At 37.0% G+C, this 72,089-nt stretch overlaps 1 protein-coding gene across 1 annotated transcript; it reads right to left on the bottom strand.

Annotated features, from left to right (window-relative positions):
* Positions 1-23,646: 23,646 nt before the first annotated feature.
* On the bottom strand, positions 23,647-25,849 carry LOC139080958 (probable ATP-dependent RNA helicase DDX53). Its single transcript, XM_070603897.1, has one exon. It carries the CDS (start codon positions 25,695-25,697, stop codon positions 23,823-23,825), a length of 1,875 nt encoding a protein of 624 aa, XP_070459998.1. The 5' UTR covers positions 25,698-25,849; the 3' UTR covers positions 23,647-23,822.
* Positions 25,850-72,089: the final 46,240 nt, after the last annotated feature.

The raw sequence follows: 72,089 nt of genomic DNA, 5'->3' as shown, positions 1-72,089 counted from the left end.
ATGACTGGAGTGCAATGAGTGCAAAGAAGATTAGGACAGAGGTAAGATGGGCCCAGATCAAATAGGGTTTTGTAGGGAATTGCAAGCATTTTGTCTCTTACACTGCGTGAAATGGAAGCCATTACAAGTTTTGAGCAGGAGGGTGAATGATCTGACATTTTAAAAAGATGGTTTGCTGCTCTGTTGAGAATAGACTGTAGGGCACAAGGGTAGCAGCAGAAAGTCCTGTTAGGCTATTGCAGTAATCCAGGGGAGAGATGACGGTAGCTAGAACAATATCTCTTTGGGCCTCATGTCTCTTTTCAAAACTGCAGTGGCTTTCCATTTCACTCAGAGTAAAAGGCGAGGTATGGTAAATATGTGGGTATAGAACAATATGGTATAAAACCATAATACTGTTAATTTATGGGCTTAAAACCAAGTAGAATTATAATATTGGAAAATATTAGCAAGATTTTGGGGGAGTGTGATTGGAGTTGGAGCTTTTTAGAATCTTTGCATTGTTCAGGAGGAAGGTAAAGATATTGTAATAAGCATTTCACAATGTATATGTATATCAAATCACCACATTGTACACCTTAAATATATACAATTTTTGTCAATTATACCTTAAACCTGGAAAAAATTTTTAGCAGGATATTGATTAACTTCAGACTTTGGAAGATTTAATATCTTTGCTATATTATCTAGAGTGACCACTGAATGAATGACAGACTCTATTTTTCCAAAAAGTAGAAAGGAAAAAAATTAAGAAAAAAGTATCATAATCAATTTCTAAGAAAAAAAGGCAAAGGACACAGGGAAGAATTAGAAAAGCAGAAAAACTATTAATGACAACATAAAATTATGAAATCCAAATGTGTCTATATACATGTATCACAATTTCTGTAAATGAACTAATGTTCCAGTTAAAAGACACAGTGTAAGACTGAATTGTTAGAAAATCATCTAGCTAAATTATAAGAATCATATCTAACTCAAAAAAATACAGAATCTTGAAAGTAACAGGGGAAAAACATATATGAGGCAAATATCAACCACAAGAAAACTGATACAGCTCTATGAATATTGGCCAAAATAGGTTTTACGGTAAAATGTATTACTAAATATGAATCAGTTCACTACATACTAATTAGAACATTGAGCACGGCAGGAAAATATAGCTTATTCTTACTTCTATGCTGCTAATAGCATAGCTTCAAATATATAAAGCAATATGTCAAGAAATAACATTCTTTTAATAGTTTATCAATTAAGCAAAAAAAAATTATACTCTAAACTGAAGAATGTATTTTGCTTTCTTAAAAAATATATGTAAATTGGCCTCATATTAGACTATTAAAAATATATCACCAAATATAAATGAATTAATATCTTGTAGACCACATTATTTTATCTGTGCAATTGCGCTGCAAAAAATATTTTTATATTTAAAAATACCTCTAAATTGCTCATGGATCAAAGAATAAGGCATAATGGACATAAAATAAAACCACATGATAATTATAATGCTATATATCAAAATTTGTGTTATGCAGCAAAAACAATAGTTAAAGGGATATTTATAACTTGAGTGTGTATATAACTGAGAAAAAATGAAATAAATAATTTAAGCCTGTAGCTTAAGATGTTAGAAGAACAGGCTAAGGTCAAAGAATGAAGGAAGAAAATAAATATAACAGCAGAATTAAGTAGGAAAAAAGATAAAGTAGCCAAAAGCCATGTATTGTGTTTTTGAAAAGAATATCAAAACTTAAAAAGCTTTAGGGGCTGGCCCGGTGGTGTAGTGTTAAGTTTGCATGCTCCTTGGTGGCCCAGGGTTTGCGGGTTCAGATCCTGGGTGCTGACATACGCACTGCTTATCAAGCCATGCTGTGGAAGGCGTCCCACATATAAAGTAGAGGAAGATGGGCACGGATGTTGGCTCAGGGCCAATCTTCCTCAGCACAAAAGAGGAGGATTGGTGGTGGATGTTAGCTTAGGGCTAATCTTCCTCCAAAAAGAAAAATTTATAAACGTCTGGCAAGACTGATGAAGAAAGATAAAGAGGGGACAAATGAGCAATAAATCAGAGACATAACTATAAATGCCAGCAAGTTTGAAAACTTACGTGAAATGGACAAATTGCTAGAAAAATATTACCAGAACTAAGTCAGGAAACACAGCAATGGCCCTGTAACCAATAAAAAAAGTTGAATCATTAGATGTAAAAACTCTCTCTGCAAAGATAACACCAGGCCCAGATGATCTACCAAACACTGCAGGAAATGATAAATATAACCTGGCTTACTCGTACCAAATAAGGACTGTATAAGAAAGGAAAATTACATGGCAACCTCATTCATGAATATGGATATGAAAACCATATACAACTTATTAGTAAATGAAACCAGCAATGCACAATATTCATAATATGTCTTGACTAAGTTGGGTTATTTTAGGAATGCAAGGTTGTTTCAACAGTGGAAACATCTAATAATGTAATTCACCACATTAACACAAAAGATGAGAAAACAATCATCTTGGCAGATGCAGAAAATAGATTTAATAATATTCAACAATTATGATAAAACCTCTTAGCAAAATAGATATCAAAGGGAATTTCCTAACCTGATACAGGTTACTACTAAATAGCAAGGGCTTGCTTAGTTATGATATGTTGTCCAGACATGATGACCCACTCTCACTCAACATTGTAACAGGGGTCCTAGGCAGTCCATTTGACATAGCTAAGGCAAAAGAAAGTATAAGGGATTATAATTGAAGAAGCACAATTGCCATTCTCAGACAATGTGATTTTTCTACATAAAAAGAACATAAAAGAACCTACAGACACACTTTTGAAATAAACAAGGATATTTAGCAGGGTGATAACTGCATTTAAATATACTGCAACAAACAGAAAATAAAATAATATAAAAGAAGTTTTAAGTTTGCAAACTTAGTGAAGGAGCATAGGTGGCTAGCTCCCTCGCCCAAGCTCAGCCCTATAGAAACCACAGAAAAAGAAGCAAGCATGGATTAAAGTGACTAAGATAAAATCTGTGGGCAATTCTTGGGGAGACCGAAGGCTGTTGGTTTAGTGGTGGTAGGCTGGAGCCAGGGTAAGCAGATGCCGTGGTGGAACAATATTTTGGGGGGAAACCTTTTTATTTTATTATTTTTAAAAATTTTTTTTAATTTTTATTTTTTTCGGATGTACATCGTATTTCAAATTCTGTATACATTACATCATGTTCACCACCCGAACACTAATTATAGTCCATCCCCTCACATGTGACCCAAATCACCCCTTTTGCCCTCCCCCCTCCGGGGGGAAAGCTTTTAAGTTCACTTCTTGCCTCTCTTCAACATTGCCTGGAGAGGACTGTTACTTGTTCCATCTCCCCTGAGACAAAAATCAGCAATGATTGGTCAGGCTTGGCCTTTGTATGGAAGTATTATAGTAGCACCATAGCACTGCTGGGAGATGAGGAACTGATGAAGATATTTGCAACCCTCCCAGCATCTCTTGAGGAACTCCTCCCCTGTTCCCCTGCCAACCCACAGGACTACAGCACTACTTCTTCCAAGTGTTTATAGGGGAATCTTGGAGCCTAGCGGAGAGGCGGCAATGGTGGTAGGCAGAGGAAGGGTGGGGGTGAGTGAAATAACTTGCCTGTCCCTTGGAATCTTTCCTTATGGAATTACTGTTGGATACATGTTGGACCTTCTAATTATAGTCTCCCTGTCTTTTAACCTCTAATATTGCCTATTTTTTTAATCTCTATATTGCTTTGTGCCTTGTTTTTCTATTTTCTCTTTTTAATCCTCTTTTAAAATTCTGTTGACCCCTCCTTTGATTAATTTCAGTCACCATTTTTACTTCTGGAAGTTCTAATTAGTTCTTTTTAAAATGTGCCTTTTTATCATATTTTTCCTATGGCTTTTTATATTTTATGACTTATTTTAAATACACCTTTAAATTTTCTTTCTGTTTGCTAGTCTATTATCTCAAGTTATTGGGTTTTAATTTCTCTGTTGTATTTTATTGCTAACTCTCACTGATGGTGATTGTTTCCTATTGTGTTTTGACTTTGGATTATAAACTAATATTTAGTGGGACTTTGTCTTGCCCCCAACCCCACCCTGAGAATCCTGTAATGCCTGGGTAACAGAAGCATTCCTCTAATGTAGTTTTACCTTTGCTTTTGCCAGGAGCCCTGGGATATCGCTATTCTAGGACCAATGTCTATTGTTAATCTCTCAGTTTGAGGGTTTCTAGCCTGTGCGGGTTGTGAAAATTTGAACATAATCTTCATGAGATGCAGAGCTCAGGCAGAGGGAGCTTCCTCCTTAACCTTCTGTACTGGTGGGAAGATCTTTTCTTGCAGATCCTTTTACTGAAGGTGCAGTTCTTCCAAGTTTCTGGATTTCTATGAGTTTCAGTTCCATATTACTCTTCATAAAGGCTAAGATTTTACTTCCTTTTTTCTATACGGACATTAAAATCCAATCCTCTTAACTACTGGGGCTAACAATCACCGCTGCTTGTATTTTAGATACACAATAAATATTTATCAGATGATGAGTGTATTACGGTTGATACAGGAAATGTAGTTTGGGAAAAATATGTCTCTTGGGTCTCTCAACCATATGTTAAATGTTAGTTTCTCACTCATTAGACATAGGATTATGCCTGCAGTGCATTTCTTTCTGGGAGTGAGGTGTCTTGGGACAATATCTTTAATTGTATACCCAGAGTTTGAGCACCACACAGGCATGCTAAATGTAATACTCACTGTGAGCTCACTAAGCAGGAGAATAGTTTATTTTCTTGATAAATTCAGATATTCTAAAGCTCTTATCTAAGAGGAAAACTTGTTTGAGTGATTAGAAAATTATGTAGTTGAATTATTCCAAAATAATTTACATAGAATAAAAAATAAAGTGAATTGTATGTGTGTATCTAAGTAATGCAGCCCAAATTTGACATATTACTTTCTCTATATATATCTTAAGATAAATACATATTTTAAGATACTATATAAATATCTTAAGATTTTCAATGTCTAACTGATAAAGAAACATAGTTATAAAATTTCAATAACAGCTGGAATTTTTATTTAAGGTCATTTTTCAGATAAAATCTATGCATTTAATAGTACTACTCCTACTAAAAACTCACATTCTATAGAATTTTATTTTTTATTAAGGTGACATTGATTTATAACATTGTATACATTTCAGGTGTGCATCATTATATTTTGCCTTCTGTATAGACTACATCATGTTCCCCATCGAGAGCCTAATTGCCATCTGTCGCCGTACATACGTGCCCCTTTAGCCCTTTCACTCTACCCTTCCCCCGGCCCCCTCTGGTTACCACCAATCAGTTCTCTGTGTCTATGTAGTTGTTTGTTTATCTTCCATGTATGAGTGAAATCATATGGTATTTTTCTTTCTCCATCTGGCTTATTTCACTTTGCGTAATACTCTCAAGTTCCATCCATGTTGTCGCAAATGGCAAGATTTCATCTTTTTATGGCTGAGTTGTATTCCATTATGTATATATATACCACATCTTCTTTATCCATTCATTGATGGGCACTTAGGTTGTTTCCACGTCTTAGCTATTGTGAATAATGCTGCAATGAACATAGGGATTCACATGCCTTTTTGAATTAGTATTTTTGTGTTCTTTGGATAAATACCCAGAAGCGGAATAGCTGGGGCATATGGTAGTTCTATTTTTTTTTTTTTGGTAGTTCTATTTTTAATTTTTGAGGGAATCTCCATACTGTTTTCCATAGTGACTGCACCAGTTTACATTCCCACCAGCAGTGTATCAGAGTTCACTTTTCTCCACATCCTCTCTAACACTTGTTATTTCTTGTCTTTTTAATAATAGACACTCTGACAGACATAAGGTGATACCTCATTGTGGTTTTGATTTGCATTTCCCTAATAATTAGTGGTGTTGAACATCTTTTCATGTGCTTGTTGGCAATCTGGAGTTCTTGTTTGGAAAAATGTTTGTTTAGATCTTCTGCCCATTTTTTAATCAGATTGTTCCTTTTTTTGTTATTCAGTTGTGTGAGTTCTTTATGTATTTTGGATATTAATGCTTTATCAAATATATTTTTTGCAAATATCTTCTCCCAGTTGGTAGGTTTTCTTCTCATTTTGTTGATGGTTTTCTTTACCATGCAGAAGCTTTCTATTTTTTAATATTTTTTATTGCAGTAACATCGGATTATAACATTATATAGCTTTCAGATATACATCGTAATATATTTCTAATTCTGTGTAGATTACATCACCTTCACCACCCAAAAACTAATTACAGTCCATCACCATACATGTGAACCTAATACCCCCATTTGCCCTCACCCCTCCGCCCTTCCCCTATGGTAACCACCGATCCAATCTCTGTTACTATGTGTTTGTTTGTCATTGTTTTTATCTTCTACTTATGAGTGAGATCATACGGTATTTGACTTTCTCCCTCTGACTTATTTCACTCAGCATGATCCCCTCAAGGTCCATCCATGTTGTCACCAATGGCCGGATTTCATCATTTCTTATGGCTGAGTAGTATTCCATTATGTATATATACCACATCTTCTTTATCCATTCATCCCTTGATGGGCACCTAGGTTGCTTCCAAGTCTTGGCTATTGTCAATAATGCTGCAATGAACAAAGGGGTGCATGTATCTTTATGCATTTGTGTTTTTCAGTTCTTTGGATAAATATCCAGCAGTGGAATAGCTGGATCATATGGTAGATCTATTCTTAATTTTCTGAGGATACTCCATACTGCTTTCCATAGTGGCTGCACCAGTTTGCATTCCCGCCAGCAGTGTACAAGTGTTCCCTTCTCTCCACATCCTCTCCAACATTTGTTGTTTCCTTTCTTGTTAATTATAGCCATTCAGATTGGAGTGAGGTGATACCTCATTGTAGTTTTGATTTGCATTTCCCTGATAGCTAATGATGTTGAACATCTTTTCATATGCCTCTTGGTCATCTGTATATCTTGTTTGGAGAAATTTCTGTTCAGATCTTTTGCCCATTTTTTAATTGGGTTGTTGGGTTTTTTTGTTGTTGAGATGTATGAGTTGTTTGTATATTTTGGATATTAACCCCTTATCTGATATATGGTTTACAAATATTTTCTCCCAATTGTTAGGTTGTCTTTTTGTTTTGTTGATGGTTTCCTTTGCTGTGCAGAAGGTTTTTAGTTTGATGTATTCCCATTTGTTCATTTTTTCTCTTGTTTCCCTTGCCCGGTCAGACATGGTACTTGAAAATATGCTGCTAAGACCGATGTCAAAGAGCGTACTGCTTATGTTTTCTTCTAGAAGTTTCATGGTTTCGGGTCTTACATTCAAGTCTTTAATCCAGTTTGAGTTGATTTTTGTGCATGGTGTGAGATAATGATCTATTCTTTTGCACGTGGCTGTCCAGTTTTCCCAACACCATTTATTGAAGAGACTCTCCTTTCTCCATTGTATGCTCTTGGCTCTCCTGTCGAATATAAGCTGTCCATAAATGTGTGAGTTTATTTCTGGGCTCTTGATTCTGTTCCATTGATCTGTGTGTCTGTTTCTGTGCCAGTACCATGCTGTTATGGTTACTGTGGCTTTGTAGTATATTTTGAAATCAGGGAGTGTGATGCCTCCAGCTTTGTTCTTTTTTCTCAGGAATCCTTTGGCTATTTGGGGTCTTTTGTTGTTTCATATAAACTTTAGGATTCTTTGTTCTATTTCTGTGGAAAATGTTGTTGGAACTTTGATATGGATTCCATTGAATCTATAGATTGCTTTAGGAAGTATGGCCATTTTAACTGTGTTAATTCTTCCAATCCAAGAGCACGGAATATCTTTCCATTTCTTTGTGTCTTCTTCGATTTCTTTCAACAGTGTTTTATAGTTTTCAGTGTACAGATCTTTCACCTCTTTGGTCAAGTTTATTCCTAGGTATTTTATTCTTTTTGTTGCAATCATAAATGGGATTGTATTCTTAATTTCTCTTTCTGCTACTTTGGTGTTAGTGTATAGAAATGCAACCGATTTTTGTATGTTGATTTTGTATCCTGGGACTTGACTGTATTCATTTATTATTTCTAAAAGTTTCTTAGGGGATTCTTTAGGGTTTTCTAGATATAAAATCATGTTGTCTGTACAGAGTGACAGTTTCAGTTCTTTTCTAATGTGGATCCCTTTTATTTCTTTTTCCTGCCTGATTGCTCTGGCCAGGACTTCCAATACTATGATAACTAAGAGTGGTGAAAGTGAGCATCCTTCTCTGGTTCCTGTTCTTGGAGGGATAGCTTTCAGTTTTTCTCCATTGAGAAGGATATTTTCTGTGGGTTTGTCATATATGGTCTTTATTATGTTGAGGTATTTTCCTTCTATACCCATTTTATTTAGAGTTTTTATTATAAATGGATGCTGTATCTTGTCAAATGCTTTCTCTGCATCTATTGAGATGATCCTGTGATTTTTATTCTTCATTTTGTTAATGTGGTGTATCACGTTGATAGATTTGTGGATTTTGAATCATCCCTGCATCCCTGGAATGAAACCCACTTGGTCGTGATGTGTGATCTTTTTAATGTATTGTTGTGTTCAATTTGCTAGTATTTTGTTGAGGACTTTTGCATCGATGTTCATCAGTGATATTGGCCTGTAATTTTCTTTTTTTGTGTTGTCCTTGTCTGGTTTTGATATCAGGATAATGTTGGCTTTGTAGAATGAGTTAGGAAGCCTCCACTCTTCTTCAATTTTTTGGAAGAGTTTGAAGAGGGTAGGTAATAAGTCTTCTTTGATGTTTGGTAGAATTCACCAGGGAAGCCATCTGGTCCTAGACTTTTATTTTTTGGGAGGTTTTGATTACCGTTTCGATTTCCTTACTGGTGATTGATCTATTCAAATTCTTGGCGGCTTCTTGGTCCAGTTTTGGAAAGTTGTATGTTTCTAATTATTCATCCATTTCTATTTCTTCTTGATTATCCAATTTGTTGGCATATAGCTTTTCATAGTATTATCTTTTGTATTTCTGAGGTGTCCGTTGTAATTTCTCCTCTTTCATTTCTGATTTTATTTATTTAAGCCTTTTATCTTTTTTTCTTGATGAGTTTAGCTAAGGGTTTGTCAATTTTGTTTATCTTTTCAAAGAACCAGTTCTTGGTTTCATTAATTTTTTCTACTGTTTTTCAGTCTCTGTTTCATTTATTTCTGCTGTCATTTTTACTATTTCCTTCCTTCTGCTGATTTAGGGCTTTGTTCTTCTTTGACCAGTTCCTTTAGATGCACTTTTAGATTGTTTATTAGGGATTTTTCTTCTTTGTTGAGGTAGGCCTGAAGTACTATAAACTTCCCTCTTAGAACCGCTTTTGCTGTATCCCATAGATTTTGGCAGGTCGTACTTTTGTTTTCATCTGTCTCCAGGAATTTTTTGATTTCTCCACTGACCCAGTTGTTGTTCGGTAGCATTTTACTTCATCTCCACATTTCTGTGGCTTTTCTGATTTTCTTGCTATAGTCGATCTCTAGTTTCATATCTCTGTGGTCAGAAAAGATACATAGTATTATTTCGATCTTAAATTTATTGAGACTTTTTTGGTGTCCTAATATGTGATCAATACTGGAGAATGTTCCATGTGCATTTGAAAAGAATGTGTATTCTGCGGTTTTTGGATGGAATGTCCTATGTATATCCACCAAGTCCATCTAGTCAAATGTGTTGTTTAAGGCCAATGTTTCCTTTTAGATCTTCTGTTTGGATGATCTATCCATTGATGTAAGTAGAATGTAAAATCCCCTACTATTATCGTGTTACTATTTCTCCTTTCATGCCTGTTAATAATTGCTTTATATATTTAGGTGCTCCTATGTTGGGTTCATAGATATTTACAAATGTTATATCTTCTTGTTGGATTGTTCTCTTTATCATTATGTAGTGCCTTTCTTTGTCTCTTGTTACAGTTTTTGTTTTAAAGTCTATTTTGTGTGATACAAGTATTGCTACCCTCCCTTTCTTTCCTTTGGCATTTGCATGGAATATCTTTTTCCATCCTTTCACTTTCAGTTTGTGAGTGTCTTTAGGTCTGAAGTGTGTCTCTTGTATGCAGCATATATGTGGGTCTTCTTTTTTTATCCAATTGACCACCCTATGCCTTTTGATTGGAGCATTTAATCCATTGACATTTAAAGTAGCTATTGATAAATATGTATTTATTGTCATTTTGTTACCTTTTTTTTTCTGGGTGTTTTAGTAGTTCTTTCTCTGTTCCTTTCTTTTTCTCTTGCTCTCTTCCCTTGTGATTTGATGGCTTTCTTTAGTGATATGTTTGATTTCTTTTGTGTTATTTGCTTACTTATTATAGGTTTCTGATTTGTGATTACCATGAGGATCCTATATAATATTCTCTGTATATGACAGTCTATATTGAGTTGATAGACTCTTTAGCTTGACCTCTTTCTAAAATCTCTACTTTTTTACTCCCCTTCTCCCACATTTTATCTTTTTGAAATCACAGCTAATCTCTTGTTGTGTGTGTCTATCCATTGCCCTCTTATCATTGAAATGGGTAATTTTAGTACTTTTGTCTTTTAACCTTCATGTTGTCTCTACGGGTGGTTGATCTTCTACCTTTACTATATTTTTACCTTCACCGGTGATTTTATTGCCTGGCTTTTTGCGGGGGGCCATTGATAATTTTTTTATCCCTTTTTGTGGTCCTTGCTTTCCCATTTAAATAAGTCTCTTTAGCATTTCTTGTAGAACTTGTTTCTTGGTGATAAACTCCTTTAATTTTTGCTTGTCTGGGAAGCTCTTTATCTCTCCTTCCATTCTGAATGACAACCTTGATGGATAGAGTATTCTTGTCTGTAAGTTTTTCCCTTGTAGCATCTTAAATATGTCATGGCACTCTCTTCTTGCCTGTAGGGTTTCAGCTGAGAGGTCCCCTGATAGCCTTATGGGGTTTCCTTTGTATGTCACTTGTGGCCTTTCTCTTGTTGCTTTTAGGATTCTCTCTTTATCTTTAATTTTGGATATTTTAATTATAATGTGTCTTGGTGTGGGCCTCTTTGGGCTTATCTTGTTTGGAGCTCTCTGTGTGTCCTGTATTTGGATGCCTGTTTCCTTCTTTAGTTTAGGAAAATTTTCAGCTATTATTTGTTCAAATATATTTTCTGCCCCTTTGTCTCTCTCTTCTCCTTCTGGGACACCTATAATACGAATATTAGTGTTCTTGATATTGTCCTGGAGTTCTCTTAGACTGTTCTGATTCTGTCTAATTCTTTCTTATTTTTTATGTTCAGCTTGGGTGATTTCCTCTAGTGTTTCATCTAGCTTACTGATCCGTTCTTCATCATCCACTCTGCTATTGAGTCCCTCTAGTGAATTTTTCATTTCCAGTATTGTATTCTTCATTTCTGATTGGTTCTTTTTTATATTTTCCAGTTCTTTGTTGATGAACTCACTGTATTCATCCAGTCTTCTCCCAATATTTGTGAGCATCATTATGAGTTTTTGCTTGAACTCTTTGTTGGGTGGGTTGCTTATTTCTGTTTCATTTAGTCCTTTTTCTGGGGTTTTGTCCTGTTCCCTTGTTTGGAATGTATTCCTTCGTCTTCTCACTATGCCTCTTTCTCTGTGCTTATATCTATGTATTTGGTGAGTCAGCTATGTCTCCTGATCTTGGAGAAGTGGCCTTATCTAAGAGATGCCTTTTGAGGTCCAGCAGTGTGCTTTCCTTTCGTCACCAGTGCAAATGATCTAGGAGTCACCCTGTTGTGGGCTACTTGTGTGTTTCTGCTGTGGCAGGGTTGCTCTTAGTGCAGGTCCCCAGGGAGTCTAATCTTTCTTTCCCAGGCTAGCTGATTGTAAATCTGGTTTGGGGAGCCTCAGCACTGTTGGTGACAAGGTCTAACAGCACACTCCTATTGCACTTTTCCTGTTAATTGGGTAGGTATCCAGTGTAGCTTGCTGCTAGGCTCAGGGGCTTACAGTTGCTATAGGTCTTAGGCCTACAAGGCTGTTGTCAGTTCTCTTAGGCTGGCCCTAGGCGCAGGAGCACTCAATTTTTTCAGGCTTTGAAGGTGGGGTTGATCCTGTTTATAGCTATTTGTGAAGCACAGGCCTTCTGATGCTGATAAGCCTCACCCCCCATAGGACCACACACACTGTCAACAGAGTCCTGGTCTGTGCATGCTTCCAAACCCCCTGGAACATGCCCCTATGCCCCACTGCAGAGGCCATCACCTCTCCACCAATGCCCCCCACAGTTCACCTAGTCCTTACACAGGTCCTGCCCCACAGAGTTGGACACACTTACCTGCCTGTAGAGGATCAAGGCACTCAGTCAATGCTTGCCCACAAGTAGCCTGAGGGCTTGCTCTTGGGCGGGGCCGGTCCCTAGGGCGGGCTGCCTGCCCTGGCTGAACTAGATTAAATCTGTACTCTAGTGGGGTGTGACAGAACCCTGGGCTAACAGGCCAGGGGAAGAACTTCAATTGCGTTCTGCCTGTCTGTCAGCACACCTGGACTAGGTGACAACAATGGCCACCACCAATATCTCAGTCTCCGGAGAGGTCTCCCCTCTCATCGAGATGCACCCAGAGCATACCAGGTGAGTCTCTTTTCACCAAAGGACTGTCCGCCTTCTCTCTGGTGATTTTAGGTTGCTGAGAAGACTGAGTTTGTGCGTGGTCTGTTTAAGACCCAGGTCTTTTTGGCTTTTGTCCAATAGCTTTTCTGTGGATATTCCCCACTGCAGTTAATAGCCAGGAAAGCCAAATAGTAAGACTCTCCTCTCAGCTGTGCTAAGTCTAAAGGATGCTTATAGCAGTATTGGCGCCTTGCTCAGGACCTCACTTCTTCAGAGAGGGCTGCGTACATTAGGGTGCCTCCTGCTTGGCCGGCTGAGAAACTCTGCTGCTCTTGAAGGTGGCTTTTTATCTCTCCAGAAGGAATTTCAGCCTCTTCTGCCTTAGGCAGGACTGTCGGTTGTTGTGGGGGTTCTTTTTATCCAGTTTTAAGTTTTCTATCCAGGGAAATTGTTCCAAAAATAGTTGTAACCTGGTTGTCTTCGTGCGAGGAGATGAGTTCAGAGTCTGCCTATGCCACCATCTTGACGAGATCTCAAGGGAAACAATTTAATACATTAGCCTGTAAGGACCCTTTTCTTTGAAATCTACCTTCTCTCAAATAGAGGGATGGGGTCCTAGAAGCTGTGTTTTTCTTAGAGGGCCCTATTACCATCAGCCCTCCCACTCATAACACTTGATTGGACCATGAGTGGACACCTGATCGAAATTAGACTTATCAGATCTTCTCTTACAGAGGTATAAACTTAAAGATGAGAGAGGCTAGCTCAACCCAGCCTGATGTCATGAGCGTATGTAATGTAAACCAGAGAGCTGTGGAATCAGCCATCTTCCACCATGTGCATGGAGAAACAGCAAATGGCAGTCTGTGGAGGGAGAAGAATGGAGCGGACGTGCACAGAGAAACAGAGGTGAAGAACATGCGTGTTCCACAGGTAGAGAGACCCAACGAGGGTCTTCTTTACGGAAACACCTCCCAAAACGAAGCCACCATGTTTTTGGAATTCTTTTTGTAATACATTAACATTTATAATTTGTGGGAGTGACAATTAGGTTGAATTGGCCTGAGTGTTAACATCGTCTCCCCATACCATCCTCTCCTGTTTTAAAAAACTGTTGAGGATGATGTTAATGTTTCTTTTATCCTGGGTGCTTTATATGCATATCATTTAATCTTTCAGAAGCAGAAATTAAAATCTCCATCCATCTTTTACAGCTGATAAAACCAAGACTTAGGGCTTTTATATGACTTGCCCAAATTCACGGAACTGATTCATGCAGGTCTTTGTCACTCCTAAGACTTCACCGTTAACCATTACGTTATACTTGAAGCTGGGGCAGCAACCAGTATCTTCTAAAAACGGGGAGAGATCTTTGCTCCTTATCTACAGGAACAGTTAAGTTCAGCCTACTCTGCGTATTCTGTACCATATTCTGAGCTCTGAAAGACAGAGTGTGGTCTGGAGGAAGTACTGGTCAGGCAAGCTGTGTGTTCTCAGGAAAACTAAACACACACACACACATGTGTACTGTGGAAGGGGAGCATAAGGAGGAGACTGTTTCCCAGAAGTAGAAGATACTTATTCCCTTTAGTTAACATCATTTTACATTCTCTTATCCGTGAGGTAGTAAAGTTAAAATGGAATGTCATATGGTGCTTCCTGGGACAGCACTATGAAAGAGTGTGTGTGTGTTGTAGGAAAGACCTACAAACAGAACAAACCCAGAAATACCTGGTAAGACATGTGACAGGGCCACATTTATTGATTCCAGAGAAAATTAAAACATTTATGTAAAATAGCACATGGGTCCCCACAGGAAACAAGCCTAAAAGCAATTAGTTCAGGCTTCAAAGGGATTTTGCTGACTATGAGAGATGAGATGCAATTGAAATTTTAATTAGGACCCCCAAACACATCAGTGTACTTACTGCCAAAAGTTTACAACAAATCGCAAGCTTTGGATGATTAGACGGATGTTAGTAAAGCTTGGGTAAACATCACTGCAGACATTTGACCCTATAGGAAGGTCTAGAAGAAAACAAGTTTGCAGTGGGAGAAGGGACCTGAAGGGCAACATGGCGTGTGTTGGGAAAGCAATAAGAGGCTCTCAATATTGTTTATGTGCTAGGAGAGGTAGTGATATCAAAGATTATAGTAGTTTTGTGAGCTTGAATGGCATTGAACAGCTTTAGCAGGATTTCAGAAGTGAAATGGAGAAGTCATCATAAAGAGAAGGGACCAGCCCTTCCATCTTTCCTCTTATTTATAGGTTTTGATCCAATCAATACATCCAGCAATCCTCAATTACCATGATTTTTATTAAGAAGAGTGCCTGGGCTACAGGAAGGCAGCGGGGCAGAGAAAAATGTTTTGCTGACTTTTTGAGTATTCTTTTTAGAAACTACTTCGTCTTGCTTTTTTAAAAATTGAATTTCGAAGCTCAGGCTGAAAAACAAAGATGGCCCATCAATTCCTCTCTCTTTATTCCCCTTCTGTGTAAAAAGATTTCTTTTAATTCCTCATGTTCAAGAGAAGATCCCCATTGCTCTTGGCTATGTATGTCCCTTGGGTAGAATCATTCACTCTAGGCCCCTCTATGTTGTTAGTTGCAAGAAACTCTCTGGTCGGCTACATTGCAAATCTGTCAGAGGCAGTGATGTACTCCAGGTGCAGCCATGTGTGCAAGCTGTTAAAGCTACTCGTTCAGATGACCTTGATATTGGGTCTCTCCGTGACTACTGCTCAGGTATTCTACTCTGCCGGTTTCTCACTTCTTCCTCTAATTGCTGCCGATTGTTCAAAAGCTGGGCTTGTTTGATATGCTTCTAAGTTTTTATAAAATCACGGCAATCCCCTATAGAATCCTGTGTTTTTAGTGTCCCTATTAAATAAAACTTCGCGGGAGAGTTTAATGTGCTTATTCTAGTCAACTCTCATCCCAGTAAAGTACACCTCATTGGAGCCTCTTCTCAATAATGGAAAATTCAGTGCCTCCACACAAGATACTGGAGGGCTATTTTTACAATTTATCAGCTAGGATGATTAGTGCTGCTGGTAGTACAGTACTGAACTACTAATGACTTAAACAATAAGGACGTTTATTATTTCAGATAATGCAAGGTTCAGAGATGGAGGATTCCTGGGTGTATTTGTGAGGTCCAATATTTATTGGATGTAGCACCTATGAACCATAAAGAGGAAAAAGATCAGGAGTAGTCAGGGAAATCCTTCTGACCACAGCTCATGTCTGATTCCTGTGAAAGGAGAAGGGAAGGAAGGTTTGGGTCGGAAGAGCCTAAGACTCTGGTGAGCCTCTGAGAAACGCACAAGCAACCTAAGAGGGAGCTCCTCTGAAAACACGGCCCAGAGAGGAGTCCCCTGTTGGGCAGAGGTGACTGGGCCCCAGTGCCCCACTGCGCTCGGTTATTGGCTAGAACTTCCAGGAAGAGCTTGGCCTCATCTCACTGCTGCCATGGATTGTTTGAGCTGGGGGCTGTCAGCCTAGTGCACTCCTTGCAACTGATCAGCAAGCTCGTTCTTGAACAGAGGTCTGAGTGGCACACCTCCATAGCTGCCACATAGGGTTTAATTCAGCAGCACGGTTGTGCCGTGAAGGATCCAGGTGCCTTCCAAATATATTCAGTGATATGTAACATGTTGGTAGTATTCTTCATATTCATTTCTTCATTGCCTGAAAAGGACTGTCACAGCCTCATGTCTTCACACAACTGTGTACAAAAGCAGGACGGAGAGCTTGTCCTCACATGCCTCTGTCCTTAAAGGAGGAAGATCTTTCCTTAAAGTTGCCAGTCAGACTTTCCTGTGAGTCCCATAGGCCAGGTTTGAGTCACATGCCTGTGCTTTAGCTCCAGGGGAAGCTAGGAAAGTGAATTTCTGGGTTTTTCAACCTAATAATGGGAAGTGGGTTGTGCCAGCCCATAGGAAGGGGCATAGGAGGGAGGCGGTGCGAGTGGCTGTTCTGTAGGTAAACCAACAATGCCTGCCACCCTAAATATTGCTAAGGTCGCACTTCATAATCTTGTTCCCAGAAAATCCAACGTTAGAGGTGATAAGCTGGTTACCGGATGTATGACTTGTCACAGTGGCAGGTTCTTTTGCTTATCTCGCACTCCTCACATGTTCCCATCCCTTCCCCCAGCCAGGAACATAAGGCATCATTGCAGTCTTACTTCATGTCATTTCATACTTTTCTTTTATTGTTGTTTTGTTTCACAGTTTCCTAAATTCCTGGGTGAACAGATATGCCACCATTCTGTTTAGACTGATGTTTTAGAAGGACTCCTGGAAAGTCTGGTTGCGTTAATTGCTGGCTGTAGTTCTGACATTTTAAACTTTCAGTTTATCATGCAGGTTTCTCCGGTGCTAGAAGGCTACAGAGACACTTCAGGCCCGGGGAGAAGAGTAGGGACAACATTGCCTAGTGTGAAAATACCTGTACAGGGTTCTTTGTTGGTGCAAACTGAGCTGTCCATGTGCTTTCCCTAATAATGTCTTTCTCTCCTCTTCTTTGTTTCTATACACTCTACTCAGCCTCTTTGTTGAATCTTTACTTTTCAGCACAGAGCTTGTCAGCTGTACTACTTACTTGTAGAACCGCTTACTGTTTGAATTTGGAAAACTACATGACCTCCCTAGTATGTTTGCTCTGATCTGTAAAACGAGGGGAAAATGCCCCTTCCTGTGGGTGCCATGGCACAAACAGCAAATCATTATCATCATCTCCTCCTCCTCCTCTTGCTCATTTATTTTATGGCATTAGAAAACTATTTCTTCACGTGGAGAGAATTGATAATATAATCTGTGTTATTATTTATGTCTTTCTCTTTTTAGTTTTTCTCACAATTATTTGCTTCATCCTAAAAAGAAGATAATGCCAAAGTTTGCAAGTAAAACCAAAAAGAACCCACAAATTTTATTTTTGCATAAAAGTAGAATTATGTTATATTCTCCTGTTTGTTTTCTTGAAAAAGGAGATGAGATGTTCAAGTTTTACTCTTGATAATATATATGACATCTCTTGTTCTAGACAGAGTAAGTTGTTATTGGCATCGAGTTGGCTGCAACACATGTTCACGCTGTGTACAGTAGCACTGAGCTCTGCCTGGTCCTTTCCCACTGCTATTATTAGACAATGCTGCGATGCTATTCGCAGTGCTTTCATGGCCAGTCTTTTCAGAAGTGGGTGGCCAGGACCCTCTTCCTAGTCTGTCTTAGTCCAGAAGCTCCACTGAAACCTGTCCACCATGGTGACCCTGCTGGTATTTAAGATACTGGTGCTATAGCTTTCAGCATCACAGCAACACCCAGCTGCCGCAGTTTCACAACCAGGAGGCTAGAGGATGGGGTTGATGGCCATGGAATGGACAGATCAAGAAGTTCAGTTAGAGTCAAGTTTTTGCTTTTGTCCGAGTGACCTTGCACAAACAAACATGCATGAGTATATTTACACATAGTTATAGTTAGTGTTTTTAAGTAAAACTGGAATCTCTCTCTTCAACAGTATTTCTTTTAACAATGTCACCTTATCATTTTTGACTTCTTATTTTGATGTGTAAGAGTCACAATACACTGATATGAATCCATGTAATTATAAAAATGGAAAACAGGACTGGTGCTCCCAGTGGTCACATGTAAAAGGACAACAGGTCCCTAAGTTGGAAGCCAAGCCCCATTCTGTCCTTTCTTTTTATTTACAGTTTTATTTGATGGACAAAGAATTGCACATATTTAACATGGAAAATTTGATGAATTTGGTCATCAGCAAACATCCTTGATACCATCACCACAATCAGATAATAGACAGATCCAACACCTCCAAGAGTTTTCTGGTTTTCCTTAAGTTTTTTTGTGTGTGTATATGTGGTAAGAACACTTAACATCATTCTTATTATTAAACAGAAGGTGAGTTATGGACCAACAGATGTTACCAAACCAAGCAAGGAATCGAAATAGAAATGTTTACTTTTGCTGCATGATAGTAGAATAATGCGCTTATTTTTGTTCATTCGCTCATTCATTTGCTGAGATATTTACTGTGTTCCACTTGTGTTGTTTTTAGCACTTAAGATGCAGTCGTGGAAAAGAGACCAGTTTCTTATCAATGAGGTTTACATTTTAATGGGGAAATAGAAGAAATGCTTTTGTTTTGAAAACCTTCAGCTGCAATGACTTTTGAATTAATTTCTTCAGTCATTTAATTATTCATTAAGTTACTTTTGAAGCAATTATTCAAAAATCATGTTCAACATAGTATTTACCATAATAAAAGTGATGTTATTTGGAGAAATTTTTAGAAAACAAAATAAAGTTTAAAACCACCTATAATTACATAATATGGAAGACTATGGCAATCAGTAATTTGTGTCTATGTCCTCCATTTTTCTCTATATTTAGATTTATGGACCAATGTAATTTTCTGAAAACAAAGGAATTGATTTTATAAATTACTTTCCCTCATTCTGTTAAATATTCTCTAAGAATATGACTTCCCCTATTCATAATCTGGAATAAATATGCTGCAATTTATTTAAGTAGTATTCTATCATTAGACTTTGAGGGTATTTTTCTCAAATTTAATTATTTAAGTAACACTACAATAAATAGCCTGTATACACATCTTGGTATGTGTCTATGACTATCTTCTTAGGGTAAATGTCTAGAAGTGACTTGATTGTGTGAAAGTCTATTAAACATATACAGATTTTATACATCATCTCAACTATCCCTCCAAAGAATATAATTTTACCAAATTATAATTTATCAATGTTTATTTCCCTGCATCCTTACTAGTATTAGATATTTTCAGGTTTTCCCTCTAATCACAGCCCAATTGTCTACAGAAAAAAAAATATGTCATTGGTTTAACTTTCAATCCTTTGATGATAAGCAAGTTAAGCACTTGTTCACATTTATTGTTCACTGTTGTATTGGTTAATTGCCTTTTACATTTCTGCCCATATATCTATTTTGTGATTCAACTCGTATTTTTTCTTTGTGAAAATCTCTGTATATTAAGCATAATTAACTATAATTTTGTTATATATTTTAAATTACTTTTCTGGTGTTTCCTTTACCTTTTATGGTATTTTGGAGATTCCATTTTTACGTTGTTAAACCTATTAATGTTTACCTTTAATTTTCTCTGGCTGCTTGTGTGGTTAAAATCGTTTTCCACTTTGATATCAGAAATTATTTTCGTATCTGAGCTTCAAGTTCTTCTATTTTTTTATAAAAAGAAAGAATCGAGTGTGGATTTTTTTAAATAGTAGGAGTTTTGTGGTTGATCAGTTCTCCTGGTGTGTATGTATATGCATGCATGTATTATGTATTTTTTTATTTCTAAAATTTGTTTTGAAATAGACCTTCTTCAATGATTTAAAAATTCTACTTTTATTGCATACTAGATTTTTATGTAAATTTAGCTCTGGACAGTTCTCTCACGGTTTGTGTATTGTACAGGATAAAACTGTTTTAGCTGTTATATTTTCATAATGTATTTACATATTTGATAATGCAGTGACTCAATTAATTTGAATTTTTCCAAATCGTCTCTGCAGGAATGCAGACTATTGTAGTACTAATGTCAACAATATTGGTAGATAGGAGCTAGAGAAGATGTGAAATGGAGGAGAGCGGATAGGATCTTAGGGAAGATGGGGCACTTTGGCTGAACTCGGAATAATGAATGTGGTTTGACCTAGCAGAGAGGAGAAAGGGTGTTCCAAAGCAGGAAAACAGTGTGAGGAACAGCATCCAGAACTGTGAACAAGCATCATATCATGGGCAATGGGAGAGCAGAGTGGAAGGGATCTAATACTTATTGAGTACCTACTGAATGTGAATGACGACGCTAAGCATTTTATAGGAATAGCTCTGAGATCAGCTGAATCCTTAACCTGTAATATTTTGTGTCAATGCATGTTCAGTGCCCTGCTTTCACTCAGTTCCAATTTGGATGTAGAACTCAATATTTCTTAGAGTTTCTAAAAAACAATTCACTTACAGAAACTTTGTTGGTCAATGTAAATCACAGTTTCTTGACCTCAATACTATAGATATTTGGGGCTGAAAAACCTGTCGTGGTAGGGTGCTGACTTGTGCATTATAGGATCTTTATCCCTGACCTCTATCCACTAGATGCCGGGAGCCATTGTGCTGCCTAGGTGGGACAACCACAGATGTCTCCAGACACTGCCAGATGTCCCCTAGGGGGCAAAATTAACTCTGAGTGAGAGTCATGGATATAGATTATACTAAAGACAGGAAATTCTGTGTGGAGGGTTTTATGCTGAAGGGTGTAGAAGAAATAAGTATCCTCTGTTTTCCTTGCCGAACTCCCTTCCTGGTTTCTCTGCATTAGTGTTTGGGGCTGGGGAAGTTTTTCTTAATGTATTGTAAGGTTGCTCAACTATGGCACTACTGACATTTGTGCCCCAAAATTCTTTGCTTTGGTAGTTGTCCCATGCATGGTGAGTTATTTAGCAGAACTACTAGCCTCTCTTCCCAGGAGATGGCAAAACCCCTCCTCCGAGTTGTGACAACCAAATCTGTCTCCAGACACTGGCAAAACTGGCCCTGGTGGAGAACCCCTGATGCAGACTATACCAAGGATAGGAAGGTTGGAGAGTTTTATTCTGCACAACCCACCAGATATAATTTAGAAATCCTCTACTTTTTCCTCTGATGTCCTTTCATGGTAACTGTGCAGTTGGATTAGATTTGTTTTGTTCTCTCAGATTCTCCATCTCAGCACTATTGATGTTTTGGGTCAAATAATTCTTTGCTCTGGAGGCTGTCCTGTAGATCGTAGGGTATTTAGCACCATCTCTGGCCTCTACCCACTAGGTGCCAGTAGCACCTTGCCCGTCCCCTGTCCACAGGAGAAGAAACAACCACTACTGTCTCCACATATTGTTAATCGTCTTCTGGAAGGGAGGGGCAAAACAGCCCCTGCTTGAGGAACACTGTTCCATCTCTACTTACCTTTCCCCACAAAGTGACTCTTTCTTTTCAGCCTTTTCTGTTAGAGGAAAGGTACACGTCTCTGCTTTTCTTACTCTTAGACATTGAGTGATAATTTTTGTTGTTGTTGGTACTTGAACATGATTGAGGAACCTCACTCTGTATCTCAAGCGGCTTAATTGTTACACTTTTCTCTAACGAATATAGCATTGCCCTTAAGGGGAATTCTGGCAAATAACATATACACCAACTTGCTAAACATTCATCATTTCTCCTCCAAGTGAACAGGAACAGGCCATTTGAGCTTCTGTCACAGGTTCTACTATAGACTGCTTTTGCAGCAGAGTAAATTTGCACATCTCTCTTTTTCACTAAATGTGAACATGTGGGCAACCTCAACACAAGCACATTGTCTTACTCATAGTAACTGTATTGAAATGAAAAGAATGTAAGTATTGGAGTGTGGCACATGTGAGTTACAATATCTGTTAATTCCTCTTCAACCAGAGTTAGTGACCTTTGGCAAGTGAGTTGCCTGACCTCGTTTCATCCTCTGCAAAATATGGGTAAAATTGCTCTCTGAGTTGGTTTCTTGTAAAGATTATAAGATAAAGCACCTGGTGTCTATGTGAGACAATAAAAAATGTTAACCATTGTTATGAATTTATCAAGAGAGATCGAGTCCTATGTAAAGAGCTTTGAAAGCCAAACATTAAGCCTCTGACACCTAGAGTGTTTGCCTCTTTGTTTCACTAAATTTCTGACTCATTTGTTGGGGTCCTGGCTGAAGCATTCTTAGAAAACATGGTTGCAGTAATCTTTTAGTTTTGCCAGAAATTTTAAGGCTTGACTAATTCCAATGTTCTCATAAACACTGAATCTTAAAATTTAACATCATTGTGAGGATTTGTTTTTGCAATGGAAGAAGAGGCATGTTGCTTCTAAATAAAACATGAGAGAGAGATGGATAAATTGGGAGTATACTAGAATTGGTTCCTATGGCAAAGGTGTCACTTGATTGAGTTTTTAGTGGTTTTCCCAGTACATATTTTTGTTTCATGTTTTCTTTATTTTTGAGGAAGATTAGCCCTGAGCTAACTGCTGCCAATCCTCCTCTTTTGCTGAGGAAGACTGGCCCTGAGCTAACATATGTGCCCATCTTCTCTCCTTTGCATGTGGCACAGTTACCACAGCATGGTTTGTCAAGCAGTGCCATGTCCGGACCCTGAATCTGAACCAGCGGACCCCGGGCCACTGAAGTGGAACGTGCACAAGTAACCGCTGCGCCACCCGGCTGGGTCTTTTGTTCCATGTTAATTTTCCCCCTTATGTACGTGCAGTTTTGACATTTTCAAGACAAATTTGAAAATAAAATATGACGAAAAGAGAATAAAGACAACTTGAGAGTGACGTACAAAAATCAATGAGGCTGCAGAATGCGCTATTCTGGTCATTAAAAAGGGTTTCATTGTTCACTTCATTATAGGAGGAGGTGATTTTTTCCTGGATTAGAAAATAAAGTGTTAACGTAAGGCTGGGGTGCGCAAATTTGGCTATAATATCGCAGAATTTAGAGGTTAAGGGGGCTCCAAAATTACATACTCTAACTATCCCAATTTATTAGTGAAGGAAGTGAGGCCTACAGAAGGCAAGTCACCTCCCCAGAATTTTTAACCAATGGTTGATGACAGAGTTTGCATGAGTATCTGACTCACAGTGAGTCAGACACACTGCTCTGTTACTTCCATCTCTCTCGAAAAACAGAATTATGGACGCTTCTAGCAGATTTCACATTAATCTCCTAGTGAATTAGAAAAACTAGGGAACGATGATTGTTGCGGCACCGCCCACAAGGGGGGAACAGAATATTTGGGCAGGCATCAGCCTGATGAATGCTAAGTTCCCATGGAGTACAACCATTTTAAAGACAGAAAAGCACCATCGCCGTCCTCTACCAAGTCTTGTAGGGAAGACACAGATGGACATGGCAGGCTAGAAAAGAAGCTAGACTTCAACCAACACACAAGACTTAGTTTTTTCCCAAAAAGTCTCTCACTCTCATTTTCAAAACACTTTTGATTTTATTAAGGAACACACAATGTTGATGGATTTGAGCATTGGTCACACGCGTTGTCACTGCCAGAATGTTTGCAATGCTTCCTTATGTGTCTTGAATGCTGCTTCTTTAACATAAGTTGACTCTTCCAGGAGCGCGGTCCAACTTTTCAAGGTAGACATCAGTAAAACTGCTTGGCTTTTCCTTGAGGGTTTCTGGCTCCATTGCCTGAGTCCTTTTTTCCTTTCTGCAACTTGCATTGCTCTGCCATTTTCAGAAGATCTTCTGGGACACTTTGATTAGCTCTTTCCAGAATTTTAATCAATTCAGTGGCAATCTTCCAGTCAGCTTGAGTCATAAGGGTGACAGAGACTCCAGTCTTGCCTGCTCTTCCAGTACGCCCTACTCTATGCACGTATTCTTCAAGATTCTTTGGGGAATCGTAGTTGTATACGTGTGTGACATCCCTGACATCGAGGCCTCGGGCTGCTAAATCGGTAGCAATCAATATCTTCACTCTTCCACTTCGGAAGTCGTCTAACGCCTGCTCGCGGTCAAACTGCTCTCTGCTGCCGTGCAGGGATTGTACCGGGACGCCCTGGATGCTCAGATCGCTTGATAAGTCATCTGCAACCAGCTTTCTGCTGACAAATATGATAGCTTTGTCTTCGGGTGCCAGGTTCCGTAGGAATTCTTGGATAAGAGTTCGTTTTTCTTCCTCTGTGGTGACAATGATGTCTTGCTTCACTGTATTGACAGCAACGAGATCTAGAGTACCGACATAAACAATCATAGGCTCTTTCAAATAAGATCTTGCAAGTTGGCGAATGGTGTGTGGCCACGTTGCACTTGTCATAACAGTCTGCCGGTCTGGGCGCACATCTAATAGAATCTTCGTGATCTGGCCTTCAAAGCCCAGATCCAACATTTTATCCGCTTCGTCTAACACCAAGTAAGTGATGCTTCGTAGGTTGACACACTTGTTCATCTGCAGATCATTCAGTCGTCCAGGAGTTGCAATAATGATGTCGACGCCTTTGGTAATGTGCTGAATTTGCTCTTTTCTGTTTCCACCGCCGTATACACAAACGCTTTTAAGACCTTTGTAGGAATACTTAGAACATTCTGCCTCGACCTGAAGAGCTAGCTCTCGCGTGGGGGTGAGGACGAGCATGCCAGGCCCATTTCTTTCTTCTCTAGATATGGGCTGCGAATCAAGGTGAATAAAGCCGGGTATCAAATAAGACAAGGTCTTGCCTGTCCCGGTTTGGGCAACTCCTATCAGATCCATTCCTTGTAGCACAATCGGCCACGCCTGTGACTGAATGGGCGTTGGCCTTTGGAAACCTGCTTTCTTAATGCTTTTCAGGACCTCGGGATAGTGCTCAAAGGCATCCTCAAATTTACAGGTCGGGTTGGGGATGGGACGTTTTTCGCCGTCTTTCAGGTCCTCACACGTTATGTTGAAATTTTCCTGTCTCCAAGCGTCTACTTGCACTTGAGACAGCGAGCTTGTTGCTGTGGATTCTACGTAGAAGTTTTTCTTGATTGGTGGTAAATCCGCCCATTTTCTTTTTGCCCACGCCGCCCCTTCTGCCTTAACGTGATCCCAGTCTATCAGCGGCCGCACTTGTCTAACAACGGGGCGTGTGCGTAAGTCTCTCCCAGCAGAGGACTGGGAGGCGGCATTATCTACACTGGCTACCGAACTGTACCTTCCTTCTTGTTTTCGCACGAGGGTTTGTATAAGTGCTTTCGCTTTTCCCTTCATGGCTTCGCTGCCAAAAATCTTGACCTCGGCTTCAGAGTCACCTTTTACGATCTGTATTTTGGTGCTCGTCATACTCTGGATGTCTTTTATCTTTGACCCTCCGCGACCAATCACCACGCCAACCATACTGTTCTTTATTCTGAAGCACAGGGGTGGTTCCCGGGAGCCAAAGGCCCTCGGCTCCCAGTACCTGGAGAGGCCGCTGCCGCCCGTGCCGCCCCTGCCATCCCGGCTGGCCCTGCCATCTCGAGGCTCTGCCCTCCTCCACTCGGGGGCCCAGGCCATTGCTCTGCAATGGCGAGGCTGGCGAGGGGCCTCTGCCTACCTAGACTTCGGAGGAGACGTCCCCCGAGGCCTCTTTCTCTTCAGCCTCCAGAGCGGCGACTAAACCACCAGTAGGTACTTCTGTGGCTGTTACCTAGGCAATTGTTGTTTGACGTGGCGTGAGGGAGGGGCTTTGGTGGTCTGGCCAATCACAGCCGCTGGGACTTGGGTGAGGTAGGCAAGCTCTTCTGACGCAAACCTTAAAGGGACAGGACACACACACACTCTCAGGGGCAGGCGGACCCTTTAGGCGCTTAGAGGCCCTCGAGAGTGAGGGTCTCCTCGCCTTTCGTGTCCTAGTGCCTCAGTCGCTCGCCTCATGCTAGTTCTGGCTCAGCGTGGGAGCTGACTTGAAGCAGGCCTTCAGCTTATCCACATAGTCTTTTTTATAAGCCAGTTATTTCCCTAGGTGGAAGAAAACAGTGGATGTTTAAAGGTCAACCTATTTGTGTGTTTGCTTATTTAGGTAGATTGCATTTGAGTAACAGCAATACTTGGTCTAGATAAACTCGTCACTTCCCTGTCCTCCACTCCAACTTAAGTTATACCATCAGAAGTCCCTTAGGTGCACGCTTAAGGGCGGCATTTTGCCTGCGATTCTTCCGCTCAGCTCCAGCGTTCGTTCAGAGAGTTTCTAGATATTATTGCAGGGATGCTGTTTAGAAGAGAGGCAGCGTGGAGTCTAAGGTACCTTAGGTGGTGTTTTCAATAGTTTCCTACTTTTCTCAGTGCCTCATATTTTTTTTTCCTTCCCGGTGGTTTCATAGCTTCAGATGTCTTTGCACTGGAGGACTATGTAGAAGTCGTTTATCGGGTGCAATGTAGAAGACACCCTAGCAGCAACCTGGGCGGGTGGACTTCTAGCCTCTAGGTAAAGAGTCCCAGAGGCAAGGAGCTCCCTTCGTTTCAGGCATATCCGTTCCCTTATGAGGCAGTTTAATGGTTACAAAGATGGTGTGCAGCTAAAATGTGCCACCTCTTGCTTCCTTAGATACTTCCTCTGACTTCTGAAATTACACAGAACAGGTTTGATTCTCCTTGTATCCTTCTGTACTTCAGGGCCACTGTCAAGTCCCCTTGGGATTTCTGTTCATCCGGATAAAAAATGCTAGTTTCTGTAACGTTTCTCGATGTGACATGGTCTCCAGGATCCCTACCGATCCCGCTGTTGTTCATTGCAAATGGTCCATTGAAGACTTTTTTTTTTCTTTTTGCTGAGGAAGTTTAGCCCTGAGCTTACATCTGTGCCAGTCTTCCTCCACTTTATATGTGGGTTATGACCACAGCATGACTGTGGAGTGGTGTACGTCCACGCCCGGGCTCCAAACCCGTGAACCTAGACTGCCGAAGTGGAGCGCACCGAATTGAACCGCTGCGGCACGGGGCAGCCCCCTTTGAGGACATTTTATGATATGATGCGTGGAGCTAAACAAAGAAATCCCCACCAATGGTCTTACCTTTACTAGTAGGTCCTCTTCACTAAACGAGACAGCTGTACCTATGAACTCTTAAGAAACAATGCTGCTTACAGGAACATGAAGGGCATTTAAGTCCATTTTTCCTCTTCCCGTACTTAAAATGGTTGCTTTTTGCTTTTTTTTTTTTTTTGTCTGCTTAACTAAAAATAGGCTCTATATTTATCGTTTTGTATTCATCCTGTTAGTTTTGGTTTTTTAATGCTGATTCTCTCATTCATGCTATTATTCTCTAGTTTCAAGTCTTCTGGCAACTAAACGTTCATGGCATCTTTCTCTCTCCAGCCAAAGTTGCTGATTTGAACATGGTCAGATATCAGGTAGAAGACTTTGACACATTGGGAAAAACGTTCTCTCTGCTAGTACTTTTCCTGAAAGATGCTTTCTGAAAAAAAAAACAAAGGTTGCTGGCGAAATATGTGTGGGAAAGATAGAACCCTATAGCCCTTCTGTGAGAGTCACAGTGCACCTTAGGTATCTCAGCAGCTCTTGTAGTCATAGGAATTGAGAAACTCCAGTGGGCATTTTTGAGCCACAACTTGCCATAGTAATTTGCCGATGGAACCTCTTCTCAGTATTTTAACTAAACTTTACATTTGGGATCATTTGAGATTTACAAAAAACTTGCATAGATTGTACAAGGGGTTCTCATAAACTCCTCATCCAGTTTCAGGTTCCTCCAATTAGATCATTTCACCCTACCATGGTACATTTGTCAAATAGGAAAGATCAATATTGGTGTGATAATATCAACCAAACGCCAGACTTTATGCCACCAGTTGTACCTTAATGTACTTTTCTGTTCCAGGATCCAGTTCAGGACACCACAGTGCATTTAGGTGTCATGTATGTTTGGTGACAGTTTCTCAGCCTTTGCTTACTTTTCATAACCTTGCCAGCTTAAGGAGTCATGCTCTGACATTTTGAGGAATGTCCTTCGAATTGGGTATGCCTGGTGTAATTTCTCACAATTAGACTTGGCTTATGAATTTTTGGAAAAACGTCACAGAGGTGAAGTGCCCTTCCTGCCACATCATCTTGGCTGGTAGCTGAGGTAACATGACCTGTCAGTGGTAATGTTAACCTTGGTCACTTGGTTAAGTGGTGTTAGCTGGGTTTTCCCCACTCTGCAATTATTATTTCTCCTTTTCCTTACTCTGTTCTTTGGAAGCAAGTCAATAAGTGCAGCTGACCCTCAAAGACCCACCTCCTTTTTAAAAGCAATTCTTAATAGCGTTTTGTACAACTAGTAAGGTTCTTTGTAACACAATTTGGAGAACACTGCTCTGGGCAAATTTAGATTGTCTGATGCACTTTTCTTTTCACCGTGTTGTTCAGCTGAATGTATTCCTATCAAATCACGTTACAACGCCTCCATGCTTCTCCAGGAATCATACGTGGAGTTTTTTTAAAGCATTTCTCATATCTTCTAAACAACTATTAAAAAGGAAAGTTTGTTTTGTCAAGTGTGCCTTTTAATTATTGAAGTGTATGCTATGTTTCTGTGTCTCTGTCTTTATGCCTTCTTTTTCATGTTGAAGAATGCTACATATTACAGAACCACAGACCCGTAGAGTTGTTGGCTCCATCAGAGGTCATCTTGTTCTTCTCCTTCATTACAGAGAGGATGAACTTGAGGCCCTAAAATCATTCTGGACTTGACCTGGAGTACTCAGCAAGTCCTTGAGAGTATCAAGTGAGAAAAATTTCTTGACTTGCAGACAGGGGCTCTTATGCCTCTGCTGTGAAGTGACTTGTTTCTGCTCCTCATGTTTTATGTGGGTGATATGGGAAAACAGAAGAAGCCGTGAGAAGGAAGTGGAGAGAAGTCATGGAGTGGGGAGAAAGGTGGTTGTAAAGTCTGAGTACAAGAGCAGGGCACTTTAATGTGGAACTCATTGTAGTGAATGACTGGCTTAGAAGACTTTTATGGGTATTGCAGGTTCTAAGAGAGTTTGAGTCTTCAGGGTCATTCGTTACCATCTATGATTGGTCTTTTCACTTGGAGAGATTGACTGTCACCTAAATTAAGGGCCACCAGTGTGACATCCTTTGCTTCAAATATCTTTGCCACAGGCTTATCTCGTATGTCTGAAATGTTCCCATTAGATATTTATCCCCGTGGGTTATGACTTGGTACCTTATTAACTTGCTTTTGGAAAAAAAAAACACAAAAGCGTGAACTTGTCAATTAGATGCATTCTAGTGGTTGTCAAAGGGGAGGCGGAGGCAAAGAAGGAAGGGTTTGAGTTTCTGGTAAAGCATGTCTGAAGGTAAGAAGAAAGGTAATGAGAGGGAAGACAGTACGTTTAAGACACTCTTCGCCCTTTTGCTTAGTGTGGTCCCTTACCTTATACTTAACCTTATAGGCAACAGTAGGAGAGTGAAACATTACAGGCACTGAATTGAGCTAATTTCCAATCACTCTAATTTTCACAAAATTTTCCTGTGGATAAGTTAAGATTGATAGCCTAACGCATTCTTACAGGTGGGAAACAATCTTTAGAAACAATCTTGGTAGTATTTTATTTAGTAAACTTCCTTTGATGATCTAAGCCAAACTAGACTTGTGGAGTTCCAGTTAGCATTGGTGATTATAAGAATCATAGTTGATTTTACATCTGTGGAGCACTTTGCATCTTATAAATTCCTGTAGAAATGGTCTAATTGGATGATTCTGTCGGGCCATTACTCTGTCTACAGATGCAACATATTATGGCAACCCTGCCATCGTTCTTGTACATGTTGGAGTGTTTACTTTCTGCACAGAGCCATACTCAATACTGTAATCTACGGAGGCGGCAGCAGTATGGGGTAGTGGGCAAGAACACTGGAACCTTAAGAACTGGGTCCAACTCTCAATTCTACCACTTACTAGCTGTGAGATTTTGAGCAAGTCCCAAGCTTCTTATCCCTTCTCTCTGCTACCTGTAGAATGACATACTAATACCTATCTCATACGCCTGGAGACACACACATGGTTACACTACTTGGTTCATAGTAGGAACTCTCCAAACCTCAATTATCCATGTTATAGAAGCATTAGGTGTATAGAGACAATTATGCCCCTTCCCAAATGCCTGTCCAAGAGTTTCCCTGATAGTTTCCTCTGGTCCATATCAAAATGAAAAGTACTAAGGTAAATAAGGTTTCTTCCATAAATCTAAATGCATTCCATTTAACCTTTTCAATTCTAACGTTGTGCCTATTCTTTCGGTAAAATATCCTTTTAAAATTAAAAGGAGGATGACAGATGATTTTGAAAGCTCTTTGCAAGATACAAAAGAGTAAAACTAATGCCAGTAGCCAGATTTGGTTTTGAAAGGTTACTGGTGTTTGAAAACCAGTGAATTAAAAGTGCTCATCTAGCACATTAGCAGAGGATCAGAATTCAGAGTGCTATTGGGTCTTAATCATGATGGCAGGCAAGAAGGGCTTGAGAGGGTCTCAGAGGCTGGAGAGTTGGGGAAGAGACCTATAAGGGATCTAGGTCTGATCTTTTACCAGGACGTATAAAACTAGAGACAGGAGGATGTTAAAGTTTCAGGGGAAGAAACCAATGTGGCCTTGGGGAAGACATTAGGGCAGCCTGGAGGACTAGGACAGAAGATTCAAGTTACGGAGAAAAGAGAAATCGTTTGGAGAAAAATAGAGTGGTGCGGCGAAGAGGAAAAGAAACTTACAGGAACCGTGAAGACAACCAAAGAAGTTTGAAGTTAATATGGTAAGAAGAGAGAGTGAACCTGGAGTGAAGGTGTCATATGACACTGTAAGTATTAATTAGGGAAGCAAGTCCATATGGGGAAAGTAGGATGCAGTGAAATGAAGTAAAGAATGGGGCTGTGTATGTGGTATTTTAAGTACATTGGAGGGAAAGACTTGAACAGAGTGGGGCAGTGCGAATTCAGAGAAAGGAAGAGCTAGAAAGCTCGCAACTAACGTGTTTTAGTCCTACTATACGCCAAACATTTTAAATGCATTATCTTGTTAAATCATCATTGCAGCCCCATAGCAGGTGTATTGACCTTTTTGCTGTGAAAACACTGAAACTCAGTGAGGTTACATAATTCATCTAAGTCCATGCAAAGTTATGGTGAACAGTTTAGCTAAATTTAAACACAGGTCTGACTTCTTTAAAGGCCTTTTCCACTCCACTCCTATTTGTACAGGAAAACATGCTTGATTTGGTGGCTGATTCTAGAGATGGGATGAAAGGAGTACTTAATCCAAGATGACTCAAACTTATAGGTTGGAAATTCTTTGGAGCAAAGAATCTTGGAGCCATATGACAGGACAGTTGGAGAGGAAGTAATTTGTAAGCCAAGAAGAGGAGTTTGGTTTGACACATGTCCAGTTTGTGGCGTCGTGTGGACATGCAAGTGGAAATGCTAAGGAGGACTGGAGATTTGGGACTGTACTTCAGATGAGAAGGCAGGAGGAGAGAGATGAGAATAATCAGCATAGAAGTTATATTTGAAACTGAGAGAATGAATATTCTTCCCGAGATGTAGAGAGTACCAAGAAAACGTTTAAGAATATCGTAAAGAATCAGAGAATTCATATAATTAGATAACGAGAAGAGGACAGGGAGTCAAGTGAGGAAACAAGAAAAATTCAAGAGGATCAGAAGAGAACAGTATAATAAGAAAGAAGGTAAGAGAACATGTCAGGAAGGCTTGATAAACAATTTAAAATACTTCATAAAGGACAGGAGGTAAATAGACTACTGAATTTGGGAGAAAGAAATTGTGAATGACTTTCGAGAAGACCCTTTTTGTGGAGTGATGAAGAAACACATGTTGCTGGGAAGCAATGGGGATGAGAGACAACTGGACCACTGGGGAACTTTGGAGTGATGGGGAGAGAACTTTACATGTTGCCCCGAAGGCTGAAAGGCACTGTCTTAATTTCTAAAGAAAGCTGCTAGGAAACCAAGATGTCAGGGGCAAGTTATTGGGATTGTTCTGTGAAGGATCCTTTGGATGTCAGGAAGATTGCTTAACATCAGTTTTTGAAGGAAATGCACTTTATTTGTTTATTTATTTGGTTTTGATTATAACATTATATAGCTTTCGGATGTACATCATAATATATTTCACATTCTGTGTAGATTACGTCATGTTCACCACCCCAAAACTAATTATAGTCCATCCCTTCACATTTGAACCTAATCACCCCTTTTGCCCTCCCCCTCTTCCCCTGTGGTAAACACCAATCCAGTCTCCATTGCTATGTGTTTGTTTGTGGTTGTTTTTATCTTCTACTTATGAGTGAGATCATACAGTATTTGACTTACTCCCTTTGCCTTACATCACTTAGCATAATACCCTCAAGGTACATCCATATTGTCACAAATGGCCAGATTTTATAATTTCTTGTGGCTCAGTAGTATTCCATTATGTGTATGTACCACATCTTGTTTATCATTTCATCCCTTGCTGGGCACCTAGGTTGCTTCCAAGTCTTGGCTTTGGTGAATAAGCTGAACATCTTTTCATATGCCTGTTGCCCATCTGTATATGTTCTTTGGAGAAATCTCTGTTCAGATCTATTGCCCATTTTTTAATTGGGTTGTTGGTTTTCTTGTTGTTGAGATGTATAAGTTCTTCGTATATTTTGGATATTAACCCCTTATCTGATACATGGTTTGCAAACATCTCTCCCAATTGTTAGGTTGTCTTTTCGTTTTGTTGATGGTTTCCTTTGCTGTGCAGAAGGTTTTTAGTTTGATGTAGTCCCGTTTGTTCATTTTTTCTTTTGTTTCCTTTGCCTGGTCAAACATGGTACTTGAAAATATGCTGCTAAGACAGATGTCAAAAAGCGTACTACCTATGTTTTCTTCTAAAAATTTCTTGGTTTCGGGTCTTACATTCATGTCTTTAATCCATTTTGAGTTGATTTTTGTGTATGGTGTGAGATAATGATCTACTGTCGTTCTTTTGCCCGAGACGGCCCACTTTTCCCAACACCATTTATTGAAGAGACTCTCCTTTCTCCATTGTATGCTCTTTACTCTCTTGTCGAATAATAGCTGTCCATAAATGTGTGGGTTTATTTCTGGGCTCTCGATTCTGTTCCATTGATCTGTGTATCTGTTTTTGTGCCAGTGCCATGCTGTTTTGGTTACTGTGGCTTTGTAGTATATTTTGAAATCAGGGAGTGTGATGCCTCCAGCTTTGTTCTTTTTTCTCAGGAATCCTTTGGCTATTCGGGGTCTTCTGTTGTTTCATACAAATTTTAGGATTCTTTGTTCTACTTCTGTGAGAAATGTTGTTGGAACTTTGATATGGATTCCATTGAATCTATAGATTGCTTTAGGAAGTATGGCCATTTTAACTGTGTTAATTCTTCCAATCCAAGAGCATGGAATATCTTTCCATTTCTATGTGTCTTCGATTTCTTTCAACAGTGTTTTATAGTTTTCAGTGTACAGATCTTTCACCTCTTTGGTCAAGTTTATTCCTAGGTATTTTATTCTTTTTGTTGCAATCATAAATGGGATTGTATTCTTAATTTCTCTTTCTGCTACTTTGGTGTTAGTGTATAGAAATGCAACCGATTTTTGTATGTTGATTTTGTATCCTGGGACTTGACTGTATTCATTTATTATTTCTAAAAGTTTCTTAGGGGATTCTTTAGGGTTTTCTAGATATAAAATCATGTTGTCTGCACAGAGTGACAGTTTCACTTCTTTTCCAATATGGATCCCTTTTATTTCTTTTTCTTGCCTGATTGCTCTGGCCAGGACTTCCAATACTATGATAGATAAGAGTGGTGAAAGTGAGCATCCTTGTCTTGTTCCTGTTCTTAGAGGGATAGCTTTCAGTTTTTCTCCATTGAGAAGGATATTTTCTGTGGGTTTGTCATATATGGTCTTTATTATGTTGAGGTATTTTCCTTCTATACCCATTTTATTTAGAGTTTTTATTATAAATGGATGCTGTGTCTTGTCAAATGCTTTCTCTGCATCTATTGAGATGATCCTGTGATTTTTATTCTTCATTTTGTTAATGTGGTGTATCACGTTGATAGATTTGCGGATATTGAACCATCCCTGCATCCCTTGAATGAAACCCACTTGGTCGTGATGTATGATCTTTTTAATGTATTGTTGTATTCGATTTGCTAGTATTTTGTTGAGGACTTTTGCATTGATGTTCATCAGTGTTTCTTTTTTGTGTGTTGTCCTTGTCTGGTTTTGATATCAGGATAATGTTGGCTTTGTAGAATGAGTTAGGAAGCCTCCGCTCTTCTTCACTTATTTGGAAGAGTTTGAGGAGGACAGCTATTAAGTCTTCTTTGAACGTTTGGTAGAATTCACCAGGGAAGCCATCTGGTCCTGGACCTTTATTTTTTGGGAAGTTTTTGATTACTCTTTCAATCTCCTTACTGGTGTAAGGAGGTTGGTCTATTCAAATTCTAGACTTCTTCTTTGTCCAGTTTTGGAAGGTTATATGTTTCTATGAATTTATCCATTTCTTCTAGATTATCCAATTTGTTGGCGTATAGTTTTTCATAGTATTATTATCTTTTGTTTTTCTGTGGTATCCATTGTGATTTCTCCTCTTTCATTGTTAATTCTATTTATTTGAGCCTTCTCTCTTCTTTTCTTGGTGCGTCTAGCTAAGGGTTTGTCAGTTTTGTTTATCTTTTCAAAGAACCAGCTCTTGGTTTAATTAATTTGTTGTATTGTTTTTTAGTCTCTATTTCATTTATTTTTGCTCTCATTTTTACTATTTCCTTCCTTTTGCTGATTTCAGGCTTTGTTTGTTCTTCTTTTTTCAGTACCTTTAGATGCACTGTTAGATTGTTAGATTCTTTATTTGTGACTTTTCTTCTTCGTTGAGGTAGGCCTGAATTGATATAAACTTCCCTCTTATCCTTTTGTTGCGATTGTAAATGGGACTGTGTTCTTGATTTCTCTCTCTGCTAGTTCACTGTTAGTGTATAGAAATGTAACTGATTTTTGTATGTTGATTTTGTACCCTGCAACTTTACTGTATTAGTTAATTATTTCTAATACCTTTTTAGTGGATTCTTTAGGGTTTTCTATATATAGTATCATGTCATCTGCAAAGAGTGACAATTTTACTTCTTCCCTTCCAATTTGGATCCTTCTTCTTTTCCTTGCCTAATTGCTCTGGCTAGGACTTCCAATACTATGTTGAATAAGAGTGGCAAGAGTGGGCATCCTTGTCTTGTTCCTCTTCTTAGAAGAATAGCTTTCAGTTTTTCACCACTGAGTATGGTGTTAGCTGTGGATTTGTCATATATGGCCTTTATTATGTTGAGGTATTTTTCTTCTATACCCATTTTATTTAGAGTTTTTATCATAAATGGATGGTGAATCTTGTCAAATGCTTTCTCTGCATCTATTGAGGTGATCATGTGATTTTTATTCATTTTGTTAATGTGGTGTATCATATTGATTGATTTGTGGGTGTTGAACCATTGGTATCCCTGGAATAAATTCCACTTAACCATGGTGTACAAGCCTTTTAATGTATCATTTTATTCAATTTGCTAATATTTTGTTCAGATTTTTGCATCTAGGTTCAATGGCCATATTGGCTTGTCATTTTCTTTTTTTTGTCATCCTTGTTTGCTTTTGGTATCAGGTTAATGTCAGCCTCATAAAATGAATTAGGAAGTATTATCTCCTCTTCAAATTTTTGGAAAGGTTTAAGAAGGATAGGTATTAGATTTTCTTTGAATATTTGGTAGAGTTCACTGCAGAAGCCATCTGGTCCTGTACTTTTGCTTTTTGGGAAGTTTTTGCTTAGTGTTTCAATCTCCTTTCAGGTGATTGGGTTTATTCAGATTCTCTATTTCTTCATTCAGTTTTGGAAGGTTTATGATTCTAGAAATTTATCCATTTCTTCTAGGTTATCCAATTTGTTGATGTATATTTTTTCTTAGAATTCTCTTATAATCCTTTTTATTTCTGTGATATCTGTTGTAATTTCTATTCTTTCATTTCTGATTTTATTTATTTGATTCTCCTCTACTTTTTTCTTGGTGAGTCTAGCTAAAGTTTTAATTTTGTTTATCTTTTCCAAGAACCAGTTCTTAGTTTCATTGATCTTTTCTATTGTCTTTTTAGTATCTATTTCATTTATTTCTGCTCTGAGTTTTATAATTTCCTTCCTTATACTGATTTTGGTCTTCATTTGTTCTTTTTCTAGTTTCTTTAGGTATACTATTTGATTGATTGTTTGAGATTTTTCTTATTTCCTGAGGTGGGCCTGTATTGTTACAAACGCCCTCTTAGTACCACTTTTGCTCCATCTTACAGATTTTGGTATGTTGTGTTTTCATTTTCATTTGTCTCCAGGTATTTTTTGATTTCTCCTTTGATTTCTTCATTGGTGCAATACTTGTTAAGTAGCATGTTGTTTAGTCTCCACATATTTGTGACTTTTTTCAGCTTTCTTCTTGTAGTTGATTTCTACTTTCATACAATTATGGTCAGAAAAGATGCTTGATATGATTTCAGTCTTCTTAAATTTGTTGAGACTTGTTTTATTTCCCTGTATCTGGTCTATCTTTGAGAATGTTCCATGTGCACTTGAGAAGAATGTGCATTCTGCTGCTTTTGGATGGAATGTTCTATATATCTATTAAGTTCATCTGCTCTGTTGTTTCATTTAAGGTTGATATTTTCTTATTGACTTTCTTTCTCGATGTTCTATCCGTTGATATAGGTGGGATATTAGATTCCCCTACTATTATTGTGTTGCTGTCAATTTCTCCCTTTTGGTCTGTTAATAATTGCTTTATATACTTTGGTGGTCCTATGTTAAGTGCCTATGTATTAATAAATGTTGTGTATTCTTGGTGGATTGTCTCCTTTATTATTATAAAATGTCCATCTTTGTCTCTTGTTATCTCTTTTGGCTTGAGGTCTGTTTTTTCTAAGTATGGCTATACCTGCTTTGCTTGGGGTATCATCTTCCACTCCTTCACTTTGAGCTTGTATTTGTCTTTAGAGCTGAATTGGGTCTTCTTGACGCACCGTATTGTTGTGTCTTGTTTTTAAATATTTATTCTTATTAAATATTGTATATGTGTTATTTTTAAATGATGTTTCTCTAGTCCAACATTCCATATTATGTTAGAATTAAATTAGCTTTACTACATTTTAATGATCAAAAATATGGAACTATGTTCAATCTAAGCACTTCTTTTCTTTTTGGCTATGTTTTCTTAACGTTTGTTTTTGTGAGCTGATATCTTTATACTATTTATAAACACAATTTTAAGTCACCTAAAACCAGAACATGGAGCATGAAACATTGTGTTGCAGTTTTACCAAGTTTAGGACTACACATAAAAAAAGCTTATATCCAATTAAAATGACATTTATTTGTAAAATTTATGTACTTTTTAAGTTTTTAAAAAAAATTTTAGAATTCGACTTCATTGCAAATAACACTGAGATAAAACACACAGGAATATCACAGTCTTCATTATTTGTAAGGTAGTTATGTCTCTAGGAGAGCAAACATGCTAAAATCATGTAGCTTGAGACTGTGGTGTCAAAGATTAAATAATGCCTGGATTGCTGCCAATATGTTGATTTATCACATTTATATCCTCCTTTCTGTTTATCTCTCAGATAAGTATGTATTAGGTCAGTAAGCAGGCTTTGTTATGGCTACAGTTGTGATTCTGAATCATATCAGGAAAGCTGTCCTGAATTGGTTGGGATTAACCAAACAACGTTGTAGTAAGAATATTACTACGTAACCACCATGGACATAGATACCTGTGTTTCATTAGTGTGTATGGAAGTGACAAGGCTCTGGAAACCAGAAGGAATATGTAAAATTGCTTCTGTGTGTTTCGTTAGGGGTATAGGGAAAGGGAGTATCCTCATTGCCTGGGAATCAGTTATTTAGTGGTTCAGTGATGTAATGACGTCAATACTTTGTGTGTTTGCAATGTCTGATTCAGAATGGCTTGTTGATGTAGTCATTTTAGTACTTCCTATGTCTTCATCAGATTTGCTCATAGATCTCTGAGATAAGTGAGGTGAGAGCTCTAAATTATGCCACCAGCGAGATTTGATTGTATATCTCTGGGATAAGTGAGGCGAGAGCTCTAAATTATGCACCAGTCCTAATGGCAGCAGTTTACTTTGATCCTCAATGGGAAATAATTTTTTGGGGGCGTGGTTCCACTCAGAATTTTCAGTAAATCAATGTAGACTTTACTCTGCTTTCCAGATTAGGCCAACACGTTTTATTTTTCCATTAAAAAAATAGAAAATGACTGCCTTAATGGGCTAAAGTTTGCTCCTCTGTGAACCAAGGATTTTATATTGGATGTTGGTGGGTTCTTAGATAAAAGAACAATGTGTGCATTCTCTACTCTTTCCTGATATTGTGAATGTAAAAATGAGCACAAGTGAGCAATCACTTTCACAGTATGCATATTTATTCCCTACTAAAGAACAATTATAAACTAAGACCTAGTGACCAATTAGTAATTCTTTATTAGGATCCTGGGTCCATTTCTTATTTTTTTTACTAAATCAAACCATTCATTCTCATAAGTAAAGAATGATGCTTTTGAAGTACTTAAGTCTTGCATTTCAGGGAAGGGGTCCAGAATTATCTAGCTTTTTCAAGCACTAGTGCCTATAAATACGATTTATTTAACTCAATTTAGGTCATTGACTTATGATAGCTTGAAAGTTTCATACATTCCAGTATTTGTAACTTCTGTAGATTATCTCTCATCTCATAGTGTCTATCTTTCAATGCAAATTTGAAACTTTTAATAGAAATAAACTAGACAAATTAGAAAGTAGTTGAAGGTAAAAAAATCAGACAAATTTTAGGTAATTGTATAGAATAAGAACTAGAGGTCACTGTGCTTCTTGTTTGCAACAGGCTGCCTTTAGGGTAATGTACTTTTTATAAAATTCCACACAAAGTAGACATTTCCCCTTATTAAAATACACTATACTTTGAAAGAGGCATCCAACAAATTCAATATATTTTTAAAAATCTAACTGCTGACTCATTTTCTTTTAAAACTTTAAGCCTTTTGACTTAGAAAACATTCCACTTAAAGGAAATTTCATCTCTGCTATAGCTGTTTCAGAACAGTTTCATGTAGGTAGGAAACATAAATTTGAACTGCAATAAACATATGGCCTTTAGCAAGCAATTGGCTTTTCAACCTTAACCATAGCAGTCTATTCCATACATGGCATTATATTTATTAACATAATTTAAGGGTGTTCTGGGTTGTCATTTACACAGATTAAAGTTCCCATCTAACGTACATATAACTAAATGCACATTTACCTACATAATAGCTATTGGTCACTGTTTTTGTGGTGGTCTTTCAGCCAAAAAATAGGGCTGCAGCTCTTACAAGAATACATATATACATACTACTTCAGAAATCATTGGGCTGGTGTCAAGACTCCCCCTCACTGAGCAGTGTGGGGCTCTTCAGGCTCAGCTCTCAGTAAGCCTCACTGATTAGTTGGCATTATCCCAAGAACCAGCAGCAGCCCACTCTTCTCCCAATCAGCTTCTTCAGATTTGAAGAAATTGATAGTTTGTTTTCAGAGAGGAAAGTGTTTTAACTTGAAATTTTGCAATCAAAACTGTTCCTAACATTGAGCAAAAACAGCATTTTCAGAGTGAGCATAGTCGTTTGAATCGAGGACTACAGCCTATAACCTTTTTCAGCTGGACTAAATTAAATATGTAACATCCCCAGGAGCAATTTTTGGGAACAGCACTCAGCTTTACCTTGACTACTGAATCATTAAAACACATGTGGAAACATTCCATACTACTTTGATCTGACCCTTGGCAGTAAATGGTAACCTCCTTGCAACTTATATTGAAGTCTATGTCTCAAAAATAATTTACTCCCACCTGGTCTGTCTTTGGGGATTTTCTCATGTGTTCAAAAACATTGACATGTGTCCCTGGCTTTATACAAGATCCATATTTTCTTCTTTTGAGTCTGCTGCTGCCAATTTCTCACTCTTTTATCTGCACAAAATCTAAGTGCTAGTAACGTGAAAACTTGAGTTCTATGGATTTAAAGAGGGGAATATAATCTGTTTTCCCTTTAATTAGTGAACTTTTAAATATCCCCCTTTGTTTCTTAAATGAGCAGAGAATAAAAGTGGCACAGTTTTCATTAGTCCTGGCTTGAAGGAAAACCAATTGCTGATATTCTTTTCTTTCTAGAAATCTTCCTTATTGCTTAGAGACTAGTGTAAAATCCCATATTTGATAAGTATTTGTAAACATAAACTCCTCAAAATGAACAAAACATTCACGTAAAAACTAGACTATCAGATCAATGTAATGCTGTAAATGTTTTACATCTGAATTTTAGCAGAGCCTTTGATAAAGTCTCTGATGATATCTATTTTATTTAGATGGTGAAATATGACCTATCACCAAAGACAGTGAAATGTATTGGACCTCTTGGTATCATTGAACAATCTCTTGTTCTCTGTCTAGGTTACTGAGAGTTTGATCCTCTAAGAATCTCTTGTCTCCTCTCTCAACTCCTCCTTGTTCTTCTTTTTGCTAGACTCTTATTGCCCTAAATTATTACAAATAAACAATAGAAGTATTAAAAATAAAAATAAAAAGGGATATTATTGAACTGTTGGATGGCTCAGGAGAAGAGAAGCAGGCTCATGCACAGAGAAGAAAAAAATGGAATGTGAAGATAAAAGTGTAAAAGGCATGTAGGACATGATGGAAACTTCTAACAGATATAATTGGAGTCAGAAAAGTTATGTTTTATGTATTTTTTTTTTTTTAAAGATTTTTTTATTTTTTTCCTTTTTCTTCCCAAAACCCCCCCGGTACATAGTTGTGTATTCTTTGTTGTGGGTTCCTCTAGTTGTGGCATGTGGGACGCTGCCTCAGCGTGGTCCGACGAGCAGTGCCATGTCCGCGCCCAGGATTCGAACCGACGAAACACTGGGCCGCCTGCAGCGGAGCGCGCGAACTTAACCACTCGGCCACGGGGCCAGCCCTGTTTTATGTATTTTTAAAAACATTAATATATAATGTATAATTAAAATATATAATTAAAAATTTATCTTATTTGATATGTCATTTATATTTTTATATTTAAAATTTAATCTGTGTAAGAAATATCATTTATTATATAATTTATTCTTCCCTCAAAATATCAAATGCCATCTTTATCATATATAAAATATTACATATTTTGGTATTTCTGAGCTTTCTCTTTCCTCGATCCAGGTGTATAATCCAGCAATGGCTAGATTTTTAATTAATGTGGTTTTATGTTATAATGATTGATAGGACAGATCCATCCTTATTCTTCAGCATCAAGAGATTCTTGACTTGTAGTGTGCATTTATTGTTTGAACTGATCTTTAAAGTCATTTAATCAATACAAAAATAATTTGTTGGGGTTTTTATTATAATTGCATTAACTTTAGAGGTTAATTTGAGGAAAATTGTAATTTTGAAACTGTGAATATTCCTGTAGAGGAACATGGTATAACTTTGTGTTTATTTATTAATTTATTAAATTTCTATTTATTCAGTATTCATTTGTATTCCTAAGTATTATCATTCCTTTCATATACATTTTACATTTCTGTTGTCTCTTTGTATTTTATGTATTTTATTGCTAGGTAGAATTTAATGTTATTTTTATAGTATTTTCTAACTGCTTATTTCTGGTATAAGGGAGAGATTTTTTAAAAATAATTTATAACTTATCCTACTGAACCAATTATTTGTTTTAATTGTTTTCACATGACTCTTTTTGGACTATCTAGGAATATAAAGCATATCATTTCCAATTAATTACTGTTTTGTCTCTTTGCAATATTTAAATCTCTTGGTGCTTTTACTTATCGTGTGGTATTTTCTAGAACTTCTGAGACAATGTTGACTAAAAATGATAATTGTTAATCCTGTATTCTTCATAAATTCTCTCATTCACTTATTCAAAAGATTTATTAATTTCCTACTATATTGTTGCCTATAAAGTTAATGCAATTCCAATAAAAATTCCAACAATTTTTTAATATTGACCAAAGGACTTTAAAGGTCATTTCAAATAATAAATGCAAAAGGCCATCAGAGACTTTCACTGATTAAAACACACAAAATCTTTGCATTCATGCACATCTCACCTTAAAAGAAACTTACATTCTAGCAGAGGGAGACAGTCAACAAGTAAATAAACAATAAACACAGTTTTACATATTACTAAGTAATAAGGTTATGAAGAAAATATAATTGAGTAATGCAATAGAGAGTGACTGTGGGCTGGGGTTGCTATTTTATAATTGGAAAAGACCTTTTGGAGAAGGTGGCATTGAGATGAGATTTATAAGAGGAAAATGCAATCTTATGAAAATCTTGTGGAACAGCATTAATGGAATGAGATCAGTAAGTGAAAGGATTCTGAGATAGAACAGGCAGGTCATGTTAAAGGGCGAAGAAGGTTAGTTTGGCTGAAATGTGGTTGGTAGGTGTAAAAACAGGTAGACTTTGGGGTCAAAGAGGTAGAGTGCAGGTGCTTAGTGCTCTTATAACTACAAAAGGAAGCGACTGGAGAATTTTAAGCAAGTGAAAGATACAATTTGAGCTTTAAGCATACTCTGGCTGCTGGGTGGAATGGACAATAGGGGATCAAGAGTGGAAACAGGGAGACTAATTTCAAGTTTTTGTAATTATCCCAGTGAGAAGAGTTGGTTGCTTGCACCAGGTTGTAAGCAATGCTTATATGAAAAAATGGTCAAAGAACCAGCTCTTAGTTTCACTGATCCTTTCTACTGTTTTTAAGAATCTATTTCATTTATTTCTGCTCCAATTTTTATTATTTCCCTCCTTCTGCTGACTTTGGGCTCTGTTCTTCTTTTTCTAGTTCTTTTAGGAGTAGTTTAAGATTACTTATTTGAGATTTTTCTTGTTTGTGATGGTGGGGCCTGCATTGCTATGAATTTCCCTCTTAGAACTGCTTTTGTTGCATCCCATAAGAGTTGGTATGCTGTATTTTCATTTTCATTTGTCTCCAGGTATTTTTTGATTTCTCTTTTGATTTCTTCATTGATCCAATGGTTGTTCAGTAGCATGTTGTTTAGTCTCCACATATTTTTGACTTTCCCACCTTTTTTCTTGTAGTTGATTTCTGGTTTCATAGCATTGTGGTCAGAAAAGATGCTTGATATCTTTTCAATCTTCAATTTATTGAGGTCTGCTTTGTTTCCCAACATATGGTCTACCTTTGAGAATGTTCCAAGTGCACTTGAGAAGAATGTGTATTCTGTTTTTGGATGGAATACTCTCTATATATCTATTAAGTCCATCTGATCAAGTGTGTCATTTAAATCCACGATTTCCTTCTTGACTTTCTGTCTGGATGATCTTTCCATTGATGTAAGTGGGGCAGTGAGGTCCCCTACTATTATTGTATTGCTATTAATTTCTCCCTTTAGGTCTGTTCATAGTTTTTTTATATAATTTGGTGCTCCTGTGTTAGTTGCATATATATTCATAACTGTTAGGTCCTCTTGGCGGAAAGTCCCTTTTCTCATGATAGACTGCCCCTCTTTGCCTCTCATTGTCTTTTTTATCTTGAAGTTGGCTTTATCTGATATAAGTATAGGAACACCTGCATTCTTTTGTTTGCCATATGCTTGGAGTATCTTCCATTCCTTCACTCTAAGCCTGTGTTTGTCTTTAGAACTGAGATGTGTTTCCTGGAGGCAGCATATTGTTGGGTCTTGTTTTTTAATCCTTCTAGCCACTCTGTATCTTGTGATTAGAGAATTCAATCCATTTACATTTAGAGTGATTATTGATATATGAGAGCTTAACACTGCCATTTCATCTCTTATTTTCCAGATGTTCTATGTTTCCAGTTTTCCTCTTCCTTTGTATTTCTGACTGCCATTTCATCTTGGAGGTTTCCTTTAGAGGTTTCCTCAGTTTTCTTTTTTTTTTTATGAATCGTGGTTCTGCTTTGATTTTTTGTTTAGCGGTTACCTTGAGGTTTGTGTAAAAGATCTTGTAGATGAGATATTCCATTTTCTGATAGTGTCTCATCTCCATTAGCCTAAAGAAATTCCATCCTTTTCCCCTTCCACTTCTGAGTTATTGTTGTTACAAATTATTCTTTTTTGTGTTGTAAGTTTGTAACTAAGTTAGTGTTTATACTTAATTTTGATACTTCCCTTTATCTTTTAAGTTATAATTAAATATTTGCTTCCCTGTTCTGAAAGAGAGCTGCAGTTATAAACCAATGCAACCACAATAAAATAAATTTGAAAAGAAGAAACTTGCCCTGGGTCCCAAAGCAAGAAAAAAACCCTACTCTCTTAGTAACCTTCAAATATATAATATTGTTAACTATAATCGCCTTGCTTTACATTAGATCCCTAGAAACTTATTAGTCTTATAATTGAAAGTTTGTACCCTTTGATCAACATTTCCCTTAACCATGGTAACCACCATTCTACTCTCTGTTTCTATGAGACCGACTATTTTATATTCCACATATAAGTGATATTATATAGTATTTGTCTTTCCCTGTCTGACTTATTACACTTAACATAATAGTCTCAAAGTCCATCCATGTTATTGCAAATGGCAGGATTTCCTACTTTCTCATGGCTAAATAATATCCCACTGTAAATAGATACCACATTTTCTTTATCCATTCATCTGTTGATGGAAACTTAGGTTGTTTCCAGTCTTGGCTATTGTGAATAATGCTGCAATGAATGTGAGAGTGCAGATATATCCCTGAAATCCTGTCTTCATTTCCTTTAAATATATACCAAGAAGTGGAATTGCTGGATCATATGGTAGTTCTGTTTTTAATTTCTTGAGGAATCTGTATATTGTTTTTACATACAGGTTGTACCAATTTACATTCCCACTAACAGTGCACAAAATTTCCATTTTCTCCACATCCTTAGCCAACAGTTGTTATCTCTTGTCTTTTTTGATGATAGCCATTCTAACAGGTGTGAGGTAATATTTCCTTATGGTTTTGGTTTGCATTTTCCTGATTAATGATGTTGAGCATCTTTTCATGTACCTGTTTATCATTTTTATGTCATCTTTGAAAAAATGTCTATTCAGCTCCTCTGCCCATTTTTAAGTTGGAGTTTTTTTTCTATTGATCTGTATGAATTCCTTATATATTTTTGATATTAATTCCTTATCAAATATATGATTTGAAAATATTTTCTCCCATTCCATAAGTTGATTTTTCATTTTGTTGATGGTTTCTTTTGCTGTGCAGAATCTTTTCAGTTTGATGTGGTTCTACTTGTTGATTTTTGCTTTTGTTGCTTGTGCTTTTGCTGTCGTATCCCAAAAAATCATTGCCAAGATTGATGTCAGGGAGCTTTTACCATATGTTTTCTTCTTGGAATTTTGTGGTTCAAGATCTTATGTTTAAGTCTTTAATCCATCTTGAATTACTTCTTGTGATTTCTGTAAGATAGGGGCCCAATTTCATTCTTCTGCATGTGGTTATCCAGTTTTTCCACCACCATTTATTGAAGAGACTTTCATTTCCCCATTGTTATTCTTTGCTCCCTTTTCAAATATTAGTTGACTGTATATGCAAGAGTCTATTTATAGGTTTTTAATTCTGTTCCATTGGTCTATGTGTCTATTTTTATGCCAGTATCATGCTGTTTTGATTACTAAGGTTTGAAATTAGGAAGTGTGATGTCTCCAGCTTTCTTCTTTTTCAAGATTGCTTTGGCTATTTGGGATCTTTTTGTGGTTCCATACGAATGTTAGGATTCTTTTTTCTATTTTTGTGAAAAATGTCATTGGAATTTTGATACTGATTGAATTGAATTTACAGATGGATTTGGGTGTTATGGACAATTTAACAATACTAATTCTTCCAATCCATGAACACTTGATATCTTTCCATTTGTTTATGTCTTCTTCAATTTCTTTCATCAAAACCTTATAGTTTTTATTGTACAAATTTTTCACATCCTTAGTTAAATTTATTCCTAATTTTTTAATGCTATTGTGAATGAGATTGTTTTCTTTATTTCTCTTCAGATGTTTTCTTGCTGTATATAGAAATGTTTCATTTTTGATGAGCATTGCTAGGTGTTATTGCCATTGCAATAACAAAAAACAAACAAAATTGCAAGGCCAATTTTACATTAGCCATATTACTAGTTCTACAAATTGTAGAATCTTGTGCTTTTTGTCTTTGTTTTACTAAATTGTGAGTTTATCATGGGAATTAGCTTTTATCCCTGAAAATTATGCTAGCTGATGGACTTTTGATGTTTGAAGATTACGAAGGGGACACTAATATTTATTTTGTGCTTATTGTTTGTTGGGCATTGTTCTAGATGCTTTCATATCTGAGGGCTAATTCAATTCTCATATCAACATTGAGACTAAGTGTTATTATCCACCTTTATATGTTAGGAAACTGACGTTAATAGACTGACTTGCTTTGGTTCCTGCTGGCAACAAATTGCAGTCTGGAGTGCAAACCAAGCCTTCTGATTCCAAGTCCAGGTGATTTTGTTTGAAGTTGCAAATGTATCACATCATTAACATTTATCTATTGTTCATAAAATTAAAATATGAACATATCTTTGCTCTTGGAAAATATGCTTAAAGATATTGTTCATAATTTTTCTTGGTTCCGTTTATATTATGGCCTTGTTAGTAAAGCCATTCAAACTGGATACCAGTAGTATATTCATCCCTTTAAAAAAATCTATCATAAAATGATGCTTGCCTAATTTGCCTTCATGTGTGGGAAGGATTCTCATAACTCTTGCCTAGGATGAAATTCCCCTAGGTGGGGTTAGGTGTGGTAGGTGACAGGACAGATTTATGACCTCAGTGTTCAAGAAAAAGGGCAACTGATGTTTGTGTCCCAGGTAAAGGATATCTGGAAATTCAGAGGATGTCTTGAATATAACACACTGGCTATTCAACAGAGTTTAATAAATGTGAATAAATGCCTAAAGTAATTTATGGGCTAGAACCTGGAGATAACCCATGAGCATCATACTCGGAAGGAAAGGTCTTGTATGGAGCACCTGCTGTTATATCCAGAGCAGAAAAGGAAATTTTATAAGTATCAAACTTTTAAAGATAAAGATTGTGTAACCCTCATGTCCTTCACTCCTTGCTTGACAGGAAGTTCACTAAATTTAATGCTCAAATTACAGTAACTATATTAGGCCAGTATATTTGCAAAGAGGTAAGTGGGTACCAGATCATGGACAATCTCAAGGTGATAGACTAAGTAATTAGAATTTTGTTCTGAAGTTGATGGGCAACCACTGTATTATTTCAGTGAAGAAACTGTATGGTAATTTGTATTTTAAAAATTGTTTTGTGTTATTTTGGAGGATAAATTGAAGCAGGAAGACCCAGAAATCAATAAGACCAATGAAAAAAGTATTGCAGTAATCTTTTGGAAAGGATACAGATTTGACCTATGGCATTAGCAGAAGGTCATAAAGATAGTCAATAGGGGATAATAGAGAGGACTCTAGATCTCTGATTTAGATAGTTTAGTAGCACTAGTGACTATTTAAAAGGATTGAAGAAAGAAGGCAGTGAATATGGATGCCCACCCCAAAATAAGCTAGGAGTGCATTAAAAAAGCTTTCATTATGGTGTTCCAAGCTCTAAAGAAGAGAGACAAGTGTTTCTTAAATTTTAATGTGCATATATAATAACTGGAGATCTTGATACTGTGTATTGTAACCCAGTTGGCCTTCATTTGTAACATTTTCTCAAGAGATACTGATGCTACTGGTCCTCAGAACCCACTTTGAGCAGCAAGACTCTAGCCATCTACTGCACTCTAAATAAATGCTTAATATTTTTTTCACTTTCTCTGCTTCTCCTATATTTGTTTGGTATCATATCTCGGCTTTTCTCTTCTCTGTGTCCCTTTGATCAGCATCTGACCTTAAATGACAATTGATGGCTTCACAATGGAATTCAACTTTTCAATATTGTCCTCATTCTGAAGTTATAGATTTGGGAATCATTGCACATATATTGCAGCAGATTCTGTAGGTGTCCTGCCCATGTGTCTTTGGGCCTTAACATTGTAGTACAGACTTCCAATTGTATTTTTATACCTAAAGATTTCTCCTAGTATCCAGAGCCTGCTCTACTCATGTATCCATGTTCCTAGCAAGCTAGAAAAGCCAAACCAGCAGCTTTCGACCAATGACTGATGGGCATTGGTGTATAAATATATAATCTCCCTCACCCTTTATTGGCTACTTTTCTTTCTCCATATTACTTTTCTATTGCTCTATTGATGTTTCCCAGGATCACCTCCCAAATACAGTGTTTCTGTGGAGAATCAAAAGATATAGTTGGTAGTTAAAACTGAGTGCATACGTGAAATCATTGAGAGAGTGTGTGGAGTAAAAGAGAACATGTCTAAGGATGGAGGCATGGGAAATATGATGTATAGCTATGTGTAAAATAAAATAAATTCAGAAAAGCAGCAGCCAGAATGGTAGAATGGAAACCAGATTAATCCTACTTTGTAACCCAGTTCTTTCTTCCGAGCTCCAGACTTATGTATCCAGCCACTTTTTGGGCAACTTGAACGTGAAGGTTTCTGTGAAGAAACCCAAGGATCATCCTTGACTTCTTCCTCTTCATTACTACTCATAACCAATGAACCACTAAAAACTACTGCTTCTAGATCCCAAATAGCTGTTAAATGCAGTTATCCACTTCTCTTTATTCTTTACTGCCACCACCCTAGTTGAAACCACCATCAAAACCCTCCAAACTTTTCCCTCTCCCTCCTATTTTGACCCATTTAATCAGTTCTCCAAACGGCAGTCACACTGATCATATGTCCCTCTTCTGAAAGCAGTTCAAAGCTCTTCATTCCTCTCCAAATGAATCCCAAACTCCATAGCATGACAAAAGTGCTCAGACCTGCATTCTCTTCTCTCCTTTCTTTGTTCTGAGATTCTAAGCTCTAGCTATTGCAAGCGACTGAAAGTTACCCAAACTCTCTATTCTTTCTTGCTTCTGGGCTTATGTACATACTTCTCCCTTTTTCTGGAATTCCCTTTCCCCAAATCCCTTCCCTAGATGACTTGACTAATTCTCCAAGATTTAGTTTGAATGATGCCTCCTATAGGAATCTTTCTTAACTTCTAAAGTCTGGAACTGGAGCCCCCCGTTAATGCAATATTTTCTTAGTGTTTTATAACATTACCACTCTGCATTATAAATATCTGGTAAGTATTCTTTTTTGCTACTAGATTCTAAACTCTCTTGAGCTTAGAGATGTAAAAAAATTATTGTATTCCCACTGCCAGGCATAAAGTATTTTGAATAAATAAAAAAAGTGACTCAGTAGTTTTAAATGCTAGAGTGAGTATTCAAGCAAGATAAGACTAAAAATATCTGAACATAGTTTCTGCAACTAGGAGATTATCAATGTCTTCAGCAAGAATAGCTATATTTCAATGTGGTAGAGTATTTGCGATGCTTTGGAGGTCAGTTTTGAACTGTGAATTAAAATAACACAACACGGAATTTTGGAAAAATCGTTAGGCATAGGGGAGATGTTTAAGAACTACTCCATGTATTTATTTTGGCCCAATTAATGTTCAGTTTGAGGTAGATGATAACGTTATGCTTTTTTCACATTAAAAAAGCACAGATCCTGCCAAGATAGTTTACTTTGCAAACTTGTATTGTTATCCTTTAGCAGATGATCAAAACTAGGAATAACTTAAACTAGGCAATTCTTCTCCTTGAGCACCGCTAGTAATGTGACTGAGGGATGTGTGTTCATGTGTACAGAGTGTGAGAGCTCTCAGGCAGTGTCACAGCATCACTGAAAAAATAGCAAGTTTTTGCTTGAGGGGCCATTAGTTGATTTGAACTTTTGAAAATGTTTCATGTGGGGAGGGAGCAGCTCCAGCCCACTTCTTTTGGAAACATGGCACACTGCCTTTGGAAATTTACCCATCTTGTTTGTAGAGGTTTCCTAGCTTCTTGATACATAAGATTGAGAAAAGGCCCCTAGAGTATGAATTATTATTGGTGTAAAGTGTCAAAAATGTGCTCTATTTCAAGTATGCCTGAGGTATACTTCTTACAAATTTTACAGACTCTGTTACATTTTATTCATGAAGTGCCTCCTACCAAATGCTTGGAGCATAGCACATGAATGATAAAAATGTTGGGAATATAATGAAAAGTTGTAAATTATATAAAGGAAGGAAACAATGTCTTTTAAACAGTTCTCAATCTACATGTCTGTCCTTACTTTTAAAGGATAGAACTAAAATGAATCAGAAACAAAAATGCTCATTGAACAATTGTATCTGTCATTTGGATAATCTTGTCAATGAGTTTTGTAGAGAACAACTTCTGCTCTAGAGTCAGTTTAAGTAGAAATTTATTTCTTAGGGACATGATTACATCAGAGTGAGACAAAATTACAAATATAATCAAAGTAATAATACATTTTAAAGCCAATTATAAAGCCTTTTGAATAGAGATCAAATTACAGATCACTGGGAATTTAACTATATGCCATATATAATGCTTATGTAATATATGCATTATATGTAATATAATGCTAAGATTTGTAGAGTCTCTGTCTCCTTGGTGTCTGCGATATCTCTTTACGAGTGAAAAACAATTTATCAATTCATCTATTTTCATTCATTCAACAAGTATTAATTGTGGCCTGCTGTGGTGCTAGGCACTGCTCTAGCTACAAAGGTTATGGAAAACAAAACAAAGTCACTGCCCTCAAGGAATTTATATTTGAGGCAAAAGATATAAATAAATGAATATAGTATACAATATAATGGTAGGTAGTGATAAGTACTATGAAGAAAAATAAAACCAGGTAAGAAGATAGAGAGTAACATGGGAGAGGTGTGGGTATTGTGTGGATAAAGTGGCCAAGGAATCCCTTTATTCCCAAATAAGTCCAAACATCTGTCAAACGGAGGAAATCTATTTAGAGGAAACCAGAAATTACTATTTTGGTGGGATTTCATGTTTGGCAGCATATTTAAACTTAGTAGGTCTTTTTTCTTTTTTTCCAGCTTTTTAAGGTATGGTTGACAAATCAAAATTCTATATATTTAAGGTGTACAACGTAATGTTTGATATATGTATACATTGTAAAATAATTACCAGCGTCAAGCTGATTAACATATCCATCACCTCGCATAGTTACCGTTTTGTGTGTGTGGTGAGATCACTTGAGATCTACTCTCTTAGCAAATGTCAAGTATGCAATACGTTATTACTAACTATAGTCACTGTACTGTACATTAGATGCCCAGAATTTATGCATTGTATAAGTGAAAGTTTGTACTCTTTGATCAATATCTCCCTTTCCCTCCCAACTCTCAGCCTCTGGTAACCACCATTCTGTTCTCTAATTACTATTAGTTCAGCTTTTTCTTTAGATTCCACATATCAGTGAGATCATGTGATATTTGTCTTTGTCTGTTTGGCTTATTTCACTTAGCATACTGTCCCCCATTTTCATCCTTTTTGTCACAACTGGCAGGACTTACGTCATTTTTCAGGCTGAACAATATTCCATTGAGATATATATATACATATAGATAATAGATATATGGAGAGATTGAGATATATGTTATTTCCTTTGTCAATTCATCTGTCAATGGACACAAGTTATTTTCATATCTTGGCTACTGTGAGTAATGATGCAATGAACATGGGAGTGCAGATATCTCTTCAAGACACTGATTTTATTTCCTTTGGATATATACCCAGAAGTGGGGTTGCTGGATCATATGGTAGTTCTATTTTTAATTTTTTGTGAAACCTTCATATTGTTTTCCATACAGGCTGTACCAGTTTATATTCCCACTGATGATGCACAAAGCTTCTGTTTTCTCCACATCCTTGCCAACACAACCCTTTTTGATGATAGCCATTCTAATAGTGTGAGGTGGTATCTCATTGTGGTTTTGATTTGCATTTCCCTGATGATTAGTGATGTGGAGCATTTTTTCATGTACCTGTTGGCCATTCGTATGTCATCTTTGGAAAAATGTCTATTCAAGTCCTTTGCCCATTTTTTAAGTTGGGTTATTTTTTTTTTTTGCTATTGATTTATATGAGTTCTTTTTATATTAATTCCTTATTAGATAGATGTTTTACAAATATTTTCTTCCATTCCATAGTTGGCCTTTTCATTTTGTTGTTGGTTTCTTTTGCTGTAAAGAAGTTTTTTAGTTTGATGTAGTACCACTTGTTGATTTTTGCTTTTGTTGCTTGTGCTTTTCATGTCGCATTCAAAAAGTAATTTCCAATACCAATGTCAAGGAGATTATCCCTATGTTTTCTTCTAGGAGTTTTAGAGTTTTGGGTCTTACATGTAGGTGTTCAATCCATTTTTAGTTTTTTGTGTGTGTATGGTGTAAGATAATGGTCCTGTTTCATTCTTTTGCATGTAAATGTCCAGTTTTCCCAACATCATTTGTTGAAGAGACTATCCTTTCCCTATTGTGTATTCTTGGTACCTTTGCCAAAAATTGGTTTACCATATTTGCATGGGTTTATTTCTGGGCTCTCTATTCTGTACCATTGGTCTATGAATCTGTCTTTATGCCCCTACCATACTGTTTTGATTACTGTACCTTTGTAATATAGTTTGAAAGCAGGAAATGTGATGCCTCCAGCTTTGTTCTTCCACTCAGGATTACTTTGGCTATTTGAGGTCTTTTGTGATTCCACACAAATTTTAAGATTGTTTTTTCTATTTCTGTGAAAAATGCCATTGGAATTTAGATAGGAATTGCATTGAATCTGTAGATCACTTTGGGTAGAATAAATATATTTATTCTTCCAATTCATGAACACAGTATGTCTTTCCATTTATTTGTGTCTTTATAATTTTCTTTTATCACTATTTTATAATTTTTAACATACAGATCTTTCACCTCTTTAGTTAAGTTTATTCCTAAGTATTTTACTGTTTCTGTTGCTATTGTAGATGGACATATTTTCTTAATGTCTTTTTTGAATAGTTCACTGTTAGTGTATAGAAATACAACTGATTTTTGTATGTTAATATTGTATCCTGCAACTTAACTAAACTTGTTTATTCTAAGAGTTTTTTGGTGGAATCTTTAGGATTTTCTGTATATAAGACCATGTCATCTGCAAACAGAGATAATTTTACTTCTGCCTTTCTGATTTTGGATGCTTTTAACTCTTTTCTTGCCTAATAGCTCTGGCTGGACTTCTAATACTATGTTGAATAAAAGTGGTGAGAGTGGGAACACTTGTGTTGTTCCTGATCTTAGAGAAAAAGCTTTCAGTTTTTCACCATCGATTATGATGTTAGTTGTGGGCTTGTCATATATGATCTTTATTATATTGAACTACATTCTTTTTTGTGTATCCGAGGAAGATTGGCCCTGGGCTAACATCTGTTCCCAATCTTCCTCTTTTTGCTTGAGGAAGATTCTCCCTGAGCTAATATCTGTGCCAATCTTCTTCTATTTTATATGTGGGTCGCCACCACAGCATGACTTGATGAGTGGTGTGTAGGTCCGTACCTAGGGTCTGAACCTGCAAACTCTGGGCTGCTGAAGCAGAGTGCACGAACTTAACCACTACACCACTGGACCAGCCCCGAACTACATTCTTTTTTAACCTAATATGTTGAGAATTTTTATCATGAAAAGATGTTGAATTTTGTCAAATGCTTTTTCTGCATCTACTGAGATAATCATATGATTTTTATCCTTCACTTTGTTTCTGTGGTGTATTACATTGTTTGATTTTGCACACATTGAACAATTCTTGCATCCCAGGGATAAATCCCACTTGATCATGGTGTATGATCCTTTAATGTACTGTTGAATTTGGTTTGCTAGTGTTTTGTTGAGGCTTTTTGCATCTATGTTCATCAGAGATATTGGCCTGTAATTTTCTTTTCTTACAGTATCCTTGTCTGGCTTTGGTATCAGGGTAATCCTGGCCTCATAAAATGAGTTTGGAAGGGTTCCCTCCTCTTCAATTTTTTTGAAAGAGTTTGAGAAGGGTTGATATTAATTCTTCTTTAAATATTTGGTAGAATCCTTTAGTTAAGCCATCTGGGCCTGGACCTTTCTTTGTTGGGAGATTTTTGATTACTGTTTACATCTCCTCACTCATTCTGTTTCTTTTTTAAGAAAACCAGATTGGAAGTGGACCACAAACACTGGAAATAATGCATTGAAATTGAAAATAAATGAGGGACAAGATCAACTGATCTTATATTTCCAACACACAAATAGAATCCATTAGCTAAAAGTTATAAATATTTTATGTTATGAAATATTTTAGAATAGTGACTAAAAGAATGGGCTTTGCTCAGAGATATTTGGAGTCACATACTAGACCTACAACTTCCTAGTGGGGCAAATTTCTTCACTTTGCCATGTCTCAGTTTCATTATCTATAAAATAAGTATTATAGTAATAGTGATTATTTTGCAGGCTGGTTTTCAGCTTTAAATGTGCATCAGAAAGCCTGATATTACTCTTTTTATTGAAAAAGTTAGGAATTTATAATGATGTTTTACCACTTCGGTTCTCCTATTCATTTACCATAACCTAAGTAGTCACAGGACATAAATACTTTTTAAGATACTATGCAAATGAATTATATGTAAATCTTCATGTTTTCTTAGTATACGTTTCATTTTGCATCCACTCACTGAACACAATATGCAGCCTTCATCCACTTCTTTTTTCCTAGTTAGGAGAATGTTGAAATAGGTAAGATAAATTTTTTCTGTCATAGATTTTAAAAGCCAATAAAGTGGAGGAGAAAAATTACATTGTTGTTGTGTTGTGTTGTATTGTTGGCATGTTGAAGCAACAGAACTTAATTAAAAGTACTAAAGTACAGTGTTCAAATTGTCCTGGGAAAATGTCATTATTAGAACCTAGTCATCAGAGTCTTGAAAAAGAATGTCAGTCTTAGAAAACAAGATTTATAATTTTCATCTATTATATGGCAAGGAGTTTCACTTATTTCAAAATTCCAATATTTCAATAGGGGTGATACCTATTTTCAAAGAGAGTTTCAATCATGATAATATAAGCACGGTATAGGGATTAATTAATATGACAAATTGGAGAAACTTTCAAAGATGCATCTAGGTTCTTTATTCATGTTTTAGTAAACAAAATAACAGGAAGAATTGTTTACTCTAATGCTAACAGACTTTATTTAATCATGTTTCGTAAAACGATAAGAATAACAAATATTTTTCTTTGTAGGTAAATATATTAAAAACTAATAATGAAAAGAAAGATAAAAATTATATATTGTAATTTGTCAGATGTCATACCTCAAAAACGACAGGAACTCATTCTTCATAGTATTTAACCTTTAAGTTTTGAAAATGATTTTTATATTTTTAATTTATTTAAAAATTTTCATTAAGGTTTTGAATGCAGAAAGAAATATTTCCACATGTTAATTCAGCACAAATTATTACAGAAAAATGTAGTAATCTTTTAGCTGTATTTTTGGATATTTGTCTCCATTTCTCTAAAAAACATGTTATTTTTACTTGGTTTCCCAGACTTGAATATTGATTAACATCCCAGAAAGGAAAGTAAAGATTTAGTTTTCTTTTCTCCCCTTCTATATATATTCAGACTTCTTGTCACTCTATCCTCCCAATGTAGTTATATCATAGTGTAAGTTAGTGAAATCTTCAGTGTTTACTTTAGCATAATTATGTAAACATTATTCGTAACTGAACTACATAATGTGATTCCTTCTTTTTTCTGTTTCTTGCAAAATATTTTTCCCTGAAGCTAATAATTGCCTTGTAGCATGCTTACTTATTTTTTCATGTACTTGTCACTAATTGAGCTTCTTTCCCAAAGTATCTAAATCTGCCCTTAATGTATTCAAACACATCAAGTACTTGTTAAGTTCCAAATTGGACTGCTTACTTTCCATGCCTAGTGCATGTGAGTCATTCTGGGATACCTTTGTCCCTGTGATCCCTGTTTCTTGCATTCTATTTCCTACTCTATTCTGATTTGCACTCTTCATTTTTTTTGGTTTTAAAATTTTATTTATTTATTATTTTTTTTGAAGATGATGATTAGCCCTGAGCTAACATCCACTGCCAATCCTCCTCTTTTTGCTGAGGGATTGGCCCTGAGCTAACATCTGTGCCCATTTTCCTCTACTTTATATGTGAGTTGCCCACCACAGCATGGCTTGATAAGTGGTGCACAAGTCCACACCCAGGATCCAAATGGGCGAACCCTGAGCCCCCAAAGTGGAGCTGGCAAACTTAACTGCTACTCCACCAGGCCAGACCCTGCACTCTTCATTTTGAAACAATGCATATTTCAGTAGCTAAATGAGAAAGGGATGCTAGGAGATAAAATTTCAAGATCTTGCATACCTGAAAAAGTTTTTATTTAATTGATAACTTGGCTGAATATAGAATTATAGGTTGGATATCATGTTCCCCAGAAAAGTTTGAAGGCATTGCTTCTTTGCCTTCTAGCTTCTTGTGTTACTGTTAAAAAGCCAGAAATAATCTGATTTCTGATCCTTTGTACGTGACCTGGTTATTTCTCTCCCCTCTAGAAGCTTGTGTATTTTCACTTTGTCCCAGTGTTCTTAAATTCTATGGTAATGTTCCTTTGGTGAGGGCCTGCTTTAATCTATTGTGCTGGGTAGTTGGTGAATCCTTTCAATCTGTAACTCCATCTGGAAAGTTCTCCTGAATTTTATTTTTTGATGATTTTCTCTCCTTTATTTTCTCTCTCCTCTCTTGCTGGAACTCTATTGCTGTTAGTCATGTTGAATGTGGGAACTCTTGGTTTGATCCTCTACTTTTCTTATTGTTTTCTCTCATTTTTCATTTCTGTCTTTTGCTTTACATTTGGGAAATTTTTTCTCAATTTTATCTTCAAAATTTTTAATCTAACTTTTAATTTCATATTCATTCCCCAGAGATGACCCATCCATTCTCCTGCCTGGAGCATCAAATCTCCTGTCTGGTTGCTGACATTCTGGAGCTGATGGTGGGGAGAAGATTAGTGGTCTCAACATTCAGTAAGTGAATGTTCCTTTAATTCCCCTATTTCTTGTGTGCTACCTATACCTCCCACTGTGCCTGGTGTTCTTTTTGCGGCCCCACAAGTTCTATCTCCACCCTTCTCTACCGTGTTCTGTGCTTAGGAGTCTGACCTCTAAGGACGTTATCAATCAGGATTGGGTTTGGCCAGTGGGAGGGAAGTGACTATATTCTTGTATTGAAAAGAACAGGTGGCTCTTCTGTACAACCACTGGTGTTCCTGGTTTCTAGGTAATGGATCTCTCCCCTCCCCTCTCCCTTTCAGCCCTGCTGCTGGTAGCCATCTCCCGCTCTTGCTAGCCCTAGGTACTTCCCCATAACATGGATGTTAGTTTCCCTTTGTTGAATCAAACAACACAGAAATACTTAGAGTCATGCATAAAGTAAAAATGCAGATATATGCTGCATTAAAATAATGATATATATGAATATAGAACTTGTAAAGTATTTGTTAGCAGACATTGGGGATTATTATTCATAAAGAAGGATTTATTTCTTTATGTAAATTCATCACAAAAAATAACTTAAGTCCATTTAAAATAAGATTTCTCTCATTGAAATTTAGTTTATGCACAACTTTATGCAGTATATCAACTGATTAAGGCAAGGAGGAAACTGAGATCAAAGAGGATTAGGACAATGGGAAAATTAAATGGAAAAATCTTCAAATTGAGTATGAGGGTCGACAGATTTTGAATACTGCCGTGGAAGAGTCTGTGCTATCTAATGACTGTAGTTCTATCACTTTGGTTTAAAAATTACACTCTTGAATTCTTAGCCAAAATAAGTGATTTTAGTTGCATGGAGCATGGATTAATGAGAATGTGGTTTTATAACTCTAGGGCATGGCTAAAATCTAATATGGTGAGCACTGGAAAAAGCACAGCTTCTTTTATTTTTAAGGCTCTTGAGTTTGTCATTACTGATTAAGGGCTGTCTGGATTGGCTCTCCTGGTCAGTCAAATTATCCCAAGAGCTATCTCATTACTAGGAAATACTCACAAGAGATGAGAATCTGTTTTATTTTATGCATTATGGGCTTTTCAGCTTTTCTTTTGGGTGGGGCTATTGGACTCTACAGTACATCACTAGCAGACTATGCCTTCAGTAACATATCTCAGAAGCCCCATGTGAATTGAGTCATAGAAAAAGTAATTTTTAAAGGAAAAAGTGTAGCTTAAACATAATTTATCTTGTCTGCCAAGGACATTATCATTTCTTAATCATTGCGTGAGCCACATGTGTATAGTGATTAAGTTCAGACTAACTAAAAGGTTCAATCTGTTTCAAGCCAGTTAGTTAAAGTAACTATTCTCTTAAGTAAAAGGTCTTAATAGGTAGGAAACTCTCCATAACTACTAGTATAGGAGGAAAGACAGTGGCAGTTTATCTTGGAAACTTCATTGTGGTAAATTTTCCTATTCACAATGTCTACTAGAATCTTGTTACCCAAGATGTGGTCTGCACACTAGCAGCTTGGACATCACATGAGGAATTGTTAGAAATGCAGACTCTCAGGACCCATCCCAGACCTACTGAATCGGAATCTGTGTGTGAACAAAACCCTCAGAGGATTCCTATGCATGTTAAAATTTGAGAAGCATGAGACTAAAGCATAGTTTGATGATCATTGAAACTGCTGATACACTCTCAACTGGCTCAGGAGGATCATATTTTCCAATGGTAGCACTGCCTTCAAAAGAGGCATCCCATACATAGCACAGAATATTTTTTTTGCATTTAATCCAAGGATTACATGGTGAATTTTCAACTAAAATGTTAAGGAAGATGCACTAAGAAGGGATTATATGATATCATGGTAGGTGTTACAATTTTGAAAATGTATAATTAAGGTTTTTATAGGAACAGCTTTCTAAATGAGAGAAATTCCTCCCTCTCTGATCTTCCCTCACATCAATGTTCTATTTGTAATACTGAATTTCTTCTTTAAGTAAGGCTCAAGCTCTTCCCTTCTCTAGAAGGCACAGGACATCACTTTTAGGGGCTGACAGATTCCAATACACCACTTCTTCTTTCACATATCTCTAACATGAAGTGTTTGGAATAATTAATCTAATTTACATTGCACTTACAAACAACTGATAACACCCCCTAAACATTCTGTAGAAAGGTTAATTGGGGATTTTTGGAAAGAATAGTTTTTTGTTACTTTGTTTCTCCTTTATTTGAAATCCCTGAACACCTAAAATATGCTAGAGTAATGTAGCTCTGTAAGGGGCAAAGTCCCCTCTATAGCCTGGGCCTCCTATACTTCCTTGTTTGCTTCAATAAACATGTACTGGTCATCTACCGTGTACCATGAATGAGAATAGAAAGACTAACTCTCTACCCTAGAGTTACTCACAATATCATGGGGAAGAAGGTCAAGGACACCATAACAATGTCATATTATAAATGCTATAATAGTGTTGGCAACACATGATGGAAAATAGAGAAAGAAGGGGCTAATTCAGTCTTGGGAATCAGAGACTGATTCATAAAAGAGGTGACTGCTTTTGGCATCTTTTTAGTGTATGATTTATGATACAAATATGCACAAATGTTGGCTTGTGCTTTCAGAGAAGGTGGTTGAATGAGTCTAAGTAGAGCCAAGCCTAATACTGGCAGGTTTGATTAGACTGAACCCTGTCCAAAATATAACTTGATGGACAGAATTAGAATGAAATGACCTCTACTAACATAGTAAAACAAAAGTAAATGGTCTCCTGAATGAATCTGAATGATTAGCATTAAAATATTCACCCTGCGCCGTGAAAAGTTGTAGTATTTGCTGCAGTGGAGATAGCGAGGAATTAGTGGGTTAATCATAATGATAACAGCTAACATCTGCAGTTTACAAAGTGCCTTCATAGTCATTATCTCACTTAATTTTCACAACAACCCCATGAGGTAGGTATTGTTTGCATTTCCTAGCTGAAAAAACTTAACCAAAGTGGTGGAACCTCGGTAAGAAACCAGGTCTTTATGACTCCAAGATTAATATCCTTTCTTCTTTAAATGGAACTTTGAAACCTCAATAGAAGTCACTCTTCATTCTAGATATTATAAAGAAACCTCTCCCCTGACCAGGCGGAGATTCATTGGCAAGGTTTTCTGAAAGGCTGGCATTGAAAATTGGGCTTTTCCTCTAAAACAAACTGCTATTTCCCCTGCCAAACCAGCACAATATGGTGATTAAAAGTGGGGGACAAAGGCAGGCTGGAATTGAAAATTACTCCCAAAGTTTTAACTTGAGCATGGGTGAAAGGTGGAGCCTTTAAGGGAGAAGAAGAATACACATAGGATTGGGTTTGGGGTGCAGACAAAGCTGCAATACTATGAAATTTGGAATTTGGGCCAATTTAGGTAGTGTCTGTCATCAGTAAATTATTGGGCATAGCACCAGCCATCTTAACTAAGTTGCTCTCCTGGAGCTGAAAGTCTTGGGTTATGGTTGAGCACTGTCCATCCCAGCTGGAGGAAGACCTGACCAGTAGTGCCTGGAACATAAATACAGTTGGAGGGACTGGCAAGGGTTGAGGAAGATGTCAGCTTTTCAGCCAATACTCTAATCAATGCAAGGTGTTTGACAGGCAAATCAGAAAACCAAGGCAGAGACCCAGTCAAATGGCCTGGGCTAACCTGGCAAAGTCAGATACAAATCTTCAGGTCAATGCCATGTAGGAATCCTATTTTTTAGGCAGGACCCAGGGCAAAGTATGTGTTCCAAGTGGAAAGTTCCTTTCAGATATGTCAGACTTATGATAAAATGATTTGCTTTAAATGCTTTTGATGTTAGGCAAGAGTTTTTAAAACACTCTGGTGTTATTTAGGACTGGCTCAATAATCATCAGGTCTAAGTCTACCAGTTTGGGCAAGGCTGGGGAAAGTGTAATCTGTTCCATCTGATGTGAATGGATTATAACACGTGTTAAAACAAATATAATTTATATCATATATTGGCTCACTAGAAATATAGCCCAGACGCAAAAATCAAATTAATCAGATTTAATATAAAATTCTGTGATGGTATTTATGCTAGACAGCATAATGATCCCTTAAAGATGTCCATGGTCATAATCTCCAGAATCTGTGAGTATATTACCTTAGATGGCAAAAGGGACTTTAAAGATGTGATTAAGGTTAAGGACCTTGGGATAAGAAGACTATCCTGGATGATCCAGGTAAGCCTAATATAATCACAGGAGTCCTTAAAATCAGAGAATCTTCCTTGACTATAGTCAGAGAGAAAGATGTCAGCAGGAGAAGGACTCAATGACCCATTGCTAGTTCTGAGATGTAGGGATCTGTGTTTAAGGAACTGAATTCTGTCAAGAACCTTGATGAGCTAGGAGACAAGATCTTCCAGAAAGGAACACAACTTGCCAGTGCCTTCGTTTTAGCCTGATGAGAATTGTGTTGGACTTCTGACCCAGAGAACATTAAGATAATAAATTTGTGTTGTTTTAAGCCATTGTATTTGTGCTAATTTGTAATGGCAGCAATAAAAAACTAATAGTCTTGCTGTATGATTTGGTGATTTGTAGATTTTAAAACCCTCATAAGCCAGAATTTTTATTTGTTTTGTTCACTGATATATATATAACAGTGTCTGGTAAATAGTAGGCACTCAGTAAACATTAGTTAAATTCATTTATTTAGCGGTTATTTCAACAAATACTTATTGAGTGGCCTATAGATACATGGCTCTGTACTAGATGTTGCATCAGGATGTAAAGACAGAAAATATTTTTTCGTAAAATCTGAGTCAAGAAGTTTGGATCAGTCTTGGGTAATAACATGGGTCAGAAAACTATAGGCTGCAGGCCAAATCTGGCCCACTGTCTATTTTTGTAAATAAACTTTTATTGGAACACAGCCCACGCTCATTAGTATACATATTGTCTATGGCTGCTTTTGTGCTACAACTGTAGAGTTGAGTAGTTGCAAGAAGGACCATATGACCCGCAAAACCAAAAATGTTTTCTATCTGGCCTTTTATAGAAAAGGCCACGAGTTAGAACCCTGTCTTTCCAACTTGCTGTGTCCTTTTGGCAAAGTATATAACCTCTTCAAGATTCTCTTTCCTCTTCTGTAAAATTGAGATGGTAGTACTTTTCTCGTAAGGTGGTTGTGAGACTTAAATGTTGAGTGAGAAGTAAGTGATGGCTTCCAGTGCTCAGTATAACAGGAAGAATTCAATAATTGGTGGTGGTTATGATATTTTGATTGATCCTTACTACTGCTTCTTCTGCTGGTATCACCATCACTACCACAATCAAGTTGAAGAAGAAAGGTGCTCTGGAAAAGGATATATGCCGCAGTAACTAATTAAAAGTCAGACCCACATTACTACTTGGAATTTATTATGGTTCAGTATCTACTAATTAGCTGATAACTTTGCAGCTGGTTTTATCTGTCATTCCATTCTGATGAACAGTAGGGTAGTGCTTTACTTTCTCAGTCTGAGCTAATTTTTAATTTCTCATTAGTCTTTAAGACACTTTATAAATGTTGTTATATCATTTTACATGAGTTTTTCATCAAATTTACTGCTGACCCTTGAAGTTTCTGTGTGTGGGTTTGTGCCTAGACTTGTGTGTTAAGTGTAGTAGATTGTATTTTCAAAGATGGCCTCGACTATATCTCCCATATCATAAACTCTTTTGCAGTATGATCTTGCCACTCTCCCTTCAAAAGGTAGAGCCTGTTTTCCCTTCCTTTGAGTCTGATCTGTCCCTGTGACCTGTTTGGAATCAAGTGATACTGTGTAACATCCAAGGATGACCCTTAAGAGATCTACAGCTTCCTCATTCACTTTTTGGAGTGGTCCTTCTTAGAACTCTTATGCTATGTTGTGAAGAAGCTTAAGTAGCTATGTGGAGAATCCTATCTGGAGTAGAACTAAATGCTCCAGCTGAACACTCTGGCTCAGCAACATTCTGGCAGCCAGCCATGTGAGTGTAAGCATTTTGAACTTTCCAGATATCCTTCTGTCTCAGCCAACATCGTGTGAAGCAGAAGAAATGCCTGGTCAATTCACAGACTCATAGAAGATAATAAATTGTTTTTGTAAGCCGCTAAATGTTGGGATGCTGGCTACACACCAATAGACAACTAAAATACTAAGTTCATGTGACAGTTTTTTCTTCAGGATCTCTAACTGCCCATGGTTTTGTAATTTCAGATGAGGACTAGCAATACAGGTATTATGTCACCATTTGGAATGATCTTTGAAAGTTTCAAGATCTCTTTGAAGAGAAGTAAAGACTGAAGAGAGGTGAGGAGCAATAAGCAGGTTGCCAATACTGGAAGAGACATCATTTAGAAAATAGTCTGAATAAAAGTAAAATTTCATTCTCCTGATGTTAAAGTCTCCATAATTTAACAGTGTACTGCCTTTCAGCTTGGCATCCTCACAACTCACCTTTTGCTTTCTTACTACCATTCCTTCGCCTTGTGGTTTCCTCTGCTTAAAATGCCTTTCTCCTCTTGAATTACTTGATGAATATCCATTATTGTTGGAAGGCCAGCTCAAATGCTACTTTCCCTGGAAAGACATCACTGATTCTCTCAGCCAAAAATTCTGTATATGCCTGAATAGGAGATAATATCAAAATTAGTGGATAGAATAAAAAATGTTGGCTAACTCGAATAAATAAACTGTAGTGATGTAAATTGGTCGAATGTCTAGTGATAATATTAAATGTATTAATGGAGTTACATAGGCATATTTAAAATCACATTACATAAAATATCAATTATTTTAGAAATACTCCTTTGTTTTAGTCTCGCATTTTTGAAACAATTTCTTTAAATTCGGCACCTACATCTTCAGCATCCTTGTCTTCATGATCACTGAAGTCATTCCTATTGGTCCTCTAACATAGTTTTCCAGGAGATACCATCTTCTTTTCCAACTACATTCAAGACATCCCACTTCCTGTGATGTTGCTACTGGAGACATAACCCAAGCTGCAAAAATTCATTTCTATGTAATTAGAACAGTGTTTTATTTCTTTATTTTCTATTCTTTCCTTTAGGCGTATATTAGTGATTTCCACAAATTAATCATGTATCATCATTTGCACATGTAAGGTCACATGCCCCTGGAATAATTACTGAATCTAGGTAAAATGTATTTGCCTCTTTAAGAAACCATTTTAGCTGAAATTCATTGGCATTTATCTAAAATTGGTATTTTCAACCGTGGCTTCACCCTAGAATCACCAGAAAAACATTAAAAACTACAAGCAGGGCACCCTGGTGGACCCTTCCCCAATATTATAATTTATCTGGGATGTGACTCCAGAATTTTAGTTTTTGAAATGTCCCCCAAATGATTCTAATATGTAACCATAGTTGAGAACTACTGATGTAAAACAACATTGGTAGATCAGTGATTCTCAAAATGAGGTCCTCAGACCAGCAGCAACAGCATCACTTGGGTATTTGTTAGAAATGAAAATTCTTGGGCTCCATCCCAGACCTACTGAATCAGAAACTCTAGGGGAGAGACTCAGCCATCTGGGCTTTAATAAGCCCTCCAGGTGATTCTGATGTACGCTAAAATTGGAAGCCCATTGATTTAGGCTAATATGTCTTTCTCTAACAGTAATTTGTTCAAATTAAATCAATTGATAGAACAATAAGTAGTATGACAAATTTGTAAGGAATCTAATATAAGAGAGAGGTAATTTGGGAAAACATGGCTTGCCTCATATGCAAGTATATATATGCAAATATAGTAACCTCTTCTATAGTACTTGAACTCCTATTGTGCTTTAACTATACATCTTTTAAGGTTGGCCAAATCATTCTTCTTTGAGTGATGGCCATCTCTGTGTATCTTCAAAGGGCAAGCAAGTGCTCTCTGCCCAGAGGTACTCACTAACTCTAGGGCCGTATGAATAGATGCATATACCATACAGGTATTTTGGCCCTAAAATCCCATATCTTTCATTTTTAAAAATAGAAGTTAGGATGGTGCCATTCATCAAGACATCTTAAGGCCCAAGTAGAGGCAAGTGAGATCCCCTAAGCACAAACCTTCTTTTTAGTGGTAATTTTAGAATTCAACCGCACATGGCTTCTTCAGTTGTACAGGTAAAAATACCATGTTTTAATGTTACCTCAAGGCCTTAATTTAGGAATGGTAAACCTTTGGTTTCCACGCTGGAGAAGGAAGCAGTAATAACTTTAAAATGCCCTTGAGTTTCCCTCTGCTCATTTACCTCCCAGATCTATACTTCATGCTTTCTTTCAGTGATATCCTTTTTCTTCTAATAATTGACATCAGAGATTAATAAATTCTTGAAATTGTAGAAAAAAATGAAAATTTGTCTCTTTGAGAACAGGGGCAAATAATTTTTTTAAGAGAAAGGAATGAAAAGATGCAGTTATTGTTTTAAAGCCAGCAGCAGATTGTGCTGGCAATAAAGGAGAATGTGTGTGATACTTTATGGAATTGAAAGTTTTGTCTTTGCTGTCCTTGCACACGTAGAGAGCCTATTCATTTGTCCTTTCAACACCACTAGCATTTTTATAAACATGAAAAACACAACTGAAAGGCCTCAAACCCTTAATTGCTGTTGAAACAAGCTATAGGAAAAATACAAAACCGATGATGTATACGCTGAACATCCATTGCTCTATAACATTATTGGAAGAGAATAAACACCTTGAGATGGCATGGATTTTGATCAAGTCTTTCTTTGGGGAGTGCATGCAGGAGAAATCCCATGAGTTTGCATGAAATGTGAATTGGATTTCTTGGAAAGGATAACAGGAATCTAGAAGGTAGTTCTCTGCTATGTATCACATAACAGACTTGCTTGCTCAACACCACCCCAATCTGCTTCTAGTTGCCTTCCAGTGCCCCAAAGATTAGAATGTTAAAGACTACATTACCTAGATTCCCTTGAAGCTGGTGTTTGTCACCTTATCTAGCTTCTGCCAAAGGGATATATGCACACTAGAGATCAGGAAGGCAGAAGCAAGCACCATATGGCATGGCCCAACAGTTCTCTTGACAGGCATGGTCATGAAATCATTTAGTTTTTCTCAGGCGTGAGTAGAGAGGTTGCAGTGTCCAGTCCTAGCTTGATTGGCATCAAGTAGAGGGAAGTGGCAAAAACAACATCTGAGGTTTTTCCTGGGACACTCCAGTGATGTGATTGGAATTCCTCTTGGCTGCATGGTGCTAGCTTTTTGTATCATCCCAAGGGATTTGCTTGATTCCTTCCCAAACTACTTAAAACCTCTGGCTTTTACGTAGGTTAGACGGAAAATTTAGCACTCAGGACAACTTTGAGATTCTAAGAAGGGAAGGGACATTGTGAATATGAATATAAATATTTTGAAAAGAATAGAGTGCGTTTTCCATATGCTTCTCTACATCACCCTAAACTCCCACACACCCTTATCCTTCTGCACTTCTCTATATATCCATTGCCAGTGCTTGTGTCTTGTGTCCACATGATATTTGGAGTCCCATAAGCTGAGCTGGCATCCGGCCTCCACCTCTTATCACCTATGTGACCTTTGGCATTCCTCTCTGAGCCCACATTGTAAAACATACCTTCCCTATTTGTATCTACATACTATCATGCTGTTTCTATTAAATGAATCTGTTACAATAGATAGAAATCTTAATATATTTGAGTTGCCCTACTTTGCGTCAAAACAAAGCTAACTCAACTATGTCACACATGTGCATGTGTACACACATACACACACCTGACTATGTCAGGTTCTTTGGTTCTCTGGTGTAAATCATGTTTGGAATCTGCACCTCACAAGCACTTGTAAGTAGGGCTGACCCCAGTCCCTTTATGATCTCCTTTGGTCATTTCAGGAGGGGCCAGTGTCACTTAGAGCGTTTATGTTTACCATATAAGCTGTTAAAAAGGGGCCTATGAAGGAATGCTGAGAACACCAGTGGAAAAGAAGACCAAGGAATCTGATGGAGCCAGGAAATTTGTTTGTGTGTGTGTATGAGTGTATGTTTATGTCTGTGTAAGCACGTATATGTGAGAAATGGTTGAGTCTGTTTTGATTTGATAGCATATCCAGGAAACTCAAATAAATTAATATTCTCATTTGCTTTAACCGATTCCTTGTATATTAATTATATATGAGTATGAATGGGAGAAGTGTGGTGTTCTACATCAAAAAAGGAGAAGAAACATTTTTTTAATAAAAGGATAATTGTTTATTCCAAAAATGTTTTCAAAAAGGAAAAGAAAGGTTTTATCTTTTAGCCAGTGATTTTTAAAGCAGAGTTGACACGTAACTGAGAAGGGAGGGGGATCCACAATGTACTGCTGGAGAGGCAGCCATCTACAGAAACTATTGTGACTACAAAGAAAGATCTCTCATTAATCTAGATTTTTAAAAAGCATTGCCAAAAGAAAGATGGATTACAAAAGAAACTGTAATCAGAATTACTCAATTCTTATGTTAGATTTTTTTATTTTGTGGAGAATGTTACTAAAAGCATAGTAAATAGAATGAAAATGGTTAAGAGAGAAGTAAATAAAAAGATATCTAAGAAATAAGGCATGGCTAGCTGCTTTAAATGAATCTGTCCTCAGAACTGCATGAATTACCTACAAGGATACAGGAAAAGGTGTTTGCATGTGATAAAAAAAATAAAACATTTTTAAGAATTTTAGGGAAAAAATGTCTAAAACTCTCCAGTCACAGAATACATATGCTACCAATGACTACAGTACTAATTCTTGCTTGTCGAAATTAGAAAATAGATTGTTACTAGATTGCAATTGAGCAGTTAGCAACGAAAACAATGATTACTAGGAGATAGCATAGGTTCGCTAAGAATGAGTCATGCCAAAATGATCTTGTTTCACATTTTAGTTTGAATTTTAGATGGAAAATAAAAGAAAATTCCATAGACATAATGTATTTTAATTCAATTAATATATTTCACAAAAATATTTTATGGAATCTATGTAGAGAAAGAAATGGAAAAATGTAGGCTAGATGATATTCAGTCTAATGGATTTACGGTTTGCCAAACAATTTCAGCTCCTTCCCCCACCTCATGTATAGTCTTTCTTTCAAAACAAATAAAATGTATAATATTTCTGCCCTTGGTCTTGTCCTACTCAACATTTTAATGTTATGTATAATGACATAGAAGGCATACTTATCAAATTTGCAGATGACATAAAGCTTGGAGCAATAGCTAATACACTGAGTAACTGAATCTTAATTCAAAACAATCTTGACAGGCTGGAACTCTGGCCAAAGCTAACAAGATGAAATTTAATAGTTATAAATGTTAAGTCCTGTATTTAGGTTAAAAAAAATGAACTGTACAAATGCTGGATGAGAAGAAATTTGGCTTAGAAGCCATTTCTACAAGAAAAAAGTACCAGTTCTTTTTTCTGCCTATAAACTCAATATGAGCCTCCAACTTCCATTGGTAGAAGCTCGTTCATTGAAAAAATATTTGTTACATCCTCATTATGTGCCAACTACATTCATTATCTTATTTAATTCTTATAGCATCTCTCCAAGGCAGTTATATTTATCCATACATTACAGATAAGAGGACTAATGAATTTGTCCATCTATATGCTGCTATTAAATGCTAGAACTGCAATTCAAATTTAAGTCTCCTATCTCTAGATTCAGTATTCGAGTATAGCTTTGCTATTCAATGTATGGCCCATGATCAGCAGCTTGTTAAAAATGTAGAATCTCAGGTTTCACCCCAGACCTACTGAATCAGAATTTACATTTTAACTAGATCCTGAGGGGACATGTCTGCACAGTAAATTTTGAGAAGCACTGCACTGCATTACACCTGCCTCAGGTTACTGTTTTAGAGACAAGATGGTAACATCATTTTGGGAGACTGGTTGACCAGTGGCTTAAGCAGGCTGCATGGGATGGCATCATTTTTTTAATCCTGTATGTCAGTAACCGTGTCTGCACTGGTTTAATAACACCTGAAAACTTTTGCTTATTTCTGTATGCCAAATTTTAAGTGGAGTATTAATAAACTGGCAGATCCAAAAGACATAATTAAATGGTGAGAGATGTTGAAAACAGGTCCTAAGAAGAATGGAAGAAATCATGAATGTATAACTTTGAGAGAAGTCTCAAATAAGGTAGGATAAATTTCTTCAAGTATTTGAGGATGTCACTAGGAAAAAGGACTCTTAAAATTTGATTAATCTTTTCCATCTTTTTTCTCATTTATCAAACACTTATTGAACACCTACTTGTGTATGTCATTGAAATGTACATATCATTAAAATACTAAGTAGGATAAGACCAAGGGCAAATATATTCTACCTTTTACTTGTTTTGAGAGGAAAGACTATGCTTGGGATTGGGTAAGGAATTAAGTATTAAGATTACTGTTATGAATAAGAAAGACAAGGTGGATGTTCTAAAGGAGGTAACAACCCCGTAGTTATACAGTTCATTACGTGTACAGGTAATACATATAAATAAACACATGTAAATACTATTTCTGAAAATGCTAAATGCTTTCCAGGTAATAGAGAGACATGGAGGAAGCTAGTTTATTTTGAAGGGTCAGGTGGTCAGGAAAGGCATCTCTGAGGAAATGATGTTTGAGATAAATCTGAGCAAGGCTGGCATGGTTTAAGTCAGTCCTAAATGGGGCAACACGAAGATGAAAGGGCCAGATGTCCCAGGTAGATTTGGATTCATGGGCTTTGGAGGACCTTCCTACCAATGACAACATCTAGCGATGAAACGGATAGTGAAACCCCTGTCACATAATACGTTCCATTGGAGGTTAGATGACTTATCAGAGAAGATTCGCAGAATTCACAAGTAAGAGATTGGAGGGGGATGTTCTCCAAGTCTTGTCCATCCTAAAAATCAGCCATGATTGACTATTATTTTATAGGTTTCTAGAAAAATAGTTTTGTTCCTTATCATTATAGCTCTTTCTGTAAAGGAAAACAAAATTGCTATTCAAAAATGCCTATATTATTAATGTCTTTCCCTCTCCCCCATATCTTCCTTTCTCCTCTCTTATTCCCCATTTCCCCTTACCCCTTTTCATAATTGCATGCACAAATCAATCTCATGGGAAATTATGGCTATAATTAAAACACGACATTAGCTTAATTACAAATAAATAGCCCCTCTGCAGTTATCTCAAGATTGAATGTATGTGATGATGGCTAGAGTACCTTATTTCTCCTCTGTGCCACTCTCAGCTATGGTGGCAGACTGAAACAGTAACTGATTGGTTACCATGGTTTCCAATGGAGTCAATGTAGCATGTAATTATTGCATACAGCTATCATTACTAAGTTCTGTATGCCATTTTGATATAATTCAATAAATAATTTGAGTCATAACTCTAGAAGGAGGGTACAACTGCTTATAGGGTAACATTTTAAGGAAAATTACATAAAATATTTTTTTTCCATACAGCTTGCCTATCAGGGGCACTGATGAGTAAAATTTGGTAGTTGGTTCTAATCGCTTTTATCTTTTCACAAGAAAAATTGATAAAAAGAGGTTCAGGTCTGCCTTGACAGGCAAAGTAATGTTGATTCAGGTACTAAATGAAGCAAAACCGTTCATTTGGTTTTTAGCATGGTATTTAGTGAATCTTATTTCCTTGGGTTTGTACATCTTTAACAATGAAATAATAACGCATGCTTTCTGAAACATATAATAGAGAAGAGAGAGAGACTTTTAAACCAATCTACCATCTCCTCCCTCCCTACAGATTCTGGAGCAAGTTTCCCCAATTTGTCATGGAGTGCTAACTAATTAAGGAGTTGTCACTTTCCTGGCCTTCTCTCAGTGCTGTGCACACTACAGGATATAAATGTGGATGTGAGGGTAATCCTTCATTATATATTCAAGGGAACTGCCAAGTGTTTCCATTTGTATTGTTATCATTTGAAGATAAATCATTTCAATTTATTTTAATAAAAGGCAAGCAGACATATATCTGTGTTAAGCTTCTTCATGCCATTGATAACCCCCACTTTTAATCGATTTTCCTAATCACTTGCTTTCTGTATTACTGTGTGAGAAAGCCAAATTCTTAACTAAGTCACAAATTGGTACCAGTACATGGAAACAGAAAGACTGATGCAAAATTGTTCTTAATCTTTTTATGAACTATATATCCTTCTGTTACTTTTTAAAATTCATCAGGAATAATCTGGAATACTTATAGGAATCTACTCATTGACCTCCCTATCTCATATATTCTTTTCCTTGTTTTTCTCAAACATATGCATGGCTTGCATGATACCAAATGCTCTTTATTACTCAAGATGAGGTGGAGTGGGTACAGACAAGTACAAGAAAAGGGTATTATACACAGTTCCTTCTCTCAAGAAGTGTATGGTCTACCCAAGGGAGATGAGAAGCACACACAATATAGGCAACATAGCAGTAAGAATGCAGACACTGTAGTATATCTGAACTGGGTTTAACACCTTCTCCTAATTTACCTGCTGTGCTAATTCGCCAATCTGGGCCTTTATTATCTTATACGTCACATGGGGATACTCAAAGCTGGCTAAGAGGGTGCATGCAAGGATACAATCTGATAAAATATGTAAAGTTTGTAAATACTGTTCTTGGTGTATAGAGTATGGTATTCAATAGAAATCAAACCAAAAATAATGATGAAGATTACATATTTTACAGAGATACTGAGCATCATGCAGTTGGGTAGGAGAAGAGATTGGAG

The sequence above is a fragment of the Equus przewalskii genome, chromosome X (assembly GCF_037783145.1).
Source record: "Equus przewalskii isolate Varuska chromosome X, EquPr2, whole genome shotgun sequence".
NCBI classification, from domain to species: Eukaryota; Metazoa; Chordata; class Mammalia; order Perissodactyla; family Equidae; genus Equus; species Equus przewalskii.
The sequence above is the reverse complement of the archived record's forward strand: the minus strand, read 5'-3'. Positions and strand labels throughout refer to the sequence as shown.

Bases quoted from the DNA above. Each gene is read 5' to 3' on its own strand.
- LOC139080958 (XM_070603897.1), bottom strand. From the start codon at position 25,697: ATGGCCTGGGCCCCCGAGTGGAGGAGGGCAGAGCCTCGAGATGGCAGG.